General features: G+C 33.4%; 1 non-coding gene across 1 annotated transcript; it reads left to right on the top strand.

Moving 5' to 3' along the window:
* Positions 1-27,767: 27,767 nt before the first annotated feature.
* On the top strand, positions 27,768-27,868 carry LOC116274362. Its single transcript, XR_004182988.1, has one exon. It is a non-coding gene; the product is annotated as a small nucleolar RNA U13 (small nucleolar RNA).
* Positions 27,869-72,089: the final 44,221 nt, after the last annotated feature.

The raw sequence follows: 72,089 nt of genomic DNA on the forward strand, positions 1-72,089 counted from the left end.
CAAGCGATTCTCCTGCCTCAGCCTCCCGGGTAGCTGGAATTACAGGCACCTGCCACCGCACTTGGCTAATTTTTGTAGTTTTTAGTAGGGACGGGGTTTCACCATCTTCGCCAGGCTGATCTTGAACACCTGACCTCATGATCCACCTGCCTTGGCTTCCCAAAGTGCTATGATTACAGGCGTGAGCCACCGCATCTGGCCAGTTATGTGTATCTTAGCAGAAATAACTAGCAGATTGTTCCATCTTGTTAAGTTAACCGATTTTAAATGTTGCATTATAGCACTTACAGTAATAGGACAAATCAATTTTATTTAGAACATATTTACTTGTTTCTTCCCATATTCTGAACATTTGTGTGTGCTAGTGATTGGTGCCAGAGTTAGTGGGAGGGAGAGATGAATAAGCAGAACACAGGGTTTTTTTTTTATAGCAGTGAAACAATTCCGTATGATACATGGATAATCTGTAATGTTCAGCCTCTATGATAGCCCAGGAAACAAGATACATGTTCTAATACATTCTTATTATTTGGTTCTAACCAAGTATATACTATTGATGTATACAGAATTTTTAAAAAGTCACTTCAAAGTCATTTAGTGCCCTATATGAATAATATCTGGGGATTGTTGAATACATTTAATTTTTGATGGTTAATTATAATAAAACAGTGACCTTAAATATCAAATATCATATGAGGGGTATCCAAAACTTACACTGCCTATGATTTTTCACATTGCATCAGTTTCCAGCAAGTAGATTAATTGCACTGTAAAAATGGGTCACAAGTTATTTGATGAAATCAAATTCTGATTCAGAAGTTCTAAACAAAAAGGAAGATGACAAAGTCAAACTAGAAAAGGGTTTTAGAAAATTGTATTTTGTTTTCTTTTCTTTTTTTTTAAACTTCAGAGTAGATTCAGTCTGAGTCAAGGCTGAATTACTTCAAAGAATTTTCATAAGTGATGTCAAGTAATTTCAAATGAATTGAAGCTGCCAGGTTCAAGAGAGATATTGAAGGTATCAGGACCCTAAGGACACTGGAAACTTCACTAGCTTAAAATTAATTTAAAGTATATTAACATCAAACACTGAGAAATGCAGGTTAGCAATAGCATTAGAGGAAGACTTTGGGAATACTACTCTAGGCGTTCCTTTGAGATATTAGTTGTCACTGAAAAGCTACTTATAGCCTATATAAATGTATTTTCAAACTTTTAGAAATCCAGATTCTACATTTCTTAGAAATTCAATTCTAGATTGACTGGCGGTGGTTTAGTTTCCCTGCTTTAGCTACAGTTGCTTCTGAGAAATCATCCACAAATCAATGCATCAACATTAAAGTTTGCTTGTGCATTTTTATGCTGCCCAGACATTCTAGTAATTTATAACAAAACAAATTAAATTACCCTGGGAATTGTAGCTTTGCTTACTCGTTCTTCAATGTGAAAATTAGAGTGAAAGTTATGTTACATCCCAATTTTTAAGCAAAATTCTTAGTAACAGAATATCCAGTTTACATCAAAACAATGCAGTAAAGCTGGCTGAACAATATTTTAACCTGGAAAAAAATGAAAAACAAAATATAAAAATAAAAATAATAGAAAAAATGAGTATTATGCGATACTATTGAAGAGTTTTATTGTCATTTTTCCCTTTCCTACACCCTATTGGGAAAACTGTTGTGTGACTTCTTTCTTTCTTTCTTTTTTTTTTTGAAACAGGGTTTATTCTATAGCCCAAACTGAGTGCAATGGCGCAATCTCAGCTCACTGCAACCTCTGCTTCCCAGGCTCAAGCCATCCTCCCACCACAGTATCCCAAGTAGCCGGGACCAAAGGTGCACACCACAACACCTGGCTAATTTTTGTATTTTTCGTAGAGATGGGGATTTTGCCCTGTTTGCCAAGCTGGTCTCAAACTCCTGACCGCAAGTAATCTGCCTGTCTCAGTCTCTCAAAGTGCTGGGATTACAGGTATGAGCCACTGGGCCCAGCCTCTGGACATATTTTAACCAATATTTGAAATTGTTTTCTAGACTGATGCTTACAAATTCTTTAAAATTAAGTAAGCAAAAAATTGGTAGATCCATGACTATACCTCCTGTATTGGGAATAAACTGCAGAGAGATAGTTTTTCAAATGCCAATATTAAGTAACCAAGGTTTTGAAGTTTTCCAGTGGAGCTACAGGAGGTCATGCCAAGTAGTGGAGAAAAGACTTAAAGACCTTCTTTATTTCAATGTCAAATAATTGAAACTTCTTAAAAACTAGGATCTAATATAACTTTCATCCTAGTTTTCACATTAAAGAATGAATAAGCAAAGCTGTAATTCCCAGGACAAATCCCAGATAATTTAGAATCCACTAGGTACCATTATAAGAAAAACATAATTTTTGGTTTTCATTGAATAGAATTATCCATCTTTCCTATAGTAGAAGACTTTTGACCAATAGGATCAGGAACTGCAGGAGGTTGGTTAGTCAAAAAAGGTAAATAGGACATGGAGACATAAAAAAACTAATATGGATATAATTAAACACTTTTTTCTTTCAATTTTAATAGAGCATTAATTTGCCAAACAATATAATTCAAAAGCCTTTTGTTATCTTTGTTGTTGTTTTTCACTGAGTATTTTCTTTTTGCTGATTTTTCTGTGGAACATATTTACATTAACATAACTGTGATGAATCACTTATTTCCATTTTTAGAGTTCTTTTAAGATGTTGAGCTTAAAACATTTGTCAACACAGATATAGAATAATTTTTTAAAATAGGATAATTTAAAAAATTTTATTCTGGATTTTGTTTTCCAATCATTTTTCCCATACTTGATTTGATAGATAGCATGATTATTAGAAAGCTCAATGTCTTAAATCTTCACAACATTTAGTTTTAATTGTAAAACTTATTTTTATTTTACACTTGAATTCCAACGATTTATCAAAAATTTTATTTAAATTTATGTAATAAAAATTTAAATCCAACAATATTTGGGGTCAAATACAAATAGTTTTCATTATACCTCCAACTCAATTGGTGCGAGTAGCTCAGACCATGCTGGAAAATAAACTCATTAATTTTTGTTGTAAAGGAGAGGAGCAACTGGTATATGTCAATTAAGTGAAGTTTATTTAAAAGATCTTATACTTATCATTAATCTGTCCTAAAATATGATCTTTCTCTATTACATTGTGCCTTTGTGGAAGTCAGTATTATCAAATAAAAATAAGTTCTAATTCAATATGCTTATAGGTGCACTTTAAATATATTTTAAAAATTTCTTTCCAAAGCAATTTGAAGTGTATATAAGGAAAAAATAAATAACATATTTGACAACTTAAGCACTTTTTTATGCAAATTCTAATCTGTTTCAGAAATCATTTCTACAAGAAAATGAAATCTTAAAAGTTCTGCAATACAGATGTGCATTTTATTTAATTACTGGGTATATACCCAAAGGATTATAAATCATGCTGCTATAAAGACACATGCACACGTATGTTTATTGCGGCACTATTCACAATAGCAAAGACTTGGAATCAACCCAAATGTTCATCAGTGACAGACTGGATTAAGAAAATGTGGCATATATACACTATGGAATACTATGCAGCCATAAAAAAAGGATGAGTTTGTGTCCTTTGTAGGGACATGGATGCAGCTGGAAACCATCATTCTCAGCAAACTATCACAAGAACAGAAAACCAAACACCGCATGTTCTCACTCATAGGTGGGAACTGAACAATGAGATCACTTGGACTCGGGAAGGGGAACATCACACACCGGGGCCTATCATGGGGAGGGGGGAAGGGGGAGGGATTACATTGGGAGTTATACCTGATGTAAATGACGAGTTGATGGGTGCTGACGAGTTGATGGGTGCAGCACAGCAACATGGCACAAGTATACATATGTAACAAACCTGCACATTATGCACATGTACCCTAGAACTTAAAGTATAATAATAAAAATAAATAAATAACAACAACAACAAAAGAACGAAAATAGAGAAACCAATGAAAAGAAAGGGTTTTTAAGAGCTATTTCAGAGTAAAAACTTAATATATTAATTCTTTCAGAAGTAATTTTTGTTGTAAAGGAAAGGAAGAGCTGGTGCATGTCAATTAAGTGGAATATATTTAAAAGATCTCATAAATATTAGTAATCTATCCTAAAATATTATCTTTCTGTACTGCATTGTGCCTTTGTGGACAAACTGGAACAGAGGCTGAAAATATGACTGTAGAAGAGATAAAACAGTGGCTTTCGTTGAGTTTAACTGTGAGAAAATATAAAATCATATATATCCATGTGTGTTTACATAATTTTATTGAATATGATTTTGTTGGTAAATATTTTCTTTTTGAATATATGTATATATTCAAAAATAAGATGTGGAGGGAGAATAAAGCTTTAAGAAGTGGAAAAAATAGAAAACAAGTAAATAGAAAGTGGATTTAAATGCAAATATGCCAAGAATTTACTTTAAATATAAACAGAATAGATACTCTAATGAAAAGACAAGTATAAAATAAAATAAAAAATCTAAAGCCATCTATATGAGACAGTCAACATAGGCAAACTGTAAGCATATAGAAAGTTTTAATCCAAAAACTTTTCCATAAAAACAATAGCCAATAGAAACTTAAGGCATTGATTTTAATATTGATCAGAGTAAATTTTAAGGATGGAAACATTACTAAGAATAAAGAAAAACTTTTCATAATGACATTGCAATCAACTTCCTAGGAAGATAACACATTTCTAAATTTCAGTGTAGCCAGTATTATTCTAAAATATGTGTTTAAAAATGAACAGCCTAAAGGGATAATTAGTTACATAATCATAATAGACAATTTTTTTTTTTTTTTTTTTTTTTTGAGACAGCCTGACTCTGTTGACCAGGCTGGAGTGCAGTGGTAAGATCACAGCTCACTCCAACCTCCACCTCCCGTAATCAAGCCATCCTCCCACATCAGCCTACTAAATTACTGGGATTACAGGCATGAGCCACCACGCTCAGCCCATAGTAGAAGATTTGAAAACAATTCTTTCAATGGATGATTTTTTAAAATAAGAAAAGACTCTCAATATTGATACAGAACATCTGAAAACCAAAATTAACAAATGACTTAGTAAACACATATAGAACATAGCATCTAATAAAAAAATAAACTATTGTTAAGATAATATTGAAAAATTACATAAATTGACCTTATTGTGACCCTTAAAAATAGCTTCAACCAATATTAAAGGATTAAGGTTGTTTAAAGTATGCTTCTTAGTCACAGTGAAATTAAGTTGTAAAATACTAACCAAAATGTAATGGGAAAAGTTCCATAATATTTTATTCAAAATGGCAGTAAATTAATGAATATGCTTCTTAACATCTATGAAACTCAACAGTCAATAGAACCTCATATAAGAAAATATTTGAACTGAACAATTATAATGCAGTTATCAAAACAAAACAAACAACAAATGAAAAAGTCTAAAATCATGTGCATTACAGTTAAAATTGTACTTAGAAAAAATTTGTTGCCAAAAAAATGCCTGTATTAAAATAATAAAGTTGAAAATCTTGCTACCATTTTAAATACTTAAAAATGAATAGCAGGCCGGGTGCGGTGGCTCAAGCCTGTAATCCCAGCACTTTGGGAGGCAGGCGGATCACGAGGTCAGGAGATCGACATCTCATCCTGGCTAACACGGTGAAAACCCCTGTCTCTACAAAAATACAAAAAACTAACCGGCGAGGTGGTGGGTGCCTGTAGTCCCAGCTACTCGGGAGGCTGAGACAGGAGAATGGTGGGGAACCCGGGAGGCGTGAGCTTGCAGTGAGCTGAGATCCGCCACTGCACTCCAGCCCGGTGACAGAGCAAGACCTGTCTCAAAAAAAAAAAAAAAAAGAAAAAAGAAAAAAGAAAAAAATGAATAGCAAAGTAAAAAATAAAAAGAACTTACAAAAATAAAAATAAACAAATATAAACCAAGAAAACTTAGAATTGAGAAAATCAAAAGACAAAAAGTAGATTTTTTTTGGAAATGTAAAACAACTTTTTAAACTTCTAGCTACTGGAGTGATGAGAGAGAAAGAGAACAAAATACTAACATAAAAATGAATTCAGAAACATCAATCTTGATGGAGAAGACATTAAATACAATACAAGGATGTTAAATGTAATTTTATACTAATAATTTTGAGTATTTTGATAAAAATAATGTCTTTCTAAAATTTCAACTTTAAAATGAAAGAAATAGATAATTGAAAATGACTAATATATATTAAAATAATTTTATCTATTACTAAAATGCATTTAAAAAATAAATTTCAAGGCTCATATAAACTGGTTAATTCTTCTAAAACTGTATGAAAATTATAACATAGATCTACATACTCTTTAGAGAAAAAACTGAAAGGGTCTTCAAGCCCATGTTTTTTTATTTGTTTGTTTGTCTGAGACTGAGTCTTTCTCTGTTGCCCAGGCTAGACTGCAATGGTGCAATCTTGGCTCACTGCAACCTCTGCCTCCTGGGTTCAAGCAATTCTTCTGCCTCAGCCTCCTGAATACCTTGGATTACATGTACGCACCACCACTCCTGGCTAATTTTTGTATTTTTAGTTGAGACGGGGTTTCACCAGGTTGGTAAGGCTGGTCTCGAACTCCTGAGCTCGTGATCTGCCCACTTTGGCTTCCCAAAGTGCTGGGATTACAGGCGTGAGCCACCATGCCCAGCCAAGTCCGTGTTTCAAAGTCTTAAAACTCTGTAACCTAAAACTGATAAGAGTATTATAAGAAAGTAAAATATACAGACAAATAATACTTTCTTGAATAGAACAAAATGTTATCAAATAAAATTCATTAATATGAAAAAGTTGAGTTTATTCCAGAAATAGAAGTATTATCTAACATTTAACAATTTACAATTAATACCATCAATCTCTTCAAGATGTCACATTAATAGTAAAAAACAATCACATGTCCTTATAGTATTCAAAACAGCAGTTGACAACTTTAAACACCCATCATATTTAAAATTCTTTTTAAATTAGGACTATAAAGACAGATTTCTCAATCTGCTAGAAATATAAACAGTAAACCAACTGCAAAAAAAGTAAAATATTTAAAGCTTTCACTGAGGTTTGTAATCAACACATATATTAACTATTTTATTTGTGGTTCTAGAGCAGTACAGAAAAGCCTAGACAGGTTTGGGGGGAAAAAATCACTATTAGCAGAATTGATGACAACACAGTAAACCCAACAAAATCAATAGAGAACTGACTAGAATTAATAATTCTACACAGCAAGGTCCCGGGATACAAAGAAAAATAAAATTATTTTATTTTATTTTTAATTTAATTTGATTTTTTTTTTTTTTTAGATGGAGTCTCACTCTGTCGCCAGGTTGGAGTGCAGTGGCGGGATCTCGGCTCACTGCAACCTCCGCGTCCTGGGTTCAAGTGATTCTCCTGCCTCAACCTCCCGAGTAGCTGGGACTACTGGCGGACACCACCATGCCCAGCTAATTTTTGTATTTTTAGTATAGATGGGGTTTCACCATGTTGTCCAGGATGGTCTCAATCTCTTGCCTCGTGAGCCGCTCGCCTGGGTCCCCCAAAGTACTGGAATTACAGGCATGAGCCACCGCGCCCGGCCAGAGAAATGCAATACATTTAATGCATGCATATACAGTATGTATACATGATATATGTGTGTACTTATGAATGTATGCATGCCTCTGTATATCCAATAATAAACTGGACACAAATTTAAACATACACTATTCGTCATAGCACCAAAAACCATGTTTTAAAACCACCACTCTTTTTCTGTGATACTCAAAAGTAACTCATTTTGCGCTGAAAATGCCTAGATTATTATATGGCCATATGATAGCTGAGATAATTACTCTTCTGTATGCTTACTGCACAGAGAAATATAGTCAGTCTCCAGTGCCCAGCCAATTAGAAAAATTTAACCCAATGGTGCAAACCCAGTTTCCATTTTGCTCCTGAATTAGTAAGGTGTGGTAGATATATGAAATATGAAGGATCGCCATCCTCATATCCTATAAAAAATCTTCTATTTCCCAACAACCATATTTATATGGACCCAAGATCCTTTTTAAGTAAGAATTTTCTAATAAAAATGTAGATTCTAAGAATTTACTTAAAATCAGTAGAACTGCATTTTTACTTACTTTTCATTACAATATATAGTTTTCAAATACAAAAAAGCACGAATTCTCATGAACTGATACGTACTAAATGCTATTCTTCAGAACAGATTTTTTTTACATCCTATGAAAATATATTTGTGTAATTTTCCAATAAAACCACATACCCAGACATATCTATCAGTTGTAAATTTCAAGTAAATAAAACACTGGAGAGAAATATACCTCTGAAAGAGAAACATTGTAACAAATAACTAGTGACCTTTAACTGTAACAGTTCTAGCAAGAACCGATATAATTGTTTAGAAAAATGAAAGAAATTGGCCGGCTAAAGCGTGGCTCAAGCCTGCAATCCCACTTTTAAGCTCAGACGGCGGATCACGCAGGTCAGGAGATCGGCGACCATCCCTTGCCAACACACTGAAACCCCGCTCTCTACTAAAAATACAAAAAAACTTTAGCCGGGCGAGGTGGCAGGCCTGTAGTCCCAGCTACTCGGGAGGCTGAGGCAGGAGAATGACGTGTGAACCCGAAGGCGGAGCTTGCAGTGAGCTGAGATCCCGCCACTGCACTCCAGCCTGGTGACACAGCCGGTGACCTCGCCCCCAAAAAAAAAAAAAAAAAAAAAGAAAAAAAAAAAAAAAAAGAAAGAAATTACTCCTGTGATTACTCTATGGCCTGAATCCAATGGTAAAATGAATTGCTGCTATGTGATTGCTTTTTGGAAATTGGCTGACAGGTGAATTTAGTTCATGGGAAACACTAAAGGGTTGCATGAAGATAAATAAATTTGTGAGTCAACAAAAAGAGGAAAGTATGCATGAATCACAATTATTCTGAAAGTCTCTTCACCCTTTAATGTTTCTGGAATGAGAATTTTTTTTATTATTATTATAGAAAATCTTTTCACCATATGATGTTTAGATTCTGGGTTCAGATAACCCAGATAATAGATTTAGCAGAAAGCATGCAATTAGTTTAAGTATCCTATGAACAGAAAATCAGATATCAATTCTACAGTGTCAATGCAAGTACAGCTAAGGAAAATACTCTTCCATCCCACAAGACTCTACTGAAAGAAAACCCACTATTGCCACACTATTCCTTCTGGAACATAAGATACTATAAACCAAACATTCACCCTTCACCAGAATTGACTCAGAGGACACAAATAGCTCTAACAATATGCTTAAAAGAAATATACATCTCCAAATTCACATCCAGTGTTCCAAGTTGCTAATTTCTTTATTTCACATTTTATGTTGGGACTACTGCTTGGCTTAGTCCACATCTACATCCTTAGTCGCAAGAGAACCTGAGAAATACAACTTCCCTGGAAGACAAGGTTGAAGGGCAATGGAATAGGTATTGAGTAAACAATCCGTAGAATACACTTTACTTCTGCGAAAACTCTACCTCTTTGAATACTCAACATCCATGGATATAATCAATCATACAAAAAATGATAGTAGCAATAAATATATGTTCTTGCCTAACATAATACAATTTTCCTTCATAAAAATGAAATGTACTTGCACTTCTTCTTAAATTAAAGAGATAATATTGCAATGGTCACTATCTTTGTCTCTAGTTAATGTTCATTCCTCCCCATGTTCAGTCACAATTCTGTAACACTGTAAAGTAGAAAGAATTATTTTAATAACAACCTGCAAACCTTGAATAAAATTATAGAGGAAAAAGAGAGGGAACAAGAAATTTGGTAAATAAATACAAATATGTACATAATAAATAAAATAATATTATAAACTAGCTCCTACATTTTTGTTTCTTGAATAAGCCTCATAGCAATAATTTATATTCATAATTTCCTCCTTACACTATGCCTCCATTTATCCTTGTCTTTATTCAGCATCCCCAAGGGTCAGGGTCCTCCACTTGTTGGGCTAAAACTCATGAGTTTTTGTAGTCATGCCAATATGTTTAAAGTGTAATTTTCTATTAATTTTACTAATAGATACACAGTGTGATGATATAGCCCAGAGGATCACTTGAGTTCCAGGTATCAGCTTCAGTGAATATACTAGGTGATTATAATGCTGTTTCCTCTTGATAATAAGAATCCATGTACCCAGCTAAAATAATAATACATTTCCTGTTTTCCTTATTTGAACGATAACTAAAATTGGTGTGTTGGGCTATTCTACATCTTTCTAAATGGAACAGTAGTACAATTTTTCAGCGAAAGGAACTGAAAAATTGCAGGTATTGCAATCAAATATTTGCAAGTAGACCTTTAGTATATATTAGTGAATTGTTCTACTCCTGCATATATTTTGATATTAATACCTTAATATCCTACTTTTGGGATATTTGGAACAATATAAAGGTGACTCATTCAAAATGTATATTTTACCCCATAGGACAGCATCCCAAGCTTGAGAGACAGGATTCTCACAAAGCTATAACTTTGTCTTCAATGAGTCAAATTCCACTTTGTGTAAATAAGGCTATGACCTAATCAATTTAGCTCTCCTTATTGGAATATGTGTTGTACCTCAATACATCTCAGACAATTGGAACTGTAGACATTTTACTGTGATATCTGGATTACCTCCTGTATTACATTTTTTAAATTTATGAGAAATAAATTGTTGGCAATTTTTAGAGCCTTGTCATATTTTATTGCTCATAGTTTTCTCGTATTTCTTTAAAGCCAGCAGGAGTGGATCAAGTCCTTCTCACACTTTAAATCTTTTTGACCTCCACTTTTGTTCATCTCCTTTGCCAACAGCTGGAGAAAGACCTCTGTTATTAGGAGCTTTTATGATTAGACTGGACCAATCAGGATCACCCAGAAAAAAAGAGAACCAATAGGAGAATAGATAGAAACACACACATATCACACATATTCATATGTTGATAAAAGTTTATTGGAAGCCATAGGGGGACTGACCAAAGAAAACACACCAACAAAGTTTGTCATGTTTCAAAGTCTGTTACAAGTTGGAATGCTTTTATTTAAAAAGCTTAGAAAAAGGAAAGGGGATTCCTCATATTGGAGTTGTCCTTTTTTGGGGGGGTATGATGCAGAGGTTATAATTATTGGCTATGGATTACAACATGCAGGCTAAAATGAAATGTTCTCATGCAAGACAATCAGTAAAATTTCATAATTCAAAAACAAATGAACAAAAATGTATGATTCACTAACAAATTATTGCTTTTTTAAATGTCAGTAGGTTACATATTAATGAGTGTCAACACTACTGTGAGGAACTCACGATAAGATTTGAAGGATTCATGATAAAATTCTTTACTCAGGGACAGGATGTAAGCCATGAATCCTAGGACCTTTCCCAGGCAGTTAATTTGGAAGCCTGTCAAATATGACCTGTAGGTTATCTATGTATCTATCTATGTATTTATGTATCTATGTATCTATGTGTGTATCTGTGTATCTATGTATCTGTGTATGTATGTATGTATGTATGTATGTATCTATCTATCTATCTATCTATCTATCTATCTATCTATCTATCTATCTATCTACCTACCTACCTACCTATCTAAATAGATTTATATTAAGGAATTGGCTTGTATTATACAAAGTCCAAAATCTGAACAGTAGGCTGGCAGACTGGAACTCTAGCAGGAGCTAATGCAGAACCTCAAGTCCTAAGGCAGTCTGATAGCAGAATATCTTCTTTCAGGGAGATCAGTTTTATATTCTTAAGGTTTTCAACTTACTGGGTAACGCCCAACCACATAATGCAGACTAATCCATTGTATTCAAAGTTTAATGATTTAAATATTGCTAAAATGCTATTGTCTTGACTACCCTAACAGTCAATACAGTTGTACCAATGGAAATGTCAAGTTTGGGAATCTTTGGTGCTGGCCCACTGATAGTGTTATGCCATGGACTCACTAAGTGTCACTAACATCTTCTTTGATCTACTCAACTGGGGTATAGGGGATAATTGGGAACCTTCTAAGTCTAGAGACAAACTTAGATTCCCTTAAGTGGCCCTTGATAAAATTCCCACTCCTGAGGCAGTTCACAGATACAGAGTTCCTTTAAAGTAACTGAGGCTGGGTTCTATTTTGGAAGCATCCTGAGATAACTTCATAAGCACAATTTCCTTGTGGTTTTGCTTAATGACAGTTACAACCACTTTTCAGAATGTTCACTGGGAAAAGTACATTTTGGAGGATGTTTGGCAACACTCTCTGAGTTAACACTAATTCCTGAGAACACAAAATTCTACCGTAATTTACCAGCAAGTAGGAGAAGCTTCGGAGGGTCAGTTGATAAATGATTTATAAAAAGCTCTGTAGGCCTGAGAAATTATTCTATGGTAATTCCCTCAGTTTCAAAATTTGTAATTTTGGGGGGATTTAGAATTAATATAGTGAAGTCCGTGTATTCTTCAGATAGTTTCCCCAGCCAGTTACATCTTACATATAGTACGATATCAAAAGCAGCCATTTGACATTGACACAATATGAGTGTATTGTTCTAAGACATTCATCACATACAGTTATGCAATCAAGGTACATAAAATTATTTTGCTTATGATTCCAGGGAAAAATTAATCAATTGAATCAAAATAGTGAATAAATTTCACTGGTAACATTTCCTATGCAACAAATAGGGCAGTTTCAAGCAATTTCAAGATTGGAGTTCTATTCATAAATGTATTTTTCAATATTATAGAAAACAGTATTCTCTGGGTTCTCTCAGGGACATAGTTAGAATGTAAATGTATCACATATGATCCATCAACTCCAACATTTTGATTCTTTATATATTTCTTTATATCTTATGATATTTCCGGAATTTCAACTTCATGTTTAATGAGCCACTAATCATTTCCAGATAAAGTCCATGAAATGAAACAGAGGTTAAAACCACTCTTAATTTCTCAGGCTAACACATATATTCATAAATTTCTGCGAGTCCAATATACTTATTCTAATAGAAAATTGTTTCATTCTCTATCTAGTCACTTCAGAATATCCACACACAATTCCTAGATTCTTGATCCTAATAAATTTAGAAATAAATTATGTCTTATAGTTATGTTGGTATATAAACTATTCTATATAAGTTGGGTCTTCTAATTTCTCTCCTGGGACATCCTGAATATGTCGTCATTTATAGACCTGATGGAAATGAAGGAAAATAGGAAAGGGAAATTAGGGAATCTGCATCCCGATTGTGTTAGGGTTTGTAGATAATCTAACTAATAAGGTATAGATAGACATAGATAAATAGCTATGTCGTTATGTAGAAAGATATTTATTATACAATATTGGCTTACACTTTTTTTTTTTTAGATGGAGTCTCACCCTGTTGCCCGGGCTGGAGTGCAGTGGTGCGATCTTGGCTCGCTGTAAGCTCTGCCTCCTGGGTTCAGGTAATCCTCCCACCTCATCCTCCCAAGTAGCTGGAACTACAGGTGTCCACCACCAAGCACAGCTAATTTTTTGTGTTTTTAGTAGAAATGGGGTTTCACCATATTGGCCAGGCTGGTCTCAAACTCCTGACCTCATGATTCATCCACTGTGGCCTCCCAAAGTGCTGGAATTGCAAGTGTGAGTCAACGCACCCAGTTGCCATTGATATTCTTAATAAAGTATAATAACTTTCCCAAGTTCTTCTTTGGAGCTGTTTGGTGCTTTATTTATGCTGTTATAATGAGTATCATTGTGTGTTAATATTTTTTCTGATTAATGATTGGTAGCTTTGTCTCTGAACCTTTATTTTAGAAGTATGTACTTATGAATTTTTAAATTTCTAACACTTAACTAAGTAGCTGTCTTCATGATACTTGCAAAATAAATGTTAACTGAATTAGAGATTGATTGAACAGATAGGTAAATAAATGAACATAGAATTCCTCGGGCCACCATCTTAAACATTTAGTTTTTTAGGTTTGGACAATCTTACTCTCTGGGTTTCCCTCTTTTTTCTTATTTCTTGTATTCTATTCTTTGTCTCTTGCTATCTTCCAACACACTGTAGTGCTTTTGACCAACCTTGGATTATTTTATTTTCTACATATTCAGGCTCTGTATTTATATAGTACTTTTTTATATTTATTCATTAATTTTAAAAGGATTATGAATTTTCAAAGATAATTATCATTTATATTAGTACTTTGAATTTTTTTCCAGTGCCTAGTACTGAGGTAGAGGCCAAATTTAATCTACCATTGATTTTATTGAAGCCATATGTGTACCTTGGAGCAGTGTCGATTCGTCTAGGGCGAAGAATCAAAATCCATCTTGTACATTTTTTCTAAGGTAATATATATAATTTTTTCAACCTTTATTTTAGATTCAGTAGGCACACATGACTTTTTTTCCTTGGGTATATTGCATGATGCTAAGGTTTGGGGTACGAATGATGCCATCACCCAAATACTGAGCATAGTACCCAATAGTTATTTTTTTCACCCTTCTCGCCTTCCTCCCTCTCTCCCAACTCTAGTAGCCCCCAACTGCTATTGTTGCCATCTTTATGTCCATGAGTACCCAACATTTAGCTCCTACTTATAAGTGAGAATGTGTGATATTTGGTTTTCTGTTCCCGCATCAATTTGTTTAGGATAATGGCCTTTAGCGGCATCAGTGTTGCTGTAAAAGACATGACTTTATTACTTTTTATGGTTGTGTAGTAATCTATGGTATGTATGTAACCACATTTTCTTTATTAAATCCACCATTAATGGCCACCTAGGTTGGTTCCATGTCTTTGCTATTATGAGTGGTGCTGTGATGGACATAGGCATGCATGTGTCTTTTTGGTAGAACAATTTGTTTTATTTGGGGTATATAGCCAGTAATGGGATCGCTGGGTTGGAGGATATGTCTATTTTTAAGTTAGTATGTCTTAATTACATTAAGGTGTTGCTTACCACCTTAATGCTTAGTGGCTCTTTTTTTGGTTTTCAAAAAATTTCTAATTCATAAACTAGAGAGATAAATCTATCTTTAAGACCTGTTCCATTACTCCACCATCAGTATATTCTCATCTCTTTTCATTTTTATGTTTTCTTAACTCCTTTCACACTTTAAGGTATGTTCTTACTAAATGGGGATATGCTATCACATCTAAATATTTGTGTCTTATTTCTTCCTTATAGCATATCATTTACCTCAGAAATATGCCTCAAGGCTCAATTTAAGCTCAACCTCTGGGAGCCTCATTTGTATCTGAAGATACCTATGTACTATTCAAAATGCTTTCACAGCATTGTAGAAATTTTAGTTCGTCTTCTCTCTCCTACACATCATAAAAACTCCAGAAAAGTTTTCAGTACTCTTTCTTACTTACCAACACTTTACTGGTAACTACTATCACGCTTCATATTTTAAATACTCAATGATTTTTTTTTTTTTTTTTTTGCTAAATAAAGGCGTTATTAAATTCAACTGGAACCATCTGGGGCAGAGACTCCAGACTGTATAATGAACAATCCATATAAACATTTAAGTTTTTATACATTAATTATTAAAGTAGTTCACAAAATTCAACTAATAAAAATTTAAAAACAAATATACATAATTCCAGGTATGCAAGGCTGTTTCAGCATTTGAACACCAGTTAATTTAACCCATAACATCAACAGGCTAAAGAGGAAAAATTACATGAGTATATCAAATAGATGCAGAAAAGGCTTTTGAGAAAATCCAATACCCATATATGATTAAAAACAAAATATCTCAGCAAACTTGGAATAGAGAGAAACTTACTCAACTTGATAAAGAATATCCACAAGAAACCTACAGTAACATCATACCTAATGGTGAGAAAATGGATATTTTCCCTTTAAGATTGGAACTGAGGCAAGGATGTCCACTCATCATTTCTAGCTAATGCCACAATCAAGTCATGAAAATAAAAGGTAAAGACTGGGAAGCAAGAAATAAAACAGCTGACAGATGACATGATTGTCTATCTATAAAGTCCCAAACAATTGGAAAAAAACCTCCTAGTACTAATATGCAGTTATAGCAAAGTTGTGAATAAAATTTTGACATACAAAAGTCAGTTGATTTACTATATCAGCAATAATTACTGATATCAGCAACAAACAATTGAAATATTATTAAAGCAGAACATTATTTATATTAGCATGAAAAACAAACACCTTAGACTTAACTCTAACGAAATATTTTCAAGTTATTTTTGATGAAAAGTGTAAAGCTCTAACGAAATAAGTCAAAGAAATCTTTTCTAAATAATAGAAAGATACCAAATATTCAGGAATAGAAAATTTCAGTAGCGTTAAGATCTCAATTATTCACCATTTGATCTATAGATTGAATGCAATCACAAGTTACTTGGTGAATTTTGAAAAACTGATAATAAAGTTTATATGGAAATGCAAAAACCAACATAATTGATACATTAAATTAGAATAAAAATGTATGCTTTGCAAGACACTGATCAGAGAATGAAACAACAAGCCACAAAGTGAGGGAAAATATTTACAAGTACATATTTGATAAAGGACATTTATCAAAAAAATACAAAAGACCTTTAAAAACAACAACAACAACAAAAAACAGACAATGCAATTAATGAGTGGACACAAGATTTGAATGTACAACTCACCTTTGAACACAAGAACCTGCACATAAGTGTCTATAGTAGTTTTATTCACATATGACACACTTGGAATCAACCAGGATGTCCTTGAATGGGTGAATAAACAAACTGTGAAATATCTTTAAAATGCAATATTTTCAGCTATAAAACCATGGAAATACGTGAAAGAGCATTAAATGCATATTGCTCAGTGAAAGACACCAGTTTGAAAGGGCTGCAAACTGCATGATTCCAACAATATTACATTCTGGAAAAGGGCAAACTATAGAGATGTAAAAATAAAGGGCAGGGAGAGAAAAGTGAATAGGAAGAGCCCAAAGGATGTTTAGGACAGCAAAACTATTCTGCATTATCCAGTAATGGTGGATATATGACACTACAATTGACAAAACTCATACAACAGTATAACACCAAAAGTAAACCCTAATATAAACTGCGGATTTTCATTAATAATAATGTATTAATATCGGTTCATCAATTATAACTAATATATCACACTAATGGAAGGTGTTATTATAAAAGGAGTTTAAAGGAGCAGGGATCCGGAGTATATTGGAACTCTTTGTATTTTCTGTTCAATTTCTCTGTAAATATTACATCACTTTGAAAAAAGAGTCTATTAATTTAAAAAACAATATACACAGTGGATATGCAATTGGTTATAATACAATACAAATTTTCTGCTTATTCATTTATCTCAAGCTAGCGTATTTCTCTTAATAAACTCTTGGTCAGTAGCAGAGTAATAATTTCTATACGATGTTCGCATCTGCATTAGTAATAAATACTGTATTTTTCCAAACTATTACTTGATAACAGTTAAAATTAAATACCCAGTACCAGTTTGCATGAAAAATATTTTAAAATCAATTATTAGAGGTTATATTTTAACTAAATAGCAAATGAACCACTACTGCATTAAAATAACATTCATAATAAGATGCATTTTAATGAAATTTTCACATATATATTCTCATGCAGGCCTTAGAATAATCCATTTGAAGTTGTTCCTATTTTATGTTTTTGAAAAGTGAGTCACTTTAAGCTCTGAAAGGTTATGTCTGAATGTCAGAATGCTAGTATCTGCCACACCACGATTAAGTTCTGCATTTCCTGAGTTCAGCTGGCTGATGTGAACTTGCCCTCCTCAGTCTCCATTTCCATTCACAGGAAAGGCAAGCATGGAGCTCCAGTGTCTTCAATCTGTTTGGGAAATGCTAGGTGTGAATGATACTATTGCTCGAACAGCATAGTACACAAGTGAATTTTAGTGTTTCTAGATAATGTGTGCTTAGCAGTATGTACTATTTGTTTTGAAAGTTTCAGAATACCTCATAGTATCTTTCAACTTTCTGCAGATTCCATGCACTTAAATATGTATCATCAGCATTTTAAAATGACTGCAAAACTATGTGAACTTCTATATTGTTGCCTCTGGGAATATTTACAATTTAAAAAGCAACTGGCTTAATTATATGCAGAATGCCATAACTATTAAAAACACATTATTACCCTAAATACTTAAACTTTTGTTTTTGTGAATCTTAAAAAATTAAACAAAAACAAAAAATAAAAGTAGGGGGAGATTTTTTAAAATCTCAATATAAAAGTGTGCTGTAAGTATTGGAATGCCAGATAAAATACAGAAAATTAGCTAAATTGGAATTTAATATAAATAATTAAGTTTTTACCTGTAAGTATATATAACGGAGATACCCATAGTAAAACATTATTCATGGTGTATCTAGATTTCAAATTTAACTGTTTGTCCTGTATTTTTATTTGCTATATATGGCAACTCTAATGTAAGATGAAAATCCATTTAAATTTGTTGATTTTATACTAGTTTCTGCTGTTAAAAAAAAAGTGACTAAAAGTAGATTAAACTAGAATGTATTGAAACTAGTAAGTTTCACTTGGTAGGAACTGGTTTTCTTAAAATAATTTAGGGACGTTACGCCTGATGCATTTGAAATTATCCCATAATAGTATGTCTGAAATACATTTAACTGTTCTTTAATAACATGTCCAATATATATTAAACTATTCTTTAATAATAAAAATGAGTGAAATAATGCTTTATTAAAATAACCTTAACTTTATTTTTATTTTAAATCTATAAAGCAAATACCTTATTATATTTCAAAATTCAATTAAATCACTTATATATTTATTAAACATTCATTTATTATGCCTCTATTGCATTCTCCCAAACACTTTTCTGGGATTTATTAGGGAAACATCCAAGTGCCATGAAAAACTGAGATCAAGCTGGGAGAAAGAGAAACAAACAAAACCTAATCTATGAAACATCAGTGTTATCATAAAAGGCAAAACAAAGCAATTATAAAATTATTACTATCAAATGAAGGCAAAATGATGATGTCACTGAAGAGTGGTGGCACTTACAACTAGACTGTAGAAAATAAATATTTCCATGTGGGAGAAAGTGCATTCAAGGAAGATGACATTGCTTGATTAATACTTGGAGGCAGCAAATAGCCATGGGTCCAAGTTAACTGGAGTATGTAATTTGTACATGTATGAGAAATGAATATATTCTGGCAATATAGCTAGGGAGGCCATACTATGCTTTGAATGCCAAGATCAAGTTTCCACTGTCTGATTTAGTTAGGTGATATATGCTAACTTATAAGGGAGCCCCCAAATTTTGCACTAATAGTAGCTAACCACTCAAAAGCGAATGAGAAGTTTGGGCCAAAAAAGTGATTTATGTTAGGAAAGCAGTCACTGATGCTATTGTTCATGGAATGACTAGTGTTGATGTTCCCTCTAAGATCAGCTGAAGCTCTGGTAACCATTGTGTGCTGACTTTCCTGCTGGGAATGGATTTCGAAGATATAATTAAGATCCCATATCAGCTGACCGTAACACAGGGAGAATACTGGGGTGATGCAGATGCAGTCACATGAGACTTCTAAATATACGTTTAGCAAATAGAGAAAGTGAAGTAAGATATATTCAAATCATGAGTGAGATTTGAGCCATGAGAAATTCTCCATTTCTGGCAGAATGGAACACATGGAAATGAGGGCAAGTGGCATCTAGGAGATGAGGGCTACAGCTGTCAACAAGCAAATGAAGTCCTTTGTCCAACCATAAAGAAATGAATTCTCCCAACAATCTGAATGAGTTTCCAATGAGATTCTTCCTCCAACCCTCCTGATGAGAACTCAGCCTAACTGATACCTCAAGATGGCAACATGCTTGAGGTAGTAACAAGAGGAGAGAACCTAGTCACGTCAGCCTGGGTTTCTATTAGCAGTTTATTATATATTAGATTATTTCAAATTATTGTAGATTATTTGGGAATTATCTCCATATATGTAGTGTGTGTGTTGGCGTGTCTACCCTATTTTTGGAAACGTTAACATATTCATAAATCTTTTTCTGTAACTCGGTTTAATTATATTCATAATATATGTGGGGTATTATGCCTTCTCAGCTCATGTAAACTCTGTGTAGAGAAATAGTGTTGTGTAATGGTTAACAGTGTAGCAAACGTAGCCAGTCAGCCTGATTCAAGTCTCAGTTCTGACACTTTCATGCTGTGCAACTTTGGGCAGTTCATTTTTCTAGCATTGATTTTCCCTTCTGAAGCGTAGAGGCAATAAGGTTTTTGTGAGAATTCAATGAGTCAAGACCTTTGCAAACACCAAGAATAATTCCTGCCACACAGCAAGCTCTCAGAAATGTTAGCAAATAGCACTATTTCTTTTAAATTTCAAGTTGTACAAACAACATGCAAATGCATTCTCCAGTTATAAGAAAGGAAAACAGACACATAAACATATAAAATATGAGATCACTCTCTTTATTCTACTCATAATCATATTCTCTTACTTGCCTCAGTAGTACAATTTATGAATTTTTATAGCTTTAAAGTTTGCTATGTTGCACCATGTAAAAGTACTTCCTATGTATTTCATATTTTTGCATATTTTTATATATTTCTATGATGACATTCTTAAATATGTGTAATCAGCTTGCCAAATTCTATCAAATATATCATTTGAAGGTTTTAAAATTTCATTGAATTATCAGATTAATTTGAGGAGGATAGTCATTTTAATAGTAATGGTTTTACAGTGATTTTAATTTTTAAACGGTAGACATATTGAGAGATACCTAAGGATAAAAACTATAAGCAAAAGTAATTATTGATGAGCTAATAATTGACATTTTCAAATGCCTTCCAACTAGAACTAGCAAATAATCCGTAATGATGTTGTAATGATTTCTTTTAGTTACTAAGAAATCCATGTGATATATATGTTTTAAAATCACTATCTTGAATTACAATTATAAGGCAATTGGGAAACTAGTGTTAGAAACCTATGGCATGTTTATCTCTAATTAGAAAAAGGAAAACACCATTGCAACAATTGTTTTCATTAATTAAATTTTAGAGTGACTAAACTTCAATATGTTGATTTTAGAACAACAAATTAAAATAATGGGAAACATAAAACATTATAAAGGACTTCCACTAGAATTTTAATGATTGTGATTATATAATGTGCTTGTTATTTGGCTAGAGTTTAAGCAAAAACAAAACCTTCAATTTGAAATCCTTTAAGTTTAGCGTTCCCTTGGTTAGAAAGTTTTCCAGTTGATTAAGGTAAATTTTAGTCTACCATTTAAGAAAATCTCTCTTTTAACATGTGTTTATCTTCCCATTTGTATTCATCACAACAAAGCAAGGAAAAATGTTCAGTGTGAAATAAATACCATTAGCACTCGTACAGTTTAACAAAGAATAAGCTATAAGTTACACATACACCTATGTCTCATACTAGTATTAACAAGTGGTGCTGTGAGCTTTGACAAGCTGACAGGCTTCTTGTGAACAATTTCAGGCAATTGAAAGGATAATGGTACAGCTGATAGCTTGTCTTTCTGTAATACAAAGAATGACTGGACCGTGAAGAGCACCACATAGAAATTAATACATGCAAAATCCCCAGCATACAGTAAGTACTCAGTAAGAATTAGCTGGCCAGGTGTGGTGGCTCATGCCTGTAATCCCAGCATGTTGAGAGACTGAGGCGGGTGGATCACCTGAGGTCAGGAGTTCAAGATCAGCCTGGCCAAGATGGTGAAACCCTGTCTCTACTAAAAACTACAAAAATTAGCCAGGAGAGGTGGCAGGTGCCTGAAATCCCAGCTGCTTGGGCGGCTGAGGCAGGGGAAACGCTTGAACCCAGGGGGTGGAGGTTGCAGTGGGCCAAGATCACTCCACTGCACGCCAGCCTGGGCAACAAGAGTGAAACTCTATCTCAAAAAAAAAAAAAAAAAAAGAGCCAACATTAGTTGCAAACATTAGCAATCCCTGAAAAGCATGAACCCAACCTGAAGGTAAGTAGAAGATTGAATGTGATTTTATTCTTAATTAAAAGAATGTTTTTAAGTGTAATTATAAAATACTAAACCACCAGTCAACATCAACAGAACAATCCAAATTATTTTCATTTCTTTTTGAATGCTTGATTTTTACATTTTGATAAAAAATTAACATTTTACAAATTTAGTTGATTGATGATAAATGATAACACCAGCTAAAAATGTGCCTACATATTATAACACATCAATTTGAAACCTCAACTGACTCTGCTACTATATGCTACATTATACTCCAAACATTTTTTGAGAAAGCCTGTCCCTTGCTAGTTGTATCTGTCAAGCAACTATTAAGTAAATAATGTGACCTTCTAACTAAGAGAGGAACCATCTGAAGTTCTTCTATCTGCCTAAGGGACAGGTACATTGTGTACACCTTTTATTTACCATTTGGTACATAACAACAACAACAACAAAATAAATAAATAAAGTCCAAGCCCAGATAATAAAGCATATAGGTCTGTACATAGCTATCAATACAGACTATTAGCTCTTTATTTAGTTTTTAAGACAAGATCAAGAGGAGAAAATAGAAAACATTAATATATTTTCACTGGGCACGGTGGCTCATGCCTGTCCCAACACGCTGGGAGGCCGGTGCGAGCAGATCACTTGAGTCCAGGAGTTCGCGATTAGCCTGGGCAACATGGTGAAAATGTGTCTCTGGAAAAAATACAAATATATATATATACACATAGACAAATTAGCCAGGCATATTGGTACATGCCCGTAGTCCCAGCTACGCTGGAGGCTGAGGTGGGAGGATTACTTGACCTGGAAAGGAGAAGGTTACAGTGAGCTCTGAATGCGCCACTCCAGCCTGGTCAACAGAGTGAGACTTTGTCTCAAAATAAATAAATAAATTTTATTTTGTTTTCAGTGTGGCACATTATCTTCTAATTCCTCTCAAAGTTCAGCTGTACCTTATCCTTTGAAATCAGTGATTTTCAAATTCCATCATTACTTTATCATAGTATATACATTTTTAATCAAAGATTAATAGAAAAATCTTAATTATTAAAAAAAAATCCTAGCAACATAAAATACTGAATGTGAAATAACTAAGAACAATTTCTGTACATTATTCATTTCTGTTTTATTTCAATTTAACTTTTAATGATGGATTTTCATAGGGGAACTAAACATCCATATTGGTATTCTTAAAATTTTTCCATAGACATGACTTGTTTCAGACACATAAAATTTGATAAATTAAATAACATCATAAATACGCTAAGAAAAAAGAAGTCACCTTGGGAATATAGTGATTTGCATTCTGCCATAAATATACTCCCAAATACTCAAAGAGTTTAACTTTCACATGTATTGTAAAACACAGAAATCTGTATACTCATTCTAATATTTAATATCAATCTTTTCTTAAGAAATTAGATAAGGCAAAAACCCATCTCTACAAAAATTACAAAAACAGTAATCTGGGTGTGGTGATGAACACTTATAGTTTCAGCAACAGGGAGACTGAGCTGGGAGGATTGCTTGAGCCAGGGAAGTCAAGTCTGCAATGAACTGTGATTGTGCCACTGCACTCCAACCTGGGCGACAGAACAAGACTCTCTCTCTCTCTCTCCCCCCTCACACTTCCTCTCTCTCTCTCTCTCTATGTATATGTAAAGGAATTTTATACATATATATACACACACAAACATATATATGCATAAATGAATTTTATACTTATCTTTCACCTGAAATATAACATCTATATATTAAAATGAATGAATAGTAAGCATCAAATACCACTTGTACTTTTAAAAAGAATATTGTGGAAGTATCAACTATATCAAGATGTAAAATATTATGCCTCCAGAATCTTCTCTGATGCCTCTACTCAGTCACTAGGCCTCCCAGAAATGTAATCAGTATTCTGGCATCTACCACCATAATAGACTCTGCTTGTTTTTGAATGTCATCAGTGTGCAATATTCTGTTTGTAAATATATTAACTAATCAAGATCTATGAGATTTACCTGTGTTATACATAGTTACAGGTTGTTATTTCTTCTTGCTGTATACTATTCGATGGTGAGAATAACTATAACTTACGTATCCATCCCGCTTTATCATTTTAGTGTTGTGGTAATTTTGATCATTTATACTTTGGGTGCTATGAATATTGCTTCTTTAAATATTTTTATCTTTGGTAACATATATAAAGATATTTCTCTGGGTATATATCTAGGAATTCAATTGACGAGTCATAAGTATACATATGTTGGTGGATACTACTAAAGAATTTCAAAGTGTTATAAAAATGTATGCTTTCACCATAAGTATATGAGAGTTTCTGTTACTGTATATTCCTACTAACACTTGGTATTTCGTTTTTATTTAATTTTAGCCATTCAAATAATGTTATAATAATATTTCACTGTGACTTATTTGTTTTCCTCTGATGAGTAAATGTTTTGAGTGTATTTTCCAAAGGTCACTTTTGAATAACATCTAAAAAGTGACTGTGCAACTCACCTATTCCTTTTGTTTTGATCTTTGATATTCTATATTTTCATTATTGGTTTATAGTTATTCTTTACGAATTTTATATGTCTCCTTTTGGTTATTTGTACTGCAAATATCTTGTCCTAGTCTTTGGATTTCCACTTTTGAAATTGTCTTTTGATGAACAGATGTTTTAAAATTTTTAAAAAGTCTAATTTATAAGTCCTTTTCCTCATGGCAAATAATTATTTTCTGTTGAGGAAATATTAACCTATCCAAATGTCATCTGTATGCAAAAACTGAAGATAATTTATTGTTTCACCTTTTATATTTTTGTTTCAGTTTATGATCCATCTAGAATTGATTCTGTACATGATATGAATTAGAAGTAATCTTTTTTTCCATATGGAATATTATTCCAATATAATTCTTAGAAAGGCCATCATTTTCCCTTTCGTTGTAGTGAATTATTAATGTAATTCAAGTGACTTGCAAATTTTACAGTTCTAGAACTTCTATTTTTTAGTGTTTTATATATATAAAAGATATATATATATAAAAATATATACATATAAATATATATATAAATATGTAAATATATTTCAGGTTGTAGAGGCTTAACAGAATTTTTTTATAATTTAATCATAGTTATTTATATCTGGTTTATATTTGAATATTTGTGTCTTTTAAAATTTGTCTTCATTTAATCCTGTTTGCTGGTGTGCTTGGCAAAATGTTGAATACTTTAGGTGAAAGTTGTGTAGTCTCTGGATCATATTATCGTCCTTCTGAGAAGACTTTGGTTCCTACGCACAGATAGCATATACACAAAACACTCCAACAGAGACTACAAATACTGGAAGCTTTGCTGTAAGTTTTGTGAAGGCTCTTCTATGTCTTATTTGTCCTTTCTCTTAGAGCATACTCCTTTAGGACTATCAACTATAAACCTGGGTGACTTGGGTGTGTGAGCTCCCTCTTAGGCTTTCACTTATATCTGTTTCTATCCTAGCACTCTGAGACTGCCAAAACTTTAGTGTAGTTTTCATCTGTTGACCAGATTTTGTTGCTTTGTCATTTTAACCTTTTGCTCTGGAAAGGTACAATTAAGGAATTAATAAATTTCTCATAGGAGAGCCATATACAAAAGGCTTAGCTCAATTTCCAGGATTCCATTTCTCTGCCATTCTGGCCTCTTCATTCCTGGATACTTGCTATCCATGAACTCTAAAGTCTGTTTTCCCAGCTCAGTGAAAACAACACAAACTCTAGGCTATACTCACTCCTCAGCCTCTACAACCTGAAGATAAAATCAGCAAATAGTCTCGGGGAAAGGCTGCTTCAAATGCAAATTTGATGCATGTGTCTATAGTCTTTTTCCTCAAGTTCTGGTACTTCAGTGCTTTCAAATGCTTCCAATCAGTTCTTTTTAATTCAATTATTGTTTTTATAATTTGTTAAATTTGTATAGCTGTCAACGAGTGATGATACATGACATGAGTTACTCATTATAGCTAGGAATAGAACTCAAGATTAAATTGTGTCAAGTTATATGGATGGTAATAAAGAAGTAAACAAATAATAATAATAAAATATAAGTCATCTGATTCCCCATCACTCTAAGTAGATTTCTAGAAAGTTCTGGGCAGTAAATTTTTAACAAGACAGAAAGTTCCCAGACATGGAACCTCATCAAATCCTCCACCATCCAGTGAGCAGCAATGATTTTCTCTCCAACAAGGTCTGAAACTCAGCCCTCGAGGGTCGGGAGAGAAGCTATTTCATAAGTGTTCTGCATCACCCCTAGAAGCATGGCTGCTTCTTATACCTTCCATTCTTTTGTTTTGAAAAGTTCTCTTTACTTCTTACTCCCATTCCCTCATTACCATGTTATTTTTATTCCCCATTATAGTTCATTTATATGTATAATTATATATGACATATATACACACAGATATGTGTGTATATGTATATACTAATAGAGACATATACATATTATATGATTATAATCATATAGATTCTGTCCAAATCATTCCATGCATTCTGCGGTTTCTCCGTCCTGACAATCCTTACTGATAAAGTCATGTAAGTACAAGTTTTGAGGAAGATCCAGACAGAAGTAGCTGGGACATGGCCACTTTAAATATGGTTTTGGAACGAGTGTCTTTGACCTGTCTGAAAAGACTGGTACAGAGAAGACAACCACATATAGGTAAAATATAAATTCAGAGTAGGGATATCAATAATGAAGTGTTGATGCTAAATCAGCAGGATGCTTGCCTACTTACTCTCAGAAATACTCAGAGTTCAAAAAAGAGTGATACCAGAGTGAGGGTTTGGATAAACTAATCTATTCAGGTTAGTGGACTGCAAGGTCATAAAGTTGAGTTGGTAAAAACAATAGATAAATATTAATGAAATAAAGCTATTCTTGGACTTTGAAGATGCATGATATTATGGTAGTTAAGAATCACGCATTTACGGAAAGATAGTCAAGATTTGAATTCTGGAAGTGCTTCTGTTCAATGGTGGAAATATGGCAATATTTTAAACCTTCAGGTCCTGAGTTTTCTGCAAATGGAAAACAAATCTTAAGTCTCTTTAGTCATATGTGTGTGTATGTGTTGTATGTTTGTGTGTGTGTGTGTATTCACATATGTGATTACAGGGAAAGTAGGTAGAGAGATAACAACACAAATGTATTTTAAGAATAGGAAGAAAATATATAGAGTGAAAACAACACACATACATAAAAAAGAGGAAAGGAAGCAGATAGATAACAAGAGCCAGGGTGGATGGTTTTCAGCATTATTATTATCAACATTATCAGCATCATTTTCATCACCATCATCATCAGCAACAGCAGTAGTGGCAACATCCATACTATCACATTAATAATAAAATGCAGTAGCAGAGCTGGAACTATTTTTCAGAGAACTCTATACCCCAGAACTCTTTGCCCTGGGGAGGACCTCTTGATTGTCTAATTTTTTAGACTCTAAAAGCCTGAAGACATGAGCAGAGCCTTTTTAAAGGTTTTCAGAAATATTGCTATAAGCTATATTTTCCCCTAGCATAACAATCTTAAAGCAAGAACCCATTTTAATTTTTAAAAATGTTTTTGATTGATCTTTTTGTATTTCCTGAGCACGATGATTGGGTGTTCATGCACATGTGTGAGATGTGCTACTCTCAAACCTTACGATGTCGGCACATTACCGGTCTGAACTGAGAAGAAAAAAAAAGTTTTTGATGTTTGTTTTTCATTGAAATATACTTCTCCAATATGACACTGATACAAAATTGAACTATCTAAATCATGATATATAAGTATCACAGAGGCTATCCCTTTAACAATATCTATTACTTCCTTTGCTAATAATTTACTTAAAAAACATTTTGGGAATTGTGTTTTAGCAGGCCACTTATTCGGGGAAAAATGTGTCTGACAGTTTCATAGACAATTCAGCTCTTTATTTACTTTTAAAATAAATTTATTTTAAGTTAATACATTGATATTCTTGGTTTTACGTTGATGCATTAAGCCTTTTGTCAATATGAATTAGCTTTTTTATTTTCAATCCACTCTGTGATACTGAAGAGATCAAGATCCTAAGCCATCAGGACCAAACTTATGATAGAATCCATGAAGGTAAATATAACCTTATGGTTTGATCTATTTGGGTAACCACTGAGCATTCTCAATAACATTTTCACCAGAAACATTCCCAGTATGGACTTCCAAGGTGAAACTGAGTAAACTTACAAGATTTGTTTTTCAATCCAATTTATTATGCTCTCTTTATAAAATAAACCATAGATATTTGAAATAGTCATTTGTAGAATTTTGAAAGCTAAAATAATATGTAAATAAGTATTATAAGACGAGATCAATTCCACAAATATGTCTTATAAAAGTACCATATGAATTCATGTAATATTCAAGATGAAAACATTATATGTAACCTAAAATTGTTCATATTTTAAAAATGTATATCTAGCCAGTGTGATAGTCTTCTTATAATTTTGTTATACATATTTTAGTCCACAGTACAAATTTAACAGTTACTTAAAATTGCCTGATTGGTACTTGGAGTTAAAATCTTATGCATGTAAAATTACCATGGAAAGGAAGGCATAGAGGATAAAAACTTTCTTGTTTCAAGCATAACATTGTCATATTCTATTTGAGAGACAATTATATAATAAATTAATAACCATACTCTTTGAAGTTATTTTTCTTTAACATTTTTACAGCACTTACAATTATTACTGCTTTTACAATAGACATCGATTTTGATTCTTGAAGATTCTGAGGCCATATTTATTAAAGTAATTCATTATTGTAGCAATGGAAAATGCAGTAAGATTAAACAACATATAACTTTTTATATAACTCTACAAGATTTGCTTCTAAAAACGTGAAAATTTGGTATAACAAATAATTAAAGGGAAAAACAAATGTAAATTAAACATAAGATTTTCCTTTCTTCATTAAAAGTAAATTAAGATGTTAGCAAACGATTATCTAAGCTACCCTCCCACTTAGCTCAACCCAGCTGCATCTGTGAGTCAGACTATTTTCAGTTGCTTTTAATTAGAAGTTTTTGTGACTATCTCAGAGGTTGCAAATTAAAGAGAACCCTGACCGGCAGAATCTGTACTGCTCTAAAAGGAAGTATCCTAGGGAGATCTCCAAATAGTGATAAAGAATCTCGATAGTAACAGAAAGGCAATGATAGGGAATGTATCAGAAAGTTAAAAAAAAAAAAAAAAAAAAGGAAAGAAAAAGAAAAAAGAAAAAAATGAGAACCACTGAAGTCTCAGACTTGATACTATAAAAATAAGATGCAGAAGACATTAGATGAGTTTGTTTCCTAAGATTAACAAAAATTTGATAAATCTACCAACTAATCAGTGATACCTTAAACTATACTATGTAGCCACATGAGGTAATCTAATTACTCTGATTTGTAGTGCATAATATCAATTTTAAACATTTGCCAAATTTGAGGCAAATTGGTATCTCCAAGACTTTTCTTCCACCCTTCCAAATATCACATAATACTATAGCTCATGCTATTTTCTGTAATGTGAAAAAAACAAAAGCTCTGAGCTCACATTGAAAATTGTGTCCCAGGTTTTTACTTTCATTTTTGATTTTTAAATCTTTAGGCAGCCGGGGCATGGTGAATGCTGGATTTTTAAAACTTAGAGTAAACGATGCCTAAGATATTGTCCTGAAGCAAAATAAGTAGCCCAATCCTGTTTCCAACTTAGAACACTTTCTTCTGAAACTCTACTAATAATCTGGTTTAATGGACTAGGGGTTGCATTTTATATAAACACTAGTATGAATATTGTTTATAATTATTAAACTACTCTATAAAGTTTGCCCATCTATCTCATATTTATCTATGTATGTACAGCTTTGTATATCTGTACACCTAACTACAGTTTCCATCTCTACTTCCCCCCAAATAAAATCAAGATTAAATCAGTTATAAAAAGAGAAAATTCAAAACACTTTTTCAAAATATCAAAATAGATTTCTTGCTCTCTTATGGTCAAGAGAAGTCTGTCTGGTGTGTTTTCATAAGGAACATGATTATTTTTTATTTTTTAATTCAGTACATTTATATAGCATGTATTGTCAAGTTAGTATATCCATTGATAGGGTAACAGCTGAGCTATTGTTGTACCATTCCAAAAGGAACAATTAATAAAACGTATTGGATAGGCTCATTTTTTACATTGTCTTGCTTTCTTTCCTCTATACACCAATTCATATAGACTAGTTAGTTTTACCTTATCTCATTAAAGCCATACTAGTTCAATATATTTCCTCATATATTCCTCAAATGTATGTACTAGCATCATGCTGTATGTTGGCTGTAGAAAAATAAAGATGATGTGCTTCTCCTATTTAATGGTCTTATATTTTACAGAGGGGTTTTGTGTGATTCTTTTACCGTGCCTTAGAAGGCATAGTCCTGCATGCTTATTTAAATATTGTTGCAAAATTAATTCAGAATTTTATATATAATTATTTTCATTTAATGCACATACACATTTCATTAGTTTTCAACAGAATAGAAGCTAAGCCTCATACAACTGTGTTAACAATGATGCAATTCAGATTTTTTTAAGAAAAACTATATAGTGTATAACATACATTGAAAATACAGTATGAAAGGTGTCATGGTTGCACAGAAGGGCCTAATTTGTCATTTAGAAGGAGCATATGTCTCTGCTGGTTTTAATGACTGCACTTAAATTTTAAAAATATTTATAGAAAATGCCTTAACCCCAATGTACTGTTTGATCTTTGTGGTTACATAAGGCAAAGTGACTCCATTCACTGTGTATGTCCAGCTCTCCTCAATCTAGTTACCCATTCATTCATTCAGCAGGAGACAAACTCATTTTTATAGTATCAAGTCTGAGACTTCAGTGGTTCTCATTTTTTTTTTCTTTTTCTTTACTTCTTAATAGGTACAAAGCATTTTTAAAAATGATTATAGTATTAATAGTTAAGAGAGGCTTCGTTTGAGCAAAACTTTGACAATGTTGTGGGATTCAGCCATGAACAGATGTGAGAAAGAACATCCCAGGCAGACAGAAGCCACAGACCACCTGGTGGCCAATGTGGAAGCCCGTGTGGCTGGAATGAAGTGAGGGAGGGAGGACAGGGCAGGAGAGTCAGAAGTCCTGTGGGCGCAGATGACTTCATGCTTTGTAGACCATTTTAAAGACTGTGATTATATCTGAATGAAATGAGGAGTCACTGGATGGTGTCAGCAGAGAAGTGATACAACTCAAAGATAATTTGGAAAGGATCTGTGTTGAGAACAGACTGAGGAGAGAGTATAAGCATAAAGACCAGTTAAGGGACAATTTAGTGAAGGACTCCAGTGAAAGAAAATGAGTGTGACATGGTGGTGAGAAATGGACATGTTCTGAATAGATGTTGAAATTAGATCTATCGGAGGTGCCTGTGGATTGGATATACAGTTTGAGAGAAATAGAGAAGTCAAGATTAGATAGGGTGGGTTGAAGAGCATCAGATGCTTTATTTTGAACAAGTTAGGTTTAAATAACTTCAATATCCAGGTGGAAATTGCGAGTAGGCAGACAAATATACAGTTTTAGAGTACAGGAGAAATATTCAGACCTGAAAATGCCCCAAGAATTCCTGGCAGTCACTGGCAGTTGTCTCACACGTAATCAGAAAGAACTCCCTTCAGCCACCACAGTGCAGGCAATGTTCCTTTATTCTTCTCCTGCCACTCTTGCACATGCATGTATGGGTATTACTGTTATTTCTCCTAAGCACTGTTGCCCTGACAGGCATTCTAGTTCTTTCCAGAGTAGTGCTTTGTCTGAGGGGTACAAGTATCTTCCCTTTTGATTGCTCAGTGAAAGCCTCTGGTATAATCTTCTATTGCAAGGTGAAGGAATGCGAATTTCTCCAGAGAGAGATTGTGTGTGTGTGTGTGTGTGTATGTGTGTGTGTGTGTGTATATATGTGTGTGTGTGTGTGTGATGATGATGATGATTTTGCCATGGTTGCCACATTCACTAAAATATTTCTTAATGACAATGTATTATATCCAACTTAGGTGGGTAGTTGTGACAATATTTAATACTTTTATTTATATAAACTTATAAAGATTGACTGCCAGTAGTCATATCCCCTAAAGGGGGCTAAGACTGGGATGTTTCACATAATATTTTGTTGGGAAAGAAAGTTTTCACGGACACGAATCACAGTAAAATAAACTATGAGTATTAGTATTCCTTTTTTTCTTATTACTAAATGATTTGACCTGCTAAATAACAAAATACATTTTAGATTAGGAAAATATTTTCTTATCTATAAAGACACATTTATTATTTTTATTAATATAACTATAATAATTATACAAATAATTTAATAAATGAAATAATTTAAAATAAATACAAGTTTACAGTTTTTTTTTCTTTTATCATTCTAAGGATAATATAGAATGCTTGCTTATTAAAGGATTCAAACTTCTCAGTAACCTAAAGTTTGATATTTCATTCAATAAAGCTGAGCAGATATTGATGGAACACAAATATCTGAGCACAAATATTTCTCTCAACTGATTCAAATATGTACTGAAAGGAACTGGAAAACGACAAGTATCAAGGATCTATTTCCACCCTTTTCTGTTGCTATTACCATATTTTGCCCAACTTAAGGGACATTGGCCAGTTACAGGAATTGGTGACTGCCTCTATAGTACTCAGTCTTACAGTTTTCTTTTCTGCAAAATAGGCATTAATAACTCTTCTAGATTATCAATGGGAATAAAATCATTTAATGTATGTAAGTTATTCAGAATAGTTAGCATTACATAGTAAGAGGTATCTTTACTATAATTATGATGTTATTTTATCATTCAATATAATATACTCATTTAAACTGACTTTCTACATTTTTATATATGATTATATAAAATAATTATTTCTAATAAATATTTGTCAAAACAACAATGTTTTTCTCATAGAATCAAAACATTCATTATGAACATTTAAAATATATCATTAACAGAATTCAATATTTAACCATGTAAATAATTGTATTTAAGCATAACATGAATCGTGTTTACTAGAGACTTTTGTGATTATATATGTTATATGTGTGATACACAGACTCAGGTTAATGTGATTGCATATTCTTTAGTTTAATTTTAAGCATACAGAATAGTTACAAGAACTATCAATATAGTTTCTTATTTTTCTGAACTATTTGGTAATATGTTACTTAAATAATGGCCAGTCAAAAGAGTTTTAACAATTAGTAAATTACTACTATCAAATACTCAAGCTTCAAGTGTTGTTTATTGGCCTGTAGAGAAAATATATTCACTTGAGGACCACAAGTTGCATTTTACATGTCTCACTAGTCTCTCACGTTGGTCAATCAAATTACTATATTTATATTTCTTCAGGTATACAACATATACCTATTGAATTATTATTATTTATAGAAGAATTCCTGTTAAGTTCTAGGAAGTGAGAAACATAAAAGAATGATGATTCATTTTATTACAAAACTATGTTGAAATTAAAATGTTTAAGTGTTTGCTAATATTGGGAGTATTATACCAATATATCTGGAGTATTATGATATAGAATAGTAATTGGGGCAGATAAAGAAATAAAAGAGCACTTTATTATAATAATACAAAGTAAAAGCACTGAAGTAGTTAGAATACATCAACAATTTTTAAAAATAAGTTAGACGTTCAAAAAACAACACTAACGAGTAAAATGGGAAACTGCCTCTCAAATGTTAACAATGAATCTGGAATACATGAATGCCATCTAAGACACAACAATTTTCTGGGAATTTCAGAGAATTTTTACCACTTCAAATGGCTGATTGTTATATAAGCAATTTCCTAGAACATGTGAAATTTAAGTCATTGAAATCATTCTTAGCTGACATTTTTTATTGTATAGAAATAGCTTTAATGTTCCTTCCATTACTTATAGTCAAATGACAAATCCAAATGTGCTAGATTTGTCAGTGCAGCAAAGGTTGGGAGGTTTTAAAAAGAATCCAGGGTTTTTCTTTTGTGCAATAGTTCTAGGCAGATCTAAGCATCCCATTCCTAACTTATAAATGCTTTGGTTTCTGTACTAAAACAGAACGGATGAATTAATGTAGAAAACATCCTGTGCTTTAAATGGGTAAATATGTATTCATACAGGGCCTGTTCTAAATTAGATCAACAAACTTAGCTTTGAGAAATAAAACTACATTTTATCTTCCAGTATTTCCTGATCTTAGTCACTGTTTTGGAATGTCAGTGGCTTAGCATTGATACTGTTTTGGGTTACACAGATTTCATTCTCAAATTCTAATGAAACTGTTATATTTTGTTTCTAAAATGAAGAGACGTGTTTTTTAAAGTCTTATTTTTCAGATGTAGGCTTGACTTATTTTGTATGAACTTCTTTATTAAAAATGTAGAATAATATTTCGGCATGCAACTTTCAGTGTAATAAGTTGTGGAGGCTAAGGGTTACTTATTTAAATAATTAGGGGATCTTGACGACTGTCTATGCATATTGTAATATGATATGCATGCCAATTTCTCACCCAGTAATATGACCCAAGATTGGCTTATTAGTTGTGTAAAAAAAAAGAAGAATTAACAAAGCAGCCTGGAGAAAATCTGTGAGAAATGGAAATGGAGGAAGGGACACTAGTGTCATGAAAAGGATTTGAAGAGTTTCAGAAATAATCCATTAGAATCTTGAATGCTATGTAGGTGGAAGGCAAGATGACTAAAAACTATCCATTGGATTTAGTGGCTGAGGGGCACTGTGACATGAGTAATTACTTTCCCAATGGCTTGAACCCATTTTGGAATGGGTTGAAAGGGCATAGAAGGTGAGGATATGAAAATAATTGCTACAGAATATGGTTTGCAGAAGTTTGGCTGCTAAGAAAAATTAAATTTTTGATGAAGGGAAATAGGAAGTAAGATTATTTTATATTACTTAATGTATTTATTATTTTTTAATATTTTATATTACTTAATGTATTTATTATTTTTTAATATGAAAAAAATGATAAGGCATTTTTTTCAATGCATAGAAGGATCATACTTTAAAAGAAGACATTTTATATACAAGGCAGAAGAAATAATTGGTAATGAAAGATTACTGGGATTGAGGGAAAGATAAGTACTATGTTATCAATATTATGTTATTCAGCATGAACCCCATTACTGTTTTCCTAAGATCAAATGTTTAATGAGCAGATTCCCTTTAAAGAAAGTTAAATAAATGCTTCTTGCTCTGTACTTCATTTTGTCTGATATCAGTATAGTTATATTAGATTTCTTTTAGTGTTTTCTTTGTATATATTTTCTCTTCTTTTATTTTCAGAATTGTTATATCCCTATATTTATCATGGGTGTCTTGTAAGAAGTGCATTAAAAAAAATCTGACAGTCTTAATAATTTAAGCATTTTATTCCATATAAACTTAATCCAATTAGGGATAATTCATTTATAACTAACTACATTGTTACTATTTATTTTTCATCGTCTCTTCTAATTTTTGTTCTCGTTTTGTTCTTTTATGGTTGTATTTTGATTTACTCACAATATTCAGTTAATCTACTTTTCTTCCATAATGTTTAACTTGTTTATTTTAATAGTATTTTAGTGTTTAAGCAATACATTATGCTTCAATGCTTTATTAGTCATTGGTATTATCAATAAAGCAGTACTAATAACTATTAATTTACATATTTAGTAATAAAAATCACGATTTTTCAACTTCCAAGACAACACCAGAAAACATTTTTTGTTTGTTTGCTTGTTTATTTTTGAGATGGAGTTTCACTCTTGTTGCCCAGGCAGGAGTGCAATGGCACAATCTTGACTCACCGCAACCTCTGCCTCCCCGAGTTCAAGCGATTCTCCTGCCTCAGCCTCCCAAGTGGCTGAGATTACAGGCATGTGCCAGCATGCCGGGCTAATTTTGTATTTTTAGTAGAGACAGGGTTTCACCATGTTGCTCAGGCTGGTCTCAAACTCTCGACCTCAGGAGATCTGCTCGCCTTGGCCTCCTAAAGTGCTGGTCATCACTGCTCCTTGTGTTATGATCATAAGTGTTATTTTTATACATATTTAACATTCTAGAGGAGAATATATTACTTTAGATAGCCAATATTCCAGTATATTTATCACATAGTTACTTTTTATTACTCTGCTTTTCATCCTAAGTATCTTTTTCCCAGCTGAGATCATTTCCCTTGTTGCCATCTCTTTATGTTAGTTTGTAAATGATGTTATTTCCCATTTACATTTGAAGAATAAGTTATCTGGAACTATAGAATAAGAGTTACTGTCTTTCAGCGCTTTAAAAATATCATCCTATTCTTTTCTGAATTCCATTTTTTGTGTGTGTGTGTGAAGTCAGCTGTGTTTTACTTTTTCTTCTTTGAAGTTAATCTTAATTGATTCTTATTTTTCTTTTTTCTTTTCTTTCTTTTTTTTTTTTTTGTAAGTTTTCAGTAGTTTTACAAAGATATCACTGCTGTGGATTTTGTTGTTGGTTTTTTCTTCATGGGGCTTTGGGCTCCTAGTCCTTGATCTGTGATTCAGTATCTTTTATTACTTTTGCAAAATTCTAGTCATTTTCTCTTCAAATGATGTTCCTGTTCCATTTTCTGTCTCCTCCTCTGGGATTTAAATTACACATATATTAAATTTATCTTTTATGTCCCATATGCTGCTTATATTCTTTATCTTTGTATTTACCCTTGTGTCTACCTTCTGCATTCTCAGGTCCAGTGCTTTTAATAGTTTTATCTTTCTTCAGAGGATGAAGTAGTTTCATCTTTTGCTGCCTTCAATCTTCTGTCATAGGCATCATATAGTTCTTATTTTTTCTAAATTTAGTTCTTTTATAAATTTCAGAATTGCGTTAGATTATGTTCTCATAGATTTTAGATTCAAGGTGTCTAGTGAAATTTTCCATTTGTCACAATTTTTCTTGAATATATTAAGCACAGCTATTTTATAAAACCATCTTTTATAACTCCAAAACCTAGGTCATCAGTGGGTCTGTGTATATTGCGTTTTGTTTTTTTTTTAAATAACCGTCTTTTTGACATTCTATTACATTTTGATTGATTGAATGCTATTAATTGAATAAAATAAGATGTGGAGACTCTGAATGAAGTTCACCCTCATCTCCGAGGTGAATGGAAGGCTGGCAGAACTTTCTATCAGCCTAGGACTGAGCTGACTCAGAGCTTGACTTACAATTTTTAGAAGGGTCAACAGTTTACCTACAGGTTCACCTCACTACTCTTTTGGCAGCCTTTCAGGGTTTCTAACTGAATTCTGCAGTATTTGCCAGTATTCTCTCAGAAGGTTTTGAACTTTAATTTTCATCACCTTGGCATTAAGAAAGTCTAGAACTCTATTCTGCCTTTCAGCTGCTTCCTTCCTGACTTTTTAACCTCCTTTGGCTAAAGCCTCATGGTGAAACACTGTATGAGTTTCAGACCCATTTCCATGTCTCTTTCTTCTTATAGGCGTCTCACCCTCATATCCAACTCCCAGCTGCTGTGACTGCCACAGAATTGATTTTGGGGTATCTCTAGTTACTTAGATTACCTATGTTTCTGCTAATTCTTTGTCTCTTAGCAACCATCTAAGGGGATTAGCACTAAAAATAAACCTATGCCTTGGGGTAGAAAGTCTGGTGATGGAGAGCCTTCTCACCCTTCCAGGGTTCCCCACTTACTCTCTAAGATATTGGTTTCTGCATTTGTTTGCCTCAACAGCTCCCCTATTCCTTCTAATCATGTATTCTGTTTGTTTTGTTTTCCAACTTTTCTAATTGTTCTTGGTGACTGCTTTAGCTTATTGCAAGATTCTCCAACAGAGCTTAACTCTATTGCCCTTTAAATTAATTGTTAATATAGCAGCAACATCTACTTAAAATTGTAATATGAAGGCCCAGCACTGATGATTGCAGGATAATCCTGTTCATCTCTTCTTTTAATGGAATTTTTCAGATAACCACTATAAGCACTCAACATTAGCTTTAACTGAGATTTCAGATTAAAGCATCTTTCACAAACATTATTTAAAATAAAGTAATTGAGACACTGCCTATTCATATGAGATAATTTGTAAGGAATTAAGTGAAAGATGACTCTTCCATTTCTCAGAAATGATTTTCTAAGGGGAAAAACAACGTGCCTTATATTAACGTACATGTAACATATTTTAATCATCAATAGATTAATGATCTAATCTAAGCAAAGAAATAACTTTTGCCCTAAAATGATTAGAGTCTAATAAAAATAAAAGAATGATAAATTCACAAATATGAGCATGATTTTCTTCTGGATTTTGCATTTTATTCATATAATGGAGTTATTATTAAAATTAAAATTACTATTAAAGATAAAAATTTTACTAAGATGCGTTCTCATGGGAAGACTTACTTCAGTATTGTAGTACTGAAAATTTAAATTAGGTCCCTCCCGCTGAGGCAAATACCATTCAACTCTAACTTATTTAAAATCATCTTGTGGACTAAATTTTTAAGAGAACTGTACATGCTTTTATGAAAAGTTCACATTAAAATCTTTGATTATGGCAATAATGCAAAGTAATACATGAGAAATACATAATGTTTTGTTGATCATAGGGCCAGATTTTAGACAATTTTCTTATTATGAAGGAAAATAATTCACCCAACAGAAAACTCACTCTTGTTCTCAATTAAATAATCACTCTTAGAGATTGGGTACCACGACTATCTAGCTATTGGATAAACTGATCTTTGCCATTGTTCTTCTGGTTAAAAATATGCTGACATTTAAACATCTAAATTAAATTAATGCTTATGAGCATGTACTGTCTTGGAGACTACATATCTGCTTTGTTGGTGATAGAAGACAGAATAGATTTGAAATTTATTACTTGGGAGAAAAAGAAAATTACCTGCAAAGTGTTGAAACACTGGGGAATGTTTTAAAGAAATTTCCATGAATTAATATTAATGGAATGTTTGGACTGACATCACTTTTAGAAATACTTATTTTTAAAGGTATGTTTGAGGTTCTCTTTTTTGTTTTTAGAAAAGATGAGACTGATTTAAGGCTAAATGTAATCAATTGCATGAATGACTATGATATTTGGAACTTTGATGAAAAGTAACGTAGGCTTATAAAATCACAGTGTATTATATTGTATGTTTATTCCTCTGAAATGATTCTATGCCACATGATTGATCATAGAGCTATAGTGAAATTTAATAAAAATATATATATTTTAGATATTTTAAAATAATTACTGAAATACTGTCTTTTCTTTTATATGAAATTTTAGAACCTATGAAAAATGTAAAATATATAAACAGATGGATGTTCATATTTCTATTTATTTTTCACTGCGCTAATAAAAAATAAACAGCAACTTCATTTGTTAAGAACTATAGGCTTTATGTGCCACTACAGCATCATCTCCTTTTGCTCAGGATAATGATCTTGGGTGACTCTGCCTTTACTCCATACACTGAAATGTGTCAATAGCCTTCCATTCTCACCACTGGAAAAAATAATATTGCAACTCAGTTATCTAGATTTCTTATAGGGTCTATTTCTTTCCTAGAGTAACTTCTTAGATCTATAGGAAAATCAGAAGATGTTATTTGTATTTCCGCCTGAACTATGAACATAGTAAAATAAAAATCAGAGTTACTTATCTAATTCTCTTAGGTTGCTTATTCACTATTTCTATTTAATTAAATAATTAATTATATTTTCATTCCCACAGAAGAACGTCATTTGCTGCCAGTAGAAGAGATTATCTATCCTGTTATTCCTAGTAGGTAGTAGTTGAATCCAATCGAATTTGGCTTAAAAATAGAATGAAATGTGATCTTACATGTATGTGTACTTGAAGCATGACATTTCCTTGATCTCTACACAGGACTTATGAAGGGAATGCCTCATTTACTCAGCCCACAGCTCTCAACTCCTCACAGGAGGGAGTGCGTGAGCCAATGGGACAGGAACTAGAGTTCAGGAGCGCTGGAACTAGCTGGCTGCTCTAGCACCAGCAGGGGCGAAGTCCAATAACTGAGACCCACTGCATTCCACTCTTATGGGAGAGAGCATGCAAGTGAGTGGCTGCAGGAGCCAGGGAGAGCACATTTGGCCGCTAGCAGGAGTATGGGAATATGGGCCCTGTGGCTGCATCTTTTCTGCGGGTGCCCATGACCCCTGATGCCCCAGAGGGAGTGTTACAGCACTCTTTTAGCTCTGCCATCCATGGATGGCTTAAGTGTTCACAGCTCAGTGAACCCTTTTGTATCCGCACTTGTGGCTCCTGGACTCTTGTCTGTGTCCAGGAGAAATGAGGTCACAGGAACTAATTAAAGGATGGAAAATGAAGGGGATTTTATTGCTGATTCAAGTAGCTCTCAGTGGGAAGGGGAGCTGGGAAGGGGAACTGAAAAGGGGATGAGGAGAGAAGGTAGTCTTCCCCTGAAGACGGCCAGATTCTTTTCCAGAATTATGCCATCAAGCTGTCCCTCTGAAGTCAACCCGCTTCTCTCGGACATCCAGCCGTAGTCTCCGAAGTCCAGCTGCTTCTACTCTCAGCCAGATGAATCTGGGGTCTTTATAGGCACAGAATGGGGCAGGATGGAGCCATGGGTGGTTCACAAAAAGGCAATTTTGGAGTGGGAAAACAGGGATATAAGTTTTCACTTTGTTCCAGGTCTCAGGCTTTTCAGCTTGAGGGTGGGGCTTTACCAGGCACCTGCCCCTGTCTGCCTAGAATTTCTCTGTCCCCTGTCCCTAACATATTGAAGCTATTCATATAGCCAATTGCCTAACTTGAATTTATCTATTTGTTTAAATTTTCAGTTTGGAGACAAATCTCAAAATACCTAAAGGGTACAAATAAGTGAAAAGTTTTAACTAATACATGTGTATAGAAAACATAGGGTCGAACTACAGATAAATTTTTAAAAAACTGAATAGAAATGCTATCAATATCTGACAATTCTAGCCATTTATCTATCTACTTATATAGACTGACATTTTCAAAGGTTCTGAAGACAATCCTGTGTGCATACAAATTTTTGTAAACAATCAAGTTAATTGTGGAAATGTTCATTTTCAGGAAGAATTTGCACTTGACTTTGATTCCATTTCAAAAGCCACTCCAATGTACTTATCAAGTGTAGCTAAAAAATAGATTCAAGTTGAAAACACCCAGGTGAAAACTGAATTAGGTATTATATATTTAATTGTAGCTCACTTATGCTCAAAGGTGAGCTAACATTCTGAATTAATTTGTTCCTGAGGTTTTCCAAAAGCAAATCCTTTCATTGCAAACATCCAACATTTTAATCTAACTAATTTGCACTCAATATTGACCTCTTGTGATATGTCAAAATTAAAACTCATACAAGTATACTTTTTTAAAGTTACAGAGGAGAAAAACTAAGTATACACGTGGATAGTATTTGATTAAGTGAAATCTAGAAAAGGATGGTTAATTTTGTAGCTAAAAAGATACAGAATAAGACTAATATTTATTTTCTATTAACAGACAAGGAGAATGAATTTAGATTTATTTCCAAAATAACATTTCAAAAAGTATCATCAGTCATCTCAAAGAAAACAAGAGCTAAAAATGTGGCTAAGAAGCTAAAACACAAAATCCTAGTCAAGAGACATTAAAAAACAGATTTGTCAAACCCATGTAAATTATTATATAGAGGTCTAAAATATAGGTAAATACAATTTTGAGAAAACATATTTGATGTTATTTGTAGGGGGAAAAGACTATAGAAAATGCACAAGGTAACACATTTTTAACTGAATATGTATATTATATATATACATATGCATGACATTCACAGAGAAATTATATTTTGCATTTTTATTTTGTGTTACAGCTTATACACCTGTTTAACAAGAACTCATGGGTACCATTTTGAGTGTTAGTTACTAAAAATAATGAGCTTAAAAAATTTCCTCTTTTCATTAGGTTTCTTTGGGAAGTCAGTAACCATTAGGCCATTGCGGCTAACCATAACTCATATTTTTCAAATATTTCTTGGTTAACAAATGTCTCCCTAAATCCTGCTTTAAGTAATAATTGATTGTATGCATTTGCTTTTGTCTGGATGTATTCTGTGAGCATAACATGACACAGGGGACTGGAAAATCATGAAGATAAAATGGCTGCCCAAGTTTAAGTATATTTTTAAAAAATGAGGAAGGAAGTAGAAGTTTAGGAGATTAAATTAATATATTTCTGACTGGAAAGCCAATCTAATCACAATTCAAAATCCAGTTGAGTGCAAGATGCTGAGCTTGCTTGAAGTCACTTTATGAAGGACATTTTTAGGAAGAAACAGCTCTGTCCAAATGAGCTGGAAAAATTGCTGGCCGAATATACTCTCTGTTTGACTTTTCCAAGAACAGAAAACAGCAATATTCCACATTACAAACAGCAGTTGTCTCCCTTACATAAAGTAAAGTTTGGCTGGCAGCCAGAGGCACTCTTGCTGTGAAAATAAATTAAAGAAAAGCAAATACAGCATTGCAACTTAGCAAAGGAAGAGAAGAAGAAGAAAGAATGCAAAGGAGAAGGCAAGAAGACGGGAAGAAAAGAGAATGAGTGCAAATTGAATGCACAGCATAGCTGAAACAGTCTACCCAATACCACATCTGCATGAATGACATGCAGATGTAAAAGGGGTTATGTTATTAGGCATTTTTATATGCAAAGGAAAGAACATAGGACTCAACCCTCAAGAAGTTAGTCTTGGTTCTGTCATATGACTAAGCTCTCTCTGTGTTCACATTACTTCTCTGGGCTTAAGGATGCTTCTTTAGAAATAATCAATAAGTTAATGAACAAAGGAATTGGCTTTATGAACTGAATGTATCTCTCCAAAATTTGTTAAAACATCTATCCCCAGTGTGATGATACTTGGATGTGGAGACTTTGGGATATAATTTAGTCATGAGAGTGGAGCCTTCCTGAATGAGATTAGTACCTTTAGAAAAGAAACCCCAGATAGCTTTTTCACTCTCATTCCACCACTTGTCTTAGGACAAGTCCTCAGACTGCAACCTGTGTGATCACCCTCTTCCGAATGCAACCATGCTGTCACCCTCATCTCAGATTCCCAGCCTTCAAGACAGTGAAAAATAAATTTCTGCTATTCATGAACCATCTTGTCTGTGTACAGCAGTCATGAACTAAGACAAGTGGTTTGGAGATGATGAGTCCTATGAACTCTTTAAACTATGAGACCTAAGAAATGATAATTTCTGGTTCATACTTTTTGTAAATTAATGGTCATTTTATCACCAATGTGCTTCATCAAAATCTAAAAGGACTGTGTCTGTATGAATTATACTAATAAAATAACCATTTTGTAGAAATTTACTTATAACTTATAGTAATAGTGTGATTTCATGCAGTTTATTAATTAGTGAGAACTGAACAAAATTACTGATAGGCAAAACCAAACACATAAAACATAAGGTCGAACTACAGATAGTTTTTTGGAGGTTGTTAACATTTGTTAAATGTTGTCACCATACATAGAAGTTTACTGAACCGTGCACCTAAAAATGGTTAAAATTGTAAATTTAATGTCTTGCATTTTTTACCATAACAAAAAAGTATGCAAAAATACATATGATTAATAGAAGCAGGAATGTGTGAAACATTTTGAAGTATTTATTCACATCTCTGAGTGAATTTGGGCAAGGTTATAGGGAAAGAATATTAGATTTCTCTCCAAAATATTGTTCTTGCAGGTCGGGTATATTCTCTAAACACCTTAAACATTTCTTTGGGCAGTGATACTCAATCTTTGTTGTGCAACAGAATTGTATAGTGAGCTTGTTCAAAAAAATACAGATGCCTGGACTTCCACTCCCAGACTTCATTTCAATTACTCTTGAAAGGTTCTATGCAGCAGGATTATTCAGTTCTAACATGTGGCCAGGGCGGACCACCACTGCTCTAGAATGTTGAATTCAGGAAGAAAGAAACTACATTTGTTTTGTTAACCACTGTATCTCTAGTATATTGCCTAGCCAACTAAATATTGTCAACCAAATGAAAGATGAAATAAATGTTCTTCTAGTATATTTTACCTGTACATTTACCCTACATCAGTTTCTACTTTGAAGCTGGAAGACCATGCACATTCTATAAAAACAGGCAGATAAAAAGGAGGTAAATTTAAAAAACAAACAAACAAAGAAAAACCAAACACTGCTTCTTCTTTTCTCCTATCCTACTACTCCTACTCCTAAACAACAAATGTTAACGGTTTGGTACCCAAATGTCCAACCATTCATTATTATTTAGATATAAATATGTATATTAAAAAATATTTCCACAACTGTGTTTCCTAGACAAATGTGATAAAAATATCCACAAAAGACTCTACATTTTTTTTTTACATAAATCTTTTACTTAAACTTTTCTCAATATTACATCATGAACGGCTAGTTCATTCTATAATGAAGAGCCAAATAGTATTATAATGTTCTGTTCCCTAGCTATTCCCACTAACTTTCCTTCCTTTCTCTCTTGAATACATGCCAATGTATTCTGTTTTGGCTACCATCGTAACAGAAAAGTCAATATTTAAATTGTCAGCCTCATTTTCCTCAAACTATGCGTAGCATTGGACCAAGTTTTTACTCTTTCCTTATTGCAACACTTTTTTTTTTTTTTCACATGGTCTCAGGCTACCACCATCTCTAAGTTTCTTGCTTCATTGTCCCAATAACCTTTATGAATAGTCGCTCATCTTTTTCAACCTTAAGTTATGAACTAAGTCCCTAAAACTATTTTTTTAATATATATATTTACCCATTCTTTTATTTCATCTAGTCCCAGAGGTTTTAACTAGCTAAATGATGATGACTCCAGATATTTTTAATCCCAGTGGGAATTCTCTTCTAAACTATAGAATCATATCTTTAACTAGTTTGCTCATATATCCAATTTTGTAAAAAATAGGTATCTCATACTCAATGTGCCCAATATGAAAATTTTGGCATTTCTCTAAATTTCCTCTTATCTTCCACCATTTCAGTAAATGGCAACTTTGTTTTGTAAATTGTCAAGCCGGAACTCCTGAAGTCATCCTTGAAGTCCCACCTTCTTTCACATTCTTACATCAATTTACAGATGAATTTTGCTCTTAACTGAGAAACCTTTTCAGGATACAACCACTTTTTACTACTTCTTTGTCAAAGGCAAGACCATTTCTTACCTAGAATCTGGCAATAGTACCCCAACTTACAATTTACAAAACTGGTTTCTTTGGTTTCCTCTTGGTCTCTGAAAATCTATTCTACATACAGTAGCAAGAGTGATCCTTTGACAACATGAATCAGGTCACGTCATTACATCTGTTCTCAATTCTTATGGGGCTTCACATTTTACCTAGCAATGCCACCTTTCTTCGCTCATTCAAAGCAAGGGTGACTGTCTCCCTCTGCCATCACTCCTCTGATTTAATCTTTATGCCATTTTACTATATTATTTACTTTGTTCCCGTTCCTCCTCTCTACTTTTGCTTCTCTGAACAAACAGAACACATTCTAGCTTTGGGGCATTTGGACTTACTCTTCACATAGCTTGAGCAATCTTCATGTAGATATTTACATGGCTTGATCTGTCATTTTATTTCAGTCTCTGCTTAAATATCAGCTAATCCGAGAGGTCTTGCCTAATTATTCTAACTCAAATGAAACCATCAGAACTTGTTACACCTTACCTTGCCTCATTTCTTTTATCTTAACGTTTATCATACAATAGCTGAATGAATAAATTATGACTGTCACCAATATATTCCCTGCAGAAAATGTTGCATTAGTCATCTCATATTCATATTTCCTTACATATTAGTGTTTTAAAATATGGCATTGATTTACAAAAATAATTTAGTCACTTCCCTCAGAGATTTATCAGACTTTTTCCAAAAACTACTATAGTTTTTCATATTTTCATAGATATTTTATATTTATACACATTGTCACAGTGCTGGAGGTATTTTCTTTCCTTCCCTGGTTCCTTCATTTTCCTTTCTCTTTCCTTTACTCTCTTTCTTTCTGAGACTATTTTAAAACACATCCACAAATTCTTCAATATTTCCATTTTCATATGTGGGAATGTAATCTGCCTTTCCCTAAGTGTGAACTGGTCTTAATAACTTGCTTCTAATAAATAGAAGCATAAAGCAGAAATAGTATGTATTTTTACTTGAAATCACTCTGGTTATATATATTTGTGTGTGTGTGTGTGTGTGTGTATCCCTGTATGTGTACACATTACTCTATGTGTACAAACACTTTCACAAATTTTAATACTGTAATATTTTTGATAGTGTCTTTTTAGTTTTTAAAACATTAAGCAGTATTTTAACTTATAAAAGAAATTTTATTTTTAATATTTATACAGACTTATTTTTCTAATTCTTTTATATTATCATAAGACTATAGAAATATTTTATTAAAAATTAATTTGATGTATTATGGCTTAAACTGACTTATATGGGAATTTGCAAATGTTTTCAGTTGTGTTTAATGATTATTTCTATTTCAACTCCTACAAATTCCTTTTAATATAGTCTAATTTATTTTAACTTCTTTTAAAGTAGATATTATTTTATGTAGAGAAGTTTTAATATGTCAGCCTCTCTATGCACTTTTACTGATGTATCACCTTTCGTTATACATTACTACCTTATTATATGTGCTTTATGTGGTTATACATTAAAATTTGGATATTTTAAAGTAATAATAGTGCAAATCCTTAATGATTTCCTCTGGTCTCCAATATATTAATATTTTTAGAGTATCAATTGTTTAAAAAATAATTATTCAAGTATAACATTTACTAAGGAAAATCTGGTAAGAAAAATTGACAAACCATATTTGATTTATTTTCAAATACTGAGCATTCCCACATGACTAGCAACCAGAAAAAGGGACAAACATTATAGAAGAAATAACCTTTAGATAATATATTAAGTACATTAAAGAATTAAATGAAAAATAAAAGATAACCATAATAATCTTTATGAAATTCTACATAAAGGAAGAATTTATTCACTTCAAGAACATGGGTAAAATCAAAATGGTTTTGATTTAAGCATATACATATACTCACATAAGCACATACAAATTAAACTTCTGCATATAAATATAAACTGAAGTATCAAATTCAAGGTAAATATTCAGGACAGAATTTAGTCTACAAAACACAGAAGAAAGCTGTTGCCCTTAACACATAAATAAGTTACAAAATATAGAAGTACCACTCTAAAATCCAGTAGATAGACAATAGGCTAATGAAGAAATGCAAATGGGAGAGAAAGCAGGTGAAATATGTACTCATACCCTAAATTCAGAAAAAAAAAAAATTCTATAACATTTTGTAGTGCCAATTTAGCTAATATTTAAAAAATAATTATAAACACTCCTTTTGAAAGAACAGTCAGTTGAGTACATGCATATGTAATAGCTGATCTATCAAATTGGAATATTATTTTTGGAAGGCAATTTGAAAAGTATATATTAAAACCATTTAAATATTTATTGTCTCTGTCTTCACAAACAAATTACTGATGAATTTTATAATCATTCATCATGGCTATAATCTTATAAATATACTATCTTATAAAGTAGAAAATTCATCTGTATAAAAAGTCCCATCAAAAATATATTTATGGTTTATTAAATGAATATGTCTGTCTATCTAATTGCGTCATGATTCATAGTATAGATACAGGAATTAGCTAATATAATAGGCCCAATAACAGATGACATATAATGACCTGAATGGTTAAAAGAAGAAGCTCAAAAACAATTACATGTGCAATGCTAATTACAACTCTTGTGAGAGAATGAGGTGAAAACATGTAAAAAGACAATTGCATTAAGGTTTAAATTGTTACAATTAGTTGTTAACACAGATGTCATGGGAAATGAAGAGCACCTACTACAGACTGGTTGGAAGAGAGTTGAGGAAAACTTGTCTAGAGGAAATATCATATAAACAAAATGGAAAAGAACAAAGAGAAATGCCCGGGCAAGGCTGGAAGTGGGTGAGGAGAGTGTGCTAGGAAGAAGGAACAGTCTGCAGAAAGGTCCAGGGATTAGAGAAAATCCTTTGAGAAATAAAATATTTGAGTGCATTTATATAGATTTTAAAGTGGTAGGGTGAGAGCTGGAATTTAAAATATTTTGGCATGTATGGTGGGATAAAGGCGCACAGAACGAGGAAAATGGAGCTGATGGCGGGATATGATGCTGAAGAGGTAAGGATGGGCTAGAACATGAGACATTGGAAGATTTACAGGATGAGGAGACACTAGTTTATAATATAAGTAGAGATTTAAACTTTAAGAAGGAAATTAAGGAGGAAAGTGACATCAGATTTGTTTTGTTTAGAGAGGACTTTGATTACTATATGAAGGATAGATTCAATGGAGATTAGACTAGAAAGCAGAAAATCTATTAGTCACATAGCCCAAGGCAAAGAAGACAGTCTTGGGGACTGGAATAAGCGCAGGGCAAGCATAATAAGATTCCAGAGATATTTAAGAAGTAGACCTGACTGAGCTTTAATGTACTATGAACAGAGAGAGAGAGAGAGAGAGAGAGAGAGCAAATAGTCAGTGTAGAAGGCTTGGATTATGGCACAAAGATTAAAAATAGGAAAGGAAAAATGACTTCGGGTAAAGCAACAATGGGTTATTTTCTGTATATGCTAATGTTAATGTGTCTCTGGACTGTCTAAGCACTTATGCCTAATAATCAGCTGACAAAGAAAAAAAAAGAAGGTGTCTGAACCAAGGAGAGAGACCTAAGGGAAAGATGAATTTTCAGGGAATAAGAAACAATTTCTCAAGAGTTGAGACATAGATAAAAGTAGATGAAAGCCTGGTTACACAGTTTAAATTGAGAAAAGGTGGAGATAAAGAAAGCTGGAAATGGAAATGGTCAAAAGTTATTTGAGATCCAAGAGAAGACAAGTAAGAATTAGTGGTGTAAATTATAAATCATGAGGCTGATACTTAGAAAAACATAACCCAGTACACAGTGCACTATTACTGGATGGAATAGCATAAGTCACAAAGGGAAAGACATTAAGGACATTAAGAATTACATCCAAAAATAACTGAATGACTTAATAGCTTAGTGCCTATCTACCATGTGGGCAGAAGTAGAAGAAATACATAATACATCAATTATGTAATACATGTCATAATATGCATTATGTTTTACAACGCATAGATTATAAAAACTACATTTAAAGTTCATGTGGGAAAAGAAACATAATGCATACTTTATAATAATCTGTATATTACATATATAGTTAGGGAATCATAATTTTAATAATTGATTAATCTATGTTTAAAATGCTATGAAATATATGCAATCCAAAATTGTCCTTTAAAATTACATACATAAGAAACTATATCGGTAAGTGAAGTTTTTCATGCTAGAAGCCATAGAAGTACAGATTAGGATAGCTATTTTCAGATATGTGTAGTTATCTTAATGGTTTCATAGAGAAGTTTTTATTCCTAGTTATTAACTTCCCTGCTAATTGAATTAGCCACTGGCCTAAAGAAAGAAATCTTTTCCTCTTTCCTCTCTTAATCTTCTTCATACTCTTGGATAATGTTTTTACATGTCCTTTTGGAGTTGCCTATGCAGATAAAAAGATAGGCAAAACACAGTGTCTTTTTATCTTAAGCAAACTCTCTGGCCCAGTTCTAGAAGACAGAAATAGAAATGAGGTTGCTGACTACAGATTTCTGTTGGGCAAACACTATCACTTGTTTTAAACATACCAGTGCCCAGAACTGAGCCAGACAAACAGATGGGGAAAGTATAAAATAAAGCTGTGTGAGCTCTGTTGAGGAAAAAAGCAAAAAGGAATATATATATATATATTTTACTTTTTTTCCTTTTTATACAAAATGATCCCTGGGAAAGGTTGTCTCACAAAATGTATTGTTCATATAAACAGTGACAGAGAAAATGGGAAAGAATACTTTAAGATTTTATAAACTATTTTAAATGGTGTTATACCCTTCAAACGGGAAATTAACAGACTTCCAGACTAAATTATATGGATATTAGTAGTCCCCTAGAAAGTATATTTAATTGGAGACCCTCTCATGTAAGTTTCACTAGATTTTTAAAGATATTTTTTTCTCACTTGTTTATAGCCATAGACAAGGGTTCTGATTATGTGGGAATAAGAATATTTTTAGTTTGTTCCACTTTAATACATTCTATTTTATTTTATTTGCCATTGTATTATAATTTATAATGACATTTCACAATACTAAGCTTAGTATTATGAAATGCCATTCATAAGACTAAAACTAATGTAATTTACCAAGACAGTTTCAAGTAGGAAAACAAAATCTCCAGAAATACCTGGTTCCAAAGCACTTTTTAAAATATGTACCTATGCAGTAAGTAAGACACATATATTAAGACAAAAGCAGTGATGTGCTTCAAAAAGAATATATTGTTTATCAGAATTTAAATTTAAAACCTACATTCAATATATCTTCCTACTGAAGTTCAAATGTATTGGTTACCATGCAAATTAAAGTTGTATTTTCTCCACCTAGCTTGAAGGTGTAATATACACATTTTAAACAGACAGTCTCAATGAAACTACTTTAGCCTGTGATCAATGTTCTCATGGAGTTATAAAACCTAGACAAAAATCGTATGGAAATCTTACCAGTTAATTAGTTAGTTGCTAATCTGGACCCCCCCCCTCAAAAAAAAAGCACGTCTTCAAAAGGCTAATAAAATATAATATGTAATTTTTTTAAAAAAATGGACATTGTCAGATCTCTGAGAAAAGTCAATACCATTTTCCTTTTTTTTTGCGGGGGGAGGGAGAGACAAAGTCTCACTCTTTCACCCAGACTGGAGTGCAGTGACACTATCTTTGTTCACTGCAGCCTCCATCTCCCGGGTTCAAGCAATTCTGCTGCCTCAGTCTCCCGAGTAGCTGGGATTACAGGTGCCCGCCAGGATGCCTGGCTAAGTTTTGAATGTTTAGTAAAGACAGGGTTTCACTCTGTCATCCAGGCTGGTCTCGAAGTTCTGGCCTCAAATGATCTACCTGCCTCGGTCTCCCAAAATGCTGGGATTACAGGCATGAGCCACTGCACCAGGCCAGTACCATTTTCCAAATACATGTTGTTATCGTATTATTTGGTATAAAGAGTTTGGTGGTGTGGCATCTTTAGTTCAGAAACCTTTAACATTTCACTCTTTAATTTAAAGAGACCAAAAACTCAGTCGTTCTGGACTTTCTTTTTCTCTCACACCCTATTTCCAAGCCACCAAATATTATCAAAAATCCTACCACTTCACAATCTCCACTGCTACTCTAACGCTGTTGTCCTGGCTAAGCCTTTTAAGCTAGTCAGTTTGCTCTTATTCTTATTCTACTACAAACCATTTTCAATACAATGGCCAGAATGATTCATGTATCAAAAAAAAAAAAAAAAAAACTGTTAAAAAATCATAAGACAGGCCATCTCTCTGCTCAAAATCCTCCAAAGGCTTCGTACTTCACTCTGAGTAAAACCCAAGACTCTCACAGTGATCTACAGGATTTCCTCACTGTTGGACATGCAATTTCCTTTCTAACTTTCTCTCCCACTATTCCCTCCCTTAATCACCAATTCACCCACATCACTCCCTTGATGTACTTAAAATATTCCAGATATGTCCCAGTCACAAAGCTCTTGCTTTGGATGCCCCCTCTATCTGGGAAGAACTTTTCTCAGATATCCACATAGCTAGTGCTTTCTCCTCTTTCAAGTCTTTGGACAAATTGAATTCTCTCTGGGTCCACATCTTCACCATTCTCTTAAAAATTGTGACCGGCCCCACCCCCTCACAGACTGGTATATCTCATAAAATGTAACCAGCTCCATTTATTTCTCATCAGTGACACTCATGACCTTATAGTTTACTCTGCAATTTATTGTTCATTATGCTGTTTATGTAAGCTCCACAAGGCAAGAATTTTTAAAATCTGTTTTGTTCAGTGACACATCCCAAATACCCAGAACAGTAATTGTACTATGGTAGACACCAAAGAGTATCTGTTAGGTGAACAAATGAAAGAATGATAACCCGGCATCTGTGTCTTGATGGCTGGCCGAAAAAATAGATATCTTGGTGACTTTTGATAACATAGCGCAAACTAGATGGTCTGAACATTCATTAGCTGTGACAAGGCATTTTGTAATACATCTTGTTAGATTGAAATATGAACAGATGCTTGCACTACAGCATTTTGAGGGGACAGACTGTATTCTAGAAGTCAAATAATTTGTAACCTTACAAGAATGTATCTTTTCTTTAGTATTTTCCATTAATAATTTGTAAACTCCTTATACAGTAATAAATTTAGCAACAATGAGCAAAACATAAACAATATTTAAAATATTTCGGATGTCTGTAGTCATAACTCCTAGAATTTGGATAATAATGTAATCATTTGGAAAAAAAGAAAACTGAAAGCATATTGCAATGTAGTTAAGTAAAATGTTCTTCATATGATGTGATACCAAGAAGCCACATGCACATACACACACACAAGTCGTAGCTGCATTTGGGAAAAATAAAATATCTGAACAAATGATCGTGAAAATAAGTAAAATATCTGAATTGCATCATTTAAGTGATTTGAGGCTGTTTGACTACTATAATAGTCAATATAAAGTGGAATATTTGAAGATTTTTCTTTGGAAAACAAAATGGGCTTTAACAGCATATATTTTCTGATACTTTGTAGTTTCAAAGTACGCAATGAAAAAATAAGCTCTATGTTTGAGATTTTTGATATATGGGAAGCAGAAAGGTACAGAGAGTTTTAAAATTGTTCCGCAAAGGGAAATAATTTGATGCCTTTTCACCTTAGCTAACTGAAATTGAAAACAAAATTCCACATTTTTTATTGTAAATTGACAATTTATAACTGTATACATTTATGGGGTACAAAATCGTATTATAATTTATGACTACACAGTGGAATTAAAACAAGCTAGTTAACATTCCCACCACCACAAGTCAATGCTTTCAAGCACGTTAAGAATAGGTACTTATTCCTGATTTTTCTAATTATTCTTTCTTTGCTTTTTGCAAATAGAATTGATAGTAATAGCAATGATATCATTAAGAACAGAAACGATGGCCGGGCGCGGTGGCTCAAGCCTGTAATCCCAGCACTTTGGGAGGCCGAGACTGGCGGATCACGAGGTCAGGAGATGGAGACCATCCTGGCTAACACGGTGAAACCCCGTCTCTACTAAAAAATACAAAAAAAAAAAAAAAAAAAAAAAAGAAACAAAAAAAATACTTATCAGGTGTTTACTATGTGCCAGTCACTATACATCTGCTGGTTTTCCCTGATATTTTGAAATAATGTTAAAGTGACTTCCGAAATTAAAATGGCTTTAAGTTAAATTATAACTGTTATGAAAAGAAAATATCATAAAATTGTATTATTTGAGGATTTTCCTTTGCATATATTATAGATAATATTCATAATCTTTGGAACTTACATGTGAGAAAATCTTTGCCATCTATGTATATTTTTAATGTGACAACTTCAATCTGACCACTGATAAATGTCACCCACATAATCCAAACTATATAAGAGCAACTTGCATTAACAATTACTAAATTACTGGCTAGTGAAGGTGTCTGAGGTTTAGTTACATATTAAATGTCATTTTGGGACACTTACGTTCAAATGTCAAGATTTAGAGACGGTGATAGTGGCAGGAGGCAACCAAATCCTAGACAGACAAGGACAGGTCCCGATGAAACCTGACTTTCAAGCTGAGGACAGTTTCAATAAAGTCTAGCTTCAGTTCCCAGGTAAATCCATGGACCAGATTGAGAACCTGTCTTCACATTCGGTGTGCTTTCCTCTGATTGATCCCCACCCTTCATCTAGTTTACATGTACCTCCCCTTCCCTAATTGGTTTTTTACACTGTCCTGCCCACCTTCGAGTGGTGTCTTTGTTTTATCCTTTTTTGCATGCTCATAAACCAATCAGCACGTACTCCCAATTTTGAGCCCATAGAAGCCTGGGACCCAGCCACACTGCAAGAGAGACCATCCGACTTTGAGTGAGGAATTGCCCTTACACCCCCTCTCTGCTGAGAGCTGTTCATCGCTCTGTAAAATTCTCCTTGCTCTCCTCGCCTTGATTGTCAGCAAAAACTCATTCTTTTTGGACATGGGACAAGAACTCGGGAGCCACTGAAAGTGGTTACAAACAAGGCTGTAACACTGTGGCCCTCTGCCTGCAGAAGGCAGCCACCCCAAGCAACGGGAAGCAGCGGCGGGCCTGAGCCAGCCTCAGAGCCAGGGGCTGGAGTGGAGCAAAGGGCAGACAGAGGTCTTAATGAGCCTCAGTCCGTGAGGCTGCGGACAGTGGGACTAAAACACTTAATTAGCAGGCTCTAACACCTACCCCGGGCTTTGGGATTGCGGGAACCTCTGCCGTAAGACCCATACGGAGCCAGTTCCTGTGTGTGCACTTGAAATGGTCGGCTGGATCCCGCACTCTCTTGCTTACACACCCACTCCCGCTTACAGCTGGGCACACAGTCGGGGTAGCTGTGCGATTCACGCCGGAGTGTAGGCCAGATGCAGTCCGGTAGGCTGAGCGGACAGGGTATCTCTTGTGGCAAACTCGAGCCCTAGCAAGCCTTGGGCAGGGTCATCACCAGCTGGAGGTTTCCGGCTGGCAAAGTGACCCAGAAAAATCGTGTCAAAGAAAGAGTTCTGACGACATGATGGCATATTAACTCTGTCATTAATGGTTTTCACTAGGCCTCAATCATGCTGGATTATTGGAATTTTATTGTACATAGATGATTGTAAAAGCACATGTTAATTAATTTTGCAATAAGAAAAGTAAAATGTTTATTGAAATCCAGCAAGCAAATAAATATCAAACTACTATCCAATGGAGGTATCCTTAACCAGAAAATAGTTTAATGTGTCCTTCAAGAAGTAAATAGGACATTTTTATACTGAATGAGGCACTTTTGTTGTCCGGGCTCAATATTCTTAATTGACTCTTGGTGTAGATGGAAGTAATCTACAAGTGGGCTTATCAGTGATTTCAAAGTAGTTACATTGACAAATCCCAATTTTCAAAGTGATTCAAAGAACTTACTTATTAAGAGTTTACTTCTTACAAAATAAGATAGACACCGGAAAGAGAAACAAATATCTTAGGCTTTTTACTGGAGAAAAAAAATATTAATCCATTTAACTACTTTTGGATTACATGACCTAATAACATAGGTTTACTTGCTTTAAGCGACTGGCAGAGAAGCTAGTCTGGACATCAGTTATTAAACCACTTAGAAATACATAAGTAACACTTTTTCATGTTTTACATTTCTTTAGCTGCTGTGGGGATTGCATTAAACATATTTCTCAAAAAATATTATATCTAAGAAATAATCTCTTAAAATGCATACTTTAAAATTCTCTTGCAATCAAACTAGTATGTCTACGCTATCATGTGCATATACAATATAGTATAGAATAAGGGTGAGAGCATAGACTCTGAAGCCAGACTGTCTAATTAGGGTTTGATGCCTAAGTTCCCTCTAGAATTCTGGGTGATATTGGTCAAGGTATGCAATTTTTCTGTCCCTCAGTATTCTTACCTATAAAATGTGGGAAAATAATAGTAGCTTTCTACCCTACGAGACTGCCATGAAGATTAAATAAATACTGAAAATGTTTCCTATAGAACTTGGCATATAGTATGGGAAATACAAGATTTAGCAAATGCATATAATATGTGATATATAATATAAAACAAACATATGTTATGTGATATGTAATGTATGATGTATGTTATCATATATAGTATATACAACAAAACTATGTAAAACGTGTACATTTAACATACGTGCCATGTATATTTATATAGTTACAATGGGGAAAACTGAAAAACAATAAATATAGAAGTGTAAAACATTTTTTAACATTACAGAGTTTAATACTGAATTGAAACAACATGAACTACAGGATCATAATAAATAATATAGCATCAAATAAGTTCATTTTTGTAACCTTATTTAATATCCTCAATCGAGTTAAATGTATGAAAGTTTGTGTTCACAAATGTATGTCATGATGTTAACTTCATTTTTGATGCTTATGGTTAATCAAAAACTAACAGATATCATTGCTTTGATGAAGTAAAATAATAAAAGAAAAATTTTAAGGAGTTTCTGACATATATTTATATTACATGTAAACTATGTAAGATTGCCCTTTGTAAGCCCCATTGTCTCCGAATTATTCTTTTCATTCCTTACTTTGTGCTTGCTAAGAGAGAACCCAAAAGACTCAGAAAGGAAGAGAGGAACAAAGTTGATCTACTCTCATGACAAACCAAAAAGAAAAACCTTTAGCGAAGCTGTCGCTTGATATAACTCCCAATAATGACTTTCTCCAAACTCACAGCCTCTCTCTACTTCCAAAAGTTACCATTCCAGCATATATTGATTAACACAATTAATACTCTTTAATATAGTTAAATGGTGTTACATTTTTATGAAATATATTTATTTGGTTTTAGCAAATATTCTCGTTTGAAAAAAATCAGAAATGTATCCTTGACAGCTATAGCATTAGCAAACATTGATTGTACCATTAGTGTGCACTCGCTCAATAGAATTAATTTTGTCCTATCACCTAATAAAATTTACTAATATGATTTGAAAGGGTGAAATTATTGTTGAGTGAAAAAGAAGTTTAAGATACTTTGTAATGGAGGCTATGTTAGAAATTGTTTACTAATATCTAATTTAAAGTAATCTGAAGGAGCACACAGACATTTGAGGGGAAAGGATATAAAAAGATTGAACAAGCAGGAGAGAAAGAGAGAGTTGGGGAGAGATAGAGAGATACAGACAGACAAAGAGAGAGAGATAACCGACACAGAAAAAAGCAGAGGGAAAATGTCAAAAACTAATCTTCATTTAAGACAAGTTTTTAAAGGGTAACTTCTGTATTCTAAAACAGAAAAAGCCCTTCATTTGTGGGTCTGTCATTGATTTAAAACCAAAAGTAGTATCATTCATTCTATAATGTTAGTGCATTGAATTAAGTAATATATAACAAGAAACTTGTCTGGAACTCTTGATGATATTAACCAGTATACCATTGTTTCTGTTAAGAAAATATACTTTAGTTTTAAACAGCCGGACACAGTGGCTCACACCTGTAATCCCAACACTTTGGGAGGCCGAGGCGGGTGGATCACGAGGTCAAGAGTTCTAGACAATCCTGGCCAACATGGTGAAACCTCATCTCTATTAAAAATACAAAAAAATAGCTGGGCGTATTGGTGCATGCCTGTAGTTCCAGCTACTCAGGAGGCTGAGGCAGGAGAATCACTTGAACCTGGGAAGCAGAGGTTGCAGTGAGCTGAGATCGTGCCACTGCACCCCAGCCTGGTGCCAGAGCGAGACTCCATCTCAAAAACAAACAAACAAATAAACAAACAAAAACTAATAAAAACAGAGTTCTAAAAGCAATCTGTTCCTAGGTTACAGGACGTCTTTATATAAAAGTCTCACCATTTGTTTTCCCATGGAAGACAACTTAAAATACTATAGATTATCTAAAGCTTTTGCTTTTGCTTTGCAAACAAGAAGCGTTGAAAATTAGCTTTCAGTGAGAATTTTTTATAGTTTTTGATGTTTTTAAGTTACTTCTGCTTATCTGTACAGTAAACAAGGAAATAAAGCATGAAACAAAGTAACAGAATCAAAATTTGATGGGGCACTTTCATGCTGAAAATCAGCTTTAGAATCAAATAAAAGAATATTATCTCTGGCTCTTGATTTATTCTACCTTATGCAGGATTTGACTCAGCATATGACATATCCCAAAACCCTCAGTGAGGAATTCTTACCCAGGAGAGAAAGAAAAAATTTCCTTAAGCGTAAGGTGTGAACTGGATTTTGCTCTTGAGACATCATTATCATTTGGAATATTTGTATCTCACCAAAATACAACTTGTAGGATAAATTTTTTTCTCTTCATTCACAAAATTCATTAAGTAAATTTCAAACAATGTAGGTGAAAGATATCTAAACCATAAAGACAGATTCTTTCATTAAGTTACTCATGAGTTTATTCAACCATGCCATATACATTTATTACACACTGCATTGCATTATATATTAGGATGTAAAGGGGAATGAGATCTCTTCCCAGGAGTTCACAATTTACTTGCTAAGACAATACTGAAAAGAAAAACAGATTAAAACATGTTATGGAATATGAAATACTATCACTTAGGCTAGCACAGCGGCTCACCCTTTTAATCCCAGCACACACTTTGGAAAGTTAAGGTGGATGGGATTGCTTGAATCCAGGAGTTGAGACCAGACTGGGCAAAATAGTGCGATCCTTGTCACTACAAAAATTAAAAATATTATGTGGGTGTGGTGGAGTACACCTGTATTTGGAGACTAAAGTGGAAAGATCACTTGCACTGGGGAAGTTGAGGCTGCAGTGAACCATGGTTGTATCACTGCACTCCAGCCTGGGTGACAGAGCAAGACCCTGCCTCAAAAACAAATAACTAAAGTCCTAATAAATAAACAAATAAATCACTTGTTTAAATTTAGAAAAGTGGAACCCAGAGGGAATGCATAACACTGTTAGGATTCTGAAGGAGAGTTTCATAAAGCATTGGGTCATTTACGAAATGAACATAACACACTAGACACTAAAAACATATCTTAGCTGTGTGCCATGTCAGTCTATGAAAATCCATTAAAACACATCTGAAACAGTCGTGTTTTTTCAAGAAAATAAATGTGGCATGGGTGATATTAAAGGGAGAAATAAGTCATTCCTCTTGAACTAGATTGAGACAGAAGATTAAAGTTGTGTAAGTGATCAAAACTTCTATGAAGACAATTTAGTAAAAACTAATAATTTTGTATGTAATAGAAGAGTTCTGACTCCTAAATTAAATAGCAAATTAGGATTTCTTGTTGCATGACCATATTTTGAAACAAAGTCATTTGACTATATAATCACTCAAACTGTCCCATCTGTGAATATAAAACTGATTTCAATGTGTCATATCCGTTATTTTGTATTTTACCTGCTAAATTATTCAGGTAGTCAATGTAAAGTAACTCAAATCTGTTGACTGCTATTTAATTTTTGTAATCAATATATTACTGATAAAATAAATGTAATGTTCAAAGTATCAGACACGAGTGTTGATTGAGGGCTTGTGTGTCTAGATATGCTAGAGCAGAAAGACCATGACAAATGAAAAGTGAATGTTAAAAGTAGAGGAACTCTAATGCTAATATTTATTAAAAGTGAAGTATTCTTTTTCTCCACACTCTCACCAGCATCTGTTACTTTTTCAAAGACCTAAAGACAGAAATATCATTTGACCCAGCAATTCCATTACTAGGTATATACTTCAAGGAATATAAATCATTCTATTGTGAAGACATATGCTGATGTATGTTCATTGTATTAATAGCACTATTCACAATAACAAAGACATGGAATCAACCTAATTGCCCCTCAGTGATAGACTAGATAAAGAAAACGTGGTACCTATATGCCTTGGAATACTATGCAGTCAACAAAAACAAAAAACAAGATCCTTTCCTTTGAAGGGATATGGATGGAGCTGGTGGTGATTATCTTTAGCAAACTAACATAGGAACAGAAAACTAAATACCACATGTTCTTGCTTCTTGCTTATAAATGGGAGGTAAATGATGAGAACACATGGACACATACAGGAGAACAACACACAGTGGAACCTTTCACAGGGTGGAGGGTGGATAGAGGAAGAGGATCAGGAAAAATAACTAGTGCATAATGAAATGATCTGTACAACAAATCCCCATGACACCAGTTTACCTATGTAACAAACATGAACTTGTACCCCTGAACTTAAAATAAAAGTTAAAAAAAAAAGAGTTCTAATGAGAACACATGGACACCGAGAGGGGAACAACACACCCCGGGGCCTGTCAGGGGGTTGGGGACAAGGAGAGGGGGAGCATTAGGACCATACCTGATGCATGTGGGGCTTAAAACCTAAATGATGGGTTGATGGGTTCAGCAAACCACCATGGCACATGTATACCCATGTAATAAACCTACATGTTCTGCACATATATCCTGAAATTTAAAGTAAAATAAAAAATAAAATAAAAAGAACTTTTAGAAAGGAAACGTTGGATAAAAGAGTTCTTACTTTTGTATTGTTATTAAATTAAGCATGTTCATTGGCAAGAAATGGAACATTTCAATATGATTTACATTCCTTGAAAAACCTATTCCATTTAATGATATGGAAATAATTTTGTTAAAGCATGTAGTAAAAAAAAAAAAAAAACTACAAAAAATAGACATTTACTTGTAAAATAAATAAGACTTTGGTTATTAATTGTTTTAATCCACATGTAATAATAGGTGTATTATTATTCTGAAAATTTAAACAATCTTTATGATTCTACATTTCTTTGCTAGCTCTCTCCAAATAATGATTATGTGGCTAGTTATAATCATTGGTCTTGTATGTCAATTCTCCCTGGTAGAAATATAGGCCACTAGTCACTGCAGAGCTATGCACTGTTACAAACACGTTTTCCCTGATCCTTAAGATTATTATTTACCCAGCAGTCACACTCATGATCTATGTTTTGTTGCAAAAATAGTTTTCCTTGTTCTTGAAGGAAATTCTTTACCCAGGAGCCACACACATCAAGTACCAATACATTTTGCCAAAAAATGATGAGTAAATATACTTGCGGATACACTCCAGGAGGAACTCTGGATTGAGGTCAACTGTAAGCGAGAAGCTATTGTTATTAATCTCTCTAAAGAGAATACTGTTAGGGAGGAAAAATTATTCTGGAGAGAGAAAGCATATGGAGATAGATTGAATACTAGTGCATACACCTGTGTATCTTGGGCTAAAATTGATTTAGCTTCTAGAAGAAAATACATGTTAAGGTCCTGCTCTACTTTTCTATAAATGTTCATTAATTGTTAGTTACAAGAATTGTATTATAACAACTAGAAGTTAATTTACTGTAGTCAATTCATAATAATAAACTTTTTTTAAAAAAGTATTTATCTTGAATAAGTTCAGTGAGGTCAGGGTTTGATTTTAACCATCCATATTGCTGCAGGGTCTTATACCATATTTGTCACAAAGTGAATGAATCAAACTATCAAATAAACAATGTTTTCAAGTGTAGATCCATTTAAAATCAAATGAAGAATTTACACTAATTATTCTGTAGAAACTTATTTTAATCCATACATTACTTAATACAAAATAAAAAGATATTGAAAAAGTAGAGATTGAATTAAGTAAAATACACAAAAAAAACTGATTGAAATGGTTTTGTATTTGCAAAAATATTTTCACCCATTGGTTCAAAAGGCTAATTGAGTTATATGTAATTTGCTGAAGTAACAGCATCAAATGCGTAATAATATTCACAAATTATACTTAGATTTATTTGACGAAATCATTGTGTGTGTGTGTGTGTGTGTGTGTGTGTATTCCTCTTATAGTATAAATAACATTCTATGGCATTTAATTTCAAGATACATTCCTTTATATTTATTTAGTTGTGGAACATCGGGTAAAAATTTGTTGACATACTAACATTTTCCAAGATTAAGATCTTAAATTTGTAAAATAAGGAGTAAATTGACTATGCCACAGAAGTTTCATGATTATTTAAAGAAGCTATAAATTAGCATAGGAAGCATACTTTTCCTTAACTCTACCTTTTTTAGTCAAGAATGTCAGTCATATATTGTACTGTAAGTTATCTGTGGGCCGTCATTATTTTGCTTGTGCTTTGAGAAATTGACAAAGTACACTGCTTTTTTTTTCATCAACACTAAATTTATTCTCTATGTTAGCACCTATCCTATATTTGATTTTATTAAATTATTTCTTTTATAAATTGACAACTATTTGCATGCATTGATGCTGTACAACATAGCGTTTTAAATATGCGTATATTACATATAGGCATAATGTTGTCGAATGACTACATAAAGCTAATAACATATTCATGACCTCGCTTACTTATTTCTTTGTGATGAAAATACAAAGTCTACTCTAAGCAATTTTTAAGCATACAATACACTGCTTTTAACTACAGTCAACATGTTGAATGATCTCTCAGATTTATTTCTCGTAACTAACCGGAACTGTATATATCCTTTTACCAGTGTTATTCTAATCCTTCTCCTCTATTTACCAGCTCCTGGTAATCACCTTTCTACTCTTTTTTTCTATGACTTTCACTTTTATACATCACACATATAAATGAGATCATTCAGTATTCATCTCACTGTGCCTACCTCTTTTCATTTAACATAATGTCCTCTAAATTCACCCATATTGTCACAAATGGCAGTACTTCCTTCCTTCTTAAGGCAGAATGATATTCAATTGGATTTGTGTGTGTTTCTGTATATATCATATTTTCTTGACGATTATCAGTTGATGTACACTTACGTTGATTCCATATGGTGGGTATTGTAAATAATGCTCCAATGAACATGAAAAGGAATATATCTCTTTATGTACTGATTTTATTTCTTTTGGATTTATGCCCAGTAGTAGGATTGCTGGATCATATGTTAATACTATTTTTAATTTTGTTATAAAGCTCTGAACTCTTTTTCATAATAGCTGTGCTAATGTACATTCTTTATCCTTATCAACAGTTGTTATTTTTCATCTTTTAGGTAATAGATACTATAACAGGTATGAAGTAACATCTTACTGTGGTTTTAATTTGAATTTCCCCTGATGATTAGTGGTGTTGAACATTTTTTTCCTATACTTTGCCATGTCTATTCAAGTGTTTTGAACATTTTTTCACTGGGTTACTTGTTTTCTTCTCATTTAGTTATTTGAGTTGCCTATATATATTGGATATTAACCTTATCAGATGTATGCTTTGGAAATATTTTCTTTCTCTCTGTAGACTTTCGCTTAACTGTTGAATTTTTTTTTTTTTTTTTTTTTTTTTTGTCCTGCAGAAGCTTTTTAATTCCTTGTAATCCCATTTGTCTATTTTTTATTTTGTTTTCATTACTTTTATGATCATATCCGAAAAATAATTTCCCAGACCAATTCCATAGAGCTTTTTTCCATAATCACCTCTAGCAGTGTCACAGCTTCACAGCTTACCTTTAAGTGTTTAATGCATTTTTAGTCATTTTTATATGGTATGAAATGAGGAGCTAATTTTATTTTTCTGCATGTGGATATCCAATTTTCCCAACATTACTTATTTAAAAGGCTGTCATTTCCCCATGGTTTATTTTTGGAAGCCTTACTGAAAATTAATTGACTGTAAGTTCATGGATTTATTTCTGAGCTCTCTACTCTGTTCCATTGATCTAGGTGACTATTTTTATATTAGTATCATGCTTCTTTGATTACTGTAGCTTTGTAGTAAATTTTGTAATCTTCTAGTGTGATGCCTCAAGTTTTCTTCCTTTTGTGCTAAATTCAGTTAAGTTTTCGGGTCTTTTTTCTGGTTCCAGACAAATTTCAGTATTTTTTTTTATTTCTGTGAAAACTGACATTGAAATTTTGATAGCGTTTGCATAAATCTGCTGATCACTTTAAGTATTATGGACATTTTAACAATATTAATTCTTCTAACACATGAACAAAAAGTATCTTTCCATTTATTCATGTTTTCTCCAATTTTTTTCATTAATGTTTTATTTTCAGAGTATAGATATCTTTCCCTTCCTAGCTTAAATTTATTCCTAAGTATTTTATTTTAGTGGCTATTATAAGTGGAATTCTTTTCTTGATTTTTGGATAGTGTATTGTTAGTGTAACAAAGTGCACTTTTGAGTGAGCCTTTGAGTACACACTAAAGAATCTAAACTCGAATTAATCTAAAACTGATTATTTGTTATCCAGAGGAATATTCACTAACCATATTTTTAGAAGTATCACCATTTATATTTGAGTGGAGAAGGACCTTCACTACTAAAAATAAATTATTTCTGCTAAAGTCATACGAAATATATACAACAACTTTAGTAATAGCCCTTAGTTTAAGTAAATACCAGAAAACATATATTTTATTGGTGGGACATAAATATGTCCTAATTTCATGAATTTCTCCAATAGTTCTCAGAGTATCAAAATTGAGGCAGTGAAAATAGGGTGAGAGGTAGCATATTAGTACTTGAGCTTGGTTGTGGCCTGATTAATACAAAATTTTTTAAAGTCCAGTGACAGTATTTCACAGTTAGCTACCAATGACAAAGATACTGAGTTATCAATAACAAGAAAACTAAATATTTCTTGGGGCACTTAGATTTGCTGTTATAGTTCCTTTATCCACTGTTTCTTCAACTTCCAATGTAGGCTCTTTTCTCATTGCCTAATAAGGCCTATGTCCATCTTTTTCATTTCTGCTAGATTGACTCTCCCAGGACAACTGAGTATCAAAGCAACCTATTATTATAAGCTTTCATTGTATCTTCCCCATATGTTCTTCTAGCAGTTGTCACAGATGTTGTCTTAGTGCAGGCCATATAAGCAATTGTCATAGATTGGTAGCTTCAACAACTAACATTTATTTGTCACAGTTCTGAAGTTTGGAAAGTCCATGATCATGATGCTAGCAGAACCTGCGTCTGGTGAGGACCCACTTCCTGGTTTGTATGTGGCTGTCTCTTTGTTATATTCTAACATGGTGGACAGCAGAGACAGACAATAAACTCTCCTGTCTCTTCTTAAAAGGGCAATAATGCATTCATGAGGGCGCCACTTTCATGACTAATTACTTCCCATAGGCCACACTTCCTAATCACATTGCATCGGGGGTTAGAAGTTCAACATATAAATCTGGTTGGGGGTGGGTAAACATTTCGTCCATAATACTCCTTCCTTGACCTCCCAAATGCTTATTTTCATATGCAAAATTCTGTTGGGAGCTATTGGCTTTTTTGAAACCTAAATGGTGGCTTGATGATCTCTGAATCACTTCTTGGGTCCTTATTCCTTTTGCTTGAAGGATAGCACACATTTTTAATCTTTCTTCATTCCTTCTCTTTTTCTCCAGCTACCAGTGTTTCTGTCAGTATCTATATCTATTCCTGGCTTCTGTGAAAATGATTAATTAGGTCCATGGTTTATAGCCACACTAATCTCATTATCAAAACTTCAATCCACTAGACCTTTAGCGTCTTCTTCTGAACGATGCTTTTTACATTTTTTGGTAATATGAGCAGGCAGGAGAAGTTAGAAAGAGCAGAGTTGCAGAGTCTTCTGGCCATCTTTTTCTGTGCTCGATGCTTCCTGCCCATGAACATCATACTCCAATTTTTCAGTTTTTGGACTCTTCGACTTACACCAGTGATTTGCCAGGGGGTCTCGAGCCTTCAGCCATGGACTGAAGGCTACACTGTCAGCTTCCCTACTTTTGAGGTTTTGGGACTTTGACTGGCTTTCTTGTTCCTCTGCTTGCAGACGGCCTATTGTGGGACTTTACCTTGTGATCGTGTGAGTCAGTACTCTTTAACAAACTCATATATATATATGAATATATATATATATATGTGTGTGTGTGTGTATATATATATGTGTGTGTGTATATATATAGTGGGGAGGTATCTTCACTAGTAAAAATGAATTATTTCTGCTAAAGTCATATGAAATATATAAAAAAACTTTAATAATATATCTCACTTTAAGTAAACACCAGAAAATATACATTTTAATGGTGGAAACATAAACATGTCCTAATTTCATGAATTTCTCCAATGATTCTCAGAGTGTCAAAACTGAGGCAGGGCAGATAGGGTGACAAGTAGCGTATTAGTACTTGAGCTTGGTTGTGGCTCCATATATATATACAGTTTTAGTCTGTCCCTCTAGATAACCTTGACTAATACACTAATACAATGAGTGAGCTAGGAATTTTCCAGATCATTAAGTTCTAGTTCCTTTTGGCTTAACAATGGCATCCTAATTCATTTTCTCTTGCTGAATTTTACTATCAGCAGTCAAGAGGAACCAAGCTTCTCCTTTAACACTTTTCTGATAAGTCTCCTCAGCTAATATTCCATTTCATCTTTTGCAAGTTCTGCTTTCCAAAAAACACTAGATTATGAACATAATTTAGCCAAGTTTTTGTCACTTTATAACAAGAATCCCCTCTCCATTGTCCAACAGTGTATCCCTACTTTCCATCTGAGACTTTCACCATTCATATTTCCACCAACATTCTGCTCATGATTACTTACATATTCTCTAAGAAAATGATTTTCTCTTCAACTCTCCTCTTTTCTTACTGAGTCATCACAAGAATCACACAGTTTCTTTATGGCAATATTGGCTTCTAGTATGCATCTGAAAATTCTTTCAGCCTTTAGCCATTACCCAGTTTCAAAGATGCTCCCACATTCTTAGTTATTTGTTTCATCTGAACACCACTTCCAATATCAGTTTACTTCCTAATCTGTGTATGCTGCAATAAAAAATTTTCATAGACTGTCTTACACCACACACATTTATTTACCACAATTCTGGAGACTGGGAAGTCCAAGTTCAAGGTGCTAACAGACCCTGTGTCTGGCGATGCCTGCTTTTTCAGATTGTCAACTTCTTGTTGTATCCTTACATGGCAGAGAGGGCAGAGCCAGACAGGAAGTTCTACTGTCTCTTCTCTAAGGGCATTAATCCCATTCTTGAAGGCTCTATCCTCATAATCTAGTTACCTCCTAAAGACCCCACCTACTGTCACCATGACATTGGAGTTAGAATGTGAACAGACCAATTGTAGGGAGATACAAGCATTTAGTCCACAGCAGATGTAAATTTCTTATGTGTGTAGATATGCCATAGGTGTAATCTGTATTTATATTATTTGTGTGTGTTTGAGTCTGTTTCCTTCATAATACCATAAGCTGGAGTATTTGACACAAATATATTTTTGTTTTAAGTCATCATTTTATCCCATCATTTTGCAACAGCATTTCACATAAAGTAAGATCTCAATTATTATTTTTAGTTTTACTACTTTGGTATGTAAAATAATACAAAATTGTACCATCAATACTATTAATGACATGCATTTGAAAACTGTTTTGTTGACATTGTTTTCTTTATTTTATTCATATAACTTAAAATATAATCAATACTTTAACAGTGCTTTGTCTTCTGTTGTTTTCTTCTTTTGGTTTGTTTTAACTTATCACTTCATCTCCTGACCTGTGACACTTACTCAAGACTTGAAGTCCACTCTTTGTGTTCCTCACTACCTTCAGAGCTCCTGAATTTATCCTTCCTTTCAACATTTGTTTTTTGGGGTTTCTGTGGATTTTCTCATCAATGATGCTTGCCTTCTCAGTTTTATGTCTCTTAAACTGATGCAACACTCTTCAACTCCTCCCTGAGAAAAATTCAGTTTTGACATTTCATTAGTGGTGCTCCATGGAACCTAACATCACGCTGCTGGTACATCCATAATGTTTCCCTTCCTTTTGAAGATTGCTTTCCCCACTGAGGTCAGTTGATCCCTCTGACCCGCATGTTAGATATTTCCTTCCTTTTATGGCATTTATCTTGTCAATTATTTGCATCTCAATCACTCCTTTTTTCTTCCTCTTTTCCTCTCTATTCACCCTCTTAATGGTCACATCACATCAATGTTTGGAGTTGTTTTCATTTATCTAATGTTATCCTTTGTACTCTTATGCTCCGTTAGTTACAAAAACTCTATTACTTGATGATCCAGAACTGCAGAAAAAAGATTTAGAAAAAAAGAGAAACTGCTAACAACTACTAAATTTAAGGGTATGTTAATTTGGCTTGTTGGGGATTACAGAACTGCTGAAGAGAAAAACAGAGGTAGGCAAAGTTAAGAGGGCAAAAGAGGAAAGGACAAGAAAGGAATCAAAAGATGCAAAAGGGTAAATAAAGACAAAAGTGTAACCACATGGATTTATACTAGAATTGTGTTTGATGGAGAGGAAGTGAAAATGACCAAACTAGAATTTCAAGCGTTTAATTTATGTCCAAGCCTTACAGTAGCAAGGAGCAGATGCTTGGAAGAAGTGGCTCTGTGAATAGTTTTTCTTTGCTGAAATTTCTTCACTTACTCTGGCTTTCATATCATTTTAAAATGACTTATAAGTTTATGTTGATTTTCAACTGCCAATCAGCTCTTTACTATTTTCTGTTGCAGGTGTTTAGGTACCATTAATAATTAATTTTAAAATATCTTTTCTGGATGCTAATGGTCCCATTGAGTATGATATTCTTCACAGAAACCATTTAAGTACAAAAACACATCTTGAGATGCAAAATAATTCGTTAGAGTTTTTCTGTTAAATAATGAAATATTACAAAAGGCTCTTCTAGTAGTCACTCAAAATACATTCATTTATTTGTTTGAAGAAAGAAGATATGCTAAGGAGCCATTTATAAACTTTACTTTGTGTCTCTTCTAAAGCCTTAGACAGAATTGATAAACAAATGTAAAAAAAAAAGACATCTGGAAATACATCTTTACAACTTCAAAACTTCACTGTTCTGGGAGTTTTGGGCTCCTGCTATCAAATTATAGAACATTCCCAGAAGACTCAGCAGGATCTGATGTTCACATCAGTTACTGTAATGCACAAAACCAAAAGCGTATCATGTGGTCTTGAATGACAAAAGACTTCTGAGTTTAATTTCCACTGGAGCCATTAAAACAACTGATGGCTTCACCTTGCAGAGTTATGATGTGAACAATAACTTTATCATTAAAATGATGATTCCTCATGGGCGTCAGAATGATTCAGGTCATATCAAATGTGGTTTGTAAAGGAATGGTAGTGCTAACTCTGCATTTCTTAATATTTAATTCTCTGAATTAAAGGAAAAGAAAAAATTGACGAAATCCTCGTAGTGACCTTACAATGTTATTTGTCAAGACTCAGGCTGAGTTCTGTCCTACATTTCACATGGTAATGTTCAGGCATTTAGTTAGCATGCTAGTCTAGTTCCTAATGACCTTCTGAGTATAGCAAGCACCCTGTTCTTAAACCCATATCATAAATCTTGTGATTAAGGCTCTCCAAGAAATTATTGAGGAATCAGGCTGCACATTATACAATCAGGCAACAATTATACTTAGAGTTCTATTGTTCTGTTCTTGATAATTTTGTTTGGTCTTGCTTTTTGTTTTGTTTTTCGAGATGGAGTCTTGCGCGTGTTGCTCAGCCTGGAGTGCAGTGGTGAAACCTAGGCTCACTGAACCTCCACCTCCCAAGTTCAAGTGATTCTCCTTCCTCAGGCTCCCGAGTAGCTGAGACTACAGGTGCCCACCACCACACCCAGTTAATTGTTGTATTTTTAGTAGAGAACAAGTTTCACCATGTTGGCCAGGCTGTTCTCAAACTCCTGACCTCAGGTGATCCACCTGTCTCAGCCTCCCAAAGTGCTTGGATTACAAGCGTAAGCCACTGCGCCTGGCCTAATTTTGTTTGGTTTTGATGTGACTTTTACCAGGAGAAAATATGATCTGGTTATCAAAGTGAAATAAGGAACTTCGTGAACATGAAAACAATGATGAGACTCTTGGAGAAAAATAAGAAAGTGACAAAAATAGAGATATAATTAGTTCCGTTTATTCCTGGTAGTTATGTTCTATAAAATCCTGCTGCAAACACTGTATTAGCCAATATAAAAATGCAGAGTTATGTTCCTATGAGCCTCTAGTAAAAATATTTAGTCAACCGATCAACACATAACCTTGTTTTATGTGTGTTTCTGTTTAAAGATGTCTTATCTAATGCATATTTGTTGATTCATTCATATTGAACTTATGGCCAACAGCATTGTAACTCATGCCTGAATTAAGTTTGTTGAACACACTTGTTTTCTCCGCAAGGGATATCACAGCCGTCTCATGCTTAGGTTCACTAGACAGCACTTATGCCCTATGCCTTGGGAGTCATTTTAATAAACAAAATCGTCAAAAAAAAAAAAAAAAAACCCGTAGAAAGTTGTGAAGAAAGTGGTACTAAATAGACTGCAAGAAGGATGGTGTCTACAGTATAAGAGCTGATATAAGAAGGCAGAGCATCAGCTTGTTTGACTTCACCTGGGAACGTGCCCTTCGAGGAACTAGAATGTTTTGCCACCCTGCACATGTCCACAAATGACTGTGAAAGCACTATAACTACTGAGATGAAGTTTAAAAATAAATTTTAGCAAGTAGGCAAGTTTGCAAATACAAAATCTATGAATAGTGAGAACTGACAATACATCTCAAATGAATTACAAAAACAAGTATTTTGCTTTTCACAAATGACTGTTGAAATGGGTACTTCAGAACAATTTTTAAAAAGACACCTCTTTCCAGTACCTTGGGGATGATAGTGCATCTGAAATATTAATACAGAACTGTTTCCAACCTCTGAGAGTATGGGAATACATAGTATTTTATTTTTTCACTATTAGAGAAGTGTGAAATGTCACATGCATAACTACCAGGGATTTAAAATATTTGTATTTTTTCTCTGAGGAGTTGCTATTTTTGTATCCTAAAACATTTGTTTTTCTATTATATGTTGTTTTCCTATGGCATTTAAATACAATTTGTGTTTTAATATATTAAATTATTTATATCTTTTTAGCAATATCCCTTTTTTTCATTTTAATTATTTGCTTTTTCAGTTGGATTTACTGGTACTTGCTGAGTTATAACAGTCCTGTCCCCTTAGCAGCCCAGGCCAAAGGAAAGAAGTAATTTGGCATTCTAGCAAAATAAGAAATCCTTCTTCACCTGAGTCAGCTCTTTCCATGTTATTAAAAATGTGTTTTTGAGATTTATTCTTTCTGTAAAAAAACTAACTCCTACAGTTCCTTTTTTCCCTCTTACTATTAAATATTGAAGTATACCTAGTGTCACATAGCCCAAATATTATACTTTTTGTGTTAACAAATATGTACCTCTCCAGAATCCAGGTTCAGAAGCTTTGTAGAAACCAGTGGAATTATATTTAAGCTTTGCTTATATCAACTCCATAAACCTATTTTCAAACTTTCTTCTTTTGTTTTTGTTAATGAAATTTTAATTGAATTTAAAGTCAGTGTATACATAATATGTCACTGTGTACAGGATTACTACTGTTGTATATATCATGCAGTTACTATTTAATGGATTGTGGATCATATTATCTTTCGTCTTCCCATCTGCCCTTTTTTTTTTTTTTTTTTTTTTGGCTTCTTCTTTATAGGTTTTTTTCCTCAAAAGTATATGATAAGTAAACAAAGGTAAAGACATAATATGGCAGAAATAAAGAAGAAAAGAAACAGCAAGTATTACATGACTATAAAATATATAAAATACATAGAACATGCATTTAAAAGATAGTAGTCAGAAAAGGAATGTGCCCTTCATAAAAACATATCAAGAACATTGATAATCTCATGATATTAGAGGCATCATGAACTCACTTAAAAATTCATGAGGCCATGTTTAACACTAATTGCTTCACGCACTATTTGGCTTAAGCCAGAAATAACAAGCACAAATTCCATTGTCTGATAAATGCTACTTGGGTTTGGTTTCAGTGACGTTCTCAGTAAATTAAAAGGGACAGTTTCAGATAGTGAGAATTCACAGGGATGGAGAATCAGAACTAATGAGAAAATCGTGAATGTGCTTGGAGAAAGATAAGCTTTGGTGAGTTTTCTGCTAGAGCACTGGTCAGTA

The sequence above is a fragment of the Papio anubis genome, chromosome 3, assembly GCF_008728515.1.
Source record: "Papio anubis isolate 15944 chromosome 3, Panubis1.0, whole genome shotgun sequence".
Lineage (NCBI taxonomy): Eukaryota > Metazoa > Chordata > Mammalia > Primates > Cercopithecidae > Papio > Papio anubis.